The 61,319-nt window shown below is 43.5% G+C and overlaps 1 protein-coding gene across 2 annotated transcripts; it reads right to left on the minus strand.

The window, feature by feature from the left end:
* Positions 1 to 1,142: 1,142 nt before the first annotated feature.
* LOC112216748 (segment polarity protein dishevelled homolog DVL-2) lies at positions 1,143 to 38,617 on the minus strand. Of its 2 annotated transcripts, none has more exons than XM_024376794.2 (15): positions 38,033 to 38,617; positions 21,954 to 22,023; positions 21,505 to 21,650; positions 21,101 to 21,210; positions 20,217 to 20,343; positions 19,841 to 19,931; positions 17,479 to 17,548; positions 17,135 to 17,274; positions 16,974 to 17,050; positions 11,618 to 11,685; positions 11,194 to 11,385; positions 10,652 to 10,783; positions 5,088 to 5,264; positions 4,506 to 4,730; positions 1,143 to 3,219 (listed from the first exon to the last, which is right to left on the minus strand). In XM_024376794.2, exons 1-15 carry the CDS (start codon positions 38,191 to 38,193, stop codon positions 2,666 to 2,668), a joined length of 2,340 nt encoding a protein of 779 aa, XP_024232562.1. In that variant the 5' UTR covers positions 38,194 to 38,617; the 3' UTR covers positions 1,143 to 2,665. The 2 variants fall into 2 exon arrangements, with proteins under 2 accessions (XP_024232562.1, XP_024232563.1); XM_024376795.2 differs by having other exon boundaries at positions 11,194 to 11,361; positions 38,033 to 38,616.
* Between the last annotated feature and the right edge of the window lie 22,702 nt (positions 38,618 to 61,319).

Raw genomic sequence — 61,319 nt, forward strand, 5'->3', positions numbered from 1 at the left:
CTTTACTCCACACACGCATACAAACCTCTTCCTCCTTTTGCCAAATTTGACCAGAATTTTATCCTTCCAATTCCTGCGTACAAGCAAAAACTAAAGCAGGAAGTACCAGTGACTCGCTCAATACAGAAGTGGTCAGATGACACGGATGCTACGCTACAGGACTGGGGCCAAGCTTCCTGCCATCCAGGACCTCTATACCAGGCGATGTCTGAAGGCCCTAAAAATTGCCAAAGACTCCAGCCACCCAAGTCATAGACTGTTCTCTCTGCTACCGCACGGCAAGCGGTACCGAAGAGCCAAGTCTAGGACCAAAAGGCTCCTTAACAGCTTCTACCCCTAAACCATAAGACTGTTTAACAATTAATCAAGCACCTACCCCTGCTTTTGTTTTTACCAAGCTGCTACTCGCTTTTTATTATCTATACATTGTCACTTTTTACAAATGACCTCGACTAACCTGTACCCCCGCACATCGACTCTGTACCTCGTGTATATAGCCTCAATGTCATTTTCTTGTTACTTAAAAAAAAAAATCTATTTAGTTAATTTAGTAAACTTTTTCTTGACCATTTCTTCAACTGCATTGTTGGTTAAGGGCTTGTAAGTAAGCATTTCACAATAAGGTCTACACCGGTTGTATTCGCCACATTTGACAAATACATTTGATTTGGGCCTGGCTCCCAAGTGGATGGACCTATGACCTCCTTGTTCAGTAAAATAACCATTTTATTTTATTCAAGGACAGCGTCAAAAACCAAATTAGGCTTCTTCTAAAAACAATGAAATAAGTGTCGAATATTTTTTTTGCCACCATCATTGAAGTTCAGTTATAAATTACAATTAAGGCTTATACACAAAATTGCTATATACAAATAAAGGGGAAAACACTTTAAATTTAGAGTTGTATTTAAACTGTAATAAAATTGCAATTTCCCCCTTACTAGCTTGGACTTTGCTACTTTGAGGAGAAATGTACTTACAATGACTGATATGTGGTTGTTCCACCTGCGCCATCTTAAGATGCATGGACTGACTAAGTCTCTCTGGATAAGAGTGTCTGCTAAATGACTCAAATTAACAAGTGACAAACAAGCAAATATGACAATGCATTACTGACTGTGCCATACTAAGAAACATAACTATTCGTCATCAAGCACCTTTAATACAATTATATAAATGTATACATAAACATGTGTATGTCACTCAGTTAAAAAACAAAATGTTGGTAGGAGTGTGAGATCAGAGCTATATAAACTATTTTGTATTTGCTTCTTTTTCATTCTTTGTAGCGTGGTTAAACCAGACTGAATGCAGCACTCAAACAATGGTGAGAGCATAGCATTCAGTCTGGTTTAGCCAGACTACATTCTTTGACCCTCACCAACTGCTATCCCAAATACTTCAGTCTGTCGGTCTGTACCAGCTTCCATCTCCCAGTCATCCACCCAGTGTTTGAAGTGAACTGAAATAAGTGCTGGTACGGTAGTCATTTTGGGTGCCAGTACTCATCATATATTTAAGCCAATATAAAAGAGTGGCCAGTAATCAGTACCTGTGTGTACCGGCCCAATTCACACACTGCATCAAGCTGACTGACCAGTAAGGTGCAAATCACAAATGTATCAGGGGGCTCACCAGTTACTGCAGAGGACAGGAGGCCTCCCCAATATTTGGGCCCTTATTCAATCATATCAGAGTCTTGCCAAATCATAATGAATACGGTTATATGGATGGGGGCACCTGATCCTAGATCAGCCTACCTACTTGCTTTGTGAATACAGGCCCTGAGCATGAGTGCATTGCAACACAAACCCAACAGCACTTCTCATTTAAAAAAAATCATTCCTACTGCTGGTTATCAGTAGATCAAATGTGAATGCATGAATTCATCCATTTCAATTAACAGATACATGTACACAACACTTTTCTTCTCCAGCTGGTAGTGTTTTAGTACCATATTCCAAGAACACCACAGCAATTAACCTCCTAAGTAGGCTATAGTAGTACTATGCTCCATATCATTATGAGTGATGTGTGTGACATGTTTAGAAACATGATCACAGCTATGTGACAGTGGTCGTAATGGCGTGGCACATTGAATTATGTACAATTACTTGATGAAGTGAAATGTATTCTGTTTCCATATCGTACAAATTGACATATTAATGACCTATGTTCCTGTCTGAACAACAAAGAAATGTAGGTATTCCCATTACCCTTGATGAAGCTCAATTTAAGGTTTTTATTAGGTGAATCTTGAGCTGACAGGAATTACTCATCTTTGCTTCCTCTAGATGTTTACCAGCTTGTAAGATAAGGCAGAGATAGGTAAACATCTAAAGGTAACTGATTCCTGTCAGATGAGACACCTAATAAAACCTTGGTTAATCAAAGACACCACAAAGAGAGACAATGGTCTGGGCTGGTTTTAGGCTCAAATGAATCAAAGCACCTTGTGAATGTTGCTGGTACCACTCTAATGTTGCCTTATGCTGCAGCGTGCATCCTTCTGATTCTGGACACCAACTTCCCCATATACAGCCTCTGGGTCAGTCCCAGAGGGCACTACTTTTGACCAGGGCTCATTGGATTCAGGTCAAAAGTAGTGTACTATGTAGGGAATTAGGTGCCATTTGCGACTCAACCCTCTGTAGTGTCTCCACTCCTACATGACGTCCACAAAGAACTCACTGGGATTTCCCATGGCAAGGTGGAAGGACTGGCGCGAGGCGGTGAGCTCTGGGGGCACAGAGCCCAGGTCACGGGTTGGCGGTGCCCCTGGAGGTCCCCCGGGGGTGGTGCCAGGGGGCAGGCCCGGCATCGAGGGCCCTGTCTGCCCCAGGCCCTGGAGGGTGTGTGGGTGCACGTGAGAGTGATGGGGGTGCTGGGGGACCATCATAAGCATCATGGGGTTGTATGAAAGGGGGATGCCCTGTGGGAATTGGAGGTGTGGAGGGGGTGCGCGGTGGTGTGAGCGCTGGCTGACGTGGCTATAGTGGCTGTGTTCACTGGGGGTGGCCGAGCCTCCGTGTTCCCCCCTCCTCAGGCTGCTCCGTACAGAATACTCTGATTCGCTGCCGCTTCCTGAGCGAGAGTCCCTGCCGTCTCCGCCTACCGGTGACTTCTCATCCCGGCCGCTAGTACTGCCCACCCCTCCTCCGCCTTTTCCTCCCCTCAGTCTCTCTCCCTCGCTCCGGGTGGAGCCACTGCTCCGGCTCCCTGGGTGAGAGAAGACAGGACAATGTGAAAACAGGCACCCCAGAAAAGCGGAGTACATTCTAATATCACAGTCTAACCAGAATCATACAGAGGCTATCTATAGCTCTGATTCAAACAAGACATTATTTAACCCTTGCATAACCCTACAATGTTCAAGTTTCTGAGTATGGCCTGTCAGGAAAACTCTGAACACTTTAATTATTCATCCATAACACATGTATTAATTACACTGAACAAAAATATAAACACAACATGTAAAGTGTTGGTCTCATGAGCTGAAATAAAATATTATTTCTCTCAAATTGAGCACAAATGTGTTTACATCCCTGTTAGTGAGCATTTCTCATTTTCCAAGATAATCCATCCACCTGACAGCTGTGGCACATCAAGAAGCTGATTAAACTGCATGATCATTTCATGTGCACCTTGTACTGGGAACAATAAAAGGCCACTAAAATGTTGTGCTCAAATTTGTTTACATCTATGTTACTGAGCATTTCTCCTTTACCAAGATAATCTATCCACCTGACAGCTGTGACATATTAAGAAGCTGATTGAACAGCATGATCAGGTGCACCTTGTGCTGGGGACAAAAGGCCACTAAAATGTGCAGTTTTGTCACAACACAATGCCACGGATGTCTCAAGTTGAGGGAGCGTGCAACTGGCATCCTGACTGCAGGAATGTTCACCAGAGCTGTTGCCAGATAATTGGGAATGTTTATTTCTCTACCATAAGCCACTTTCAACATTGTTTTAGAGAATTTTACAGTACGTCCAACAGGCCTCACAACCGCAGGCCATGTGTATGGCACCGTGTGGGAGAGCGGTTTGCTGATGTCAACGTATGGTGGCAGTGGGGATATGGTATTGGCAGGCATAAGCTATGGACAATGAACACAATTGCATTTTATCGAAGGCATTTAGAATGCACAGAGATACCGTGATGCGATCCTGAGGACCATTGTCGTGCCATTCATCACCTCATGTTTCAGCATGATAATGCACGGCCCCATGTTGCAAGGATCTGTACACAATTCCTGAAAGTTGAAAATGTCTCAGTTCTTCCATGGCCTGCATACTCAGACATATCACCCATTGAGCATGTTTGGGATGCTCTGGATCGATGTGTACAACAGCGTGTTCCAGTTCCCGCCAATATCCAGCAACTTTCCACAGCCATTGAAGAGGAGTGGGGCCACATTCCTCAGGCCACAATCAACAACCCATCAACAGATCAACTCTATGTGAAGGATCCCCCCCCCCCACCTGTCCCTCCAGTCTCACCCTCGCTATGCTGGCTCCCTGTGCTGCCTGGCGCGTAGCTGTAGCTGGAAAGCTCGTGGTAGGGGGGCGGCTGGCTGGAGTAGGGGTTGGAGGTGTACTGGTAGGAGGGGAACGTGTGCATCAGGGGCCAGGGTGTGGCCCCCGGAAGGGGCAGGGGGGCCAGGGTGTCCTGGTCTGAGGCCCCACTAGAACCGTCGTTGTCATTCAGGGAGAGGTTTGCCATGTCTGGGAGAAAATAGTGTAATGGCACAGTTATCAGTGATGTATGATTTGACCTTCATTTTCAATACATGACATTTTACCAGAGCTCTCACAAAATAAAACTGCAAAAAGTCCATGGCAAATATATATATTTACAGCAAACAGCAATGAAACTGTAAAGCTAAGCACAGAAGGCACGGCAACATCTTAAGGCTCGAGGGCCACATCGGGATTTCGAAATACAAAGGAGTGCCGCACTAAGACAATTTTCTTATCCAAAATAATCATAATACAGGGATGGCCACCTGTTGCCCATCTCTGTAGTACAGTAAAACAGGCCTATGGGCAATTAGCCACGAAAGCTTGTGCTGTTTTACTCACAGTTCTCACAGTCGCTGAAGTCACCGAAAATGTAATAGCATTGCTCTGAGAAGGTGATCTTGTTGACCGTGTGGCGGATGAAGCCAGCTTTCAGCAAGTTACTGGCATACTTCCTGGCTTCACGACGGTCCTGGAAGCCCTCAATGTGTTGGTAGAGCCACTCCACCACATCAGAACCTGCCAATCAATCATCCATTAGAAGGCCACACTAGAACCCCCCGATGTGTTGGTAGAGGCACTCCACTACATCAGAACCTGCCAATCAATAATCCGTTAGAACCCTACACTAGAACCCCCCGATGTGTTGGTAGAGCCACTCCACTACATCAGAACCTGCCAATCAATCATCCATTAGAACCCCACGGTAGAGCCACTTCACTACATCAGAACCTGCCAATCAATAATCCGTTAGAACCCTACACTAGAACCCCCCGTTGGTAGAGGCACTCCACTACATCAGAACATGCCAATCAATCATCCATTAGAACCCCACCTATGATCTACTGTAGGGTTTAATCTTTGCCTGTAAATCTACCAATTTTCTTTGCGGAGAAAATTGCAACCATCCCGGTAATATCCTGGTATTCCCGTTCAGACCGGAAATGCTATTTAAAAACATATATAATACCAGTCCCCAAAAAATTTACATGACTATACCACTGTAAATGGAGAAATGTGGACAGGAATCCAATGGCTTATTTAAGCAATAAGGCCCCGGGGGAGGGGCAATTATTATTGTTATTGGCCAATATACGACGGCTAAAGGCTGTTCTTGAACCACTCAGTTTATAATATTGTATTTGCCAAAACTTTATCAACTCAAGGTTCTGTTACAGTCGCCACACAATTTGTTTAAAGCCTAGTGTATTTGTATTTATTATGGATCCCTATTAGCTGCTCTCTTCCTGGGGTCTGGCAAAATTAATGCAGTTATACAATTTAAAACATTACAATACATTCATTACAGAATTCACAACACACTAAGTGTGCCCTCAGGCCCATACTCCACTACCACATATTTACAACACAAAATCTATGTGTACGTGTGTGTATGCATGTGTGTGTGTATGCATGTGTCTGTGCCTGTTTGTTTTACTTCACAGTCCCCGTTGTTCCATAAGGTGTATTTTTACCTGCTTTTAAAATCTGATTCTACTGCTGCATCAGTTACCTGATGTGGAATATAGTTCCATGTAGTCATGGCTCTATATAGTACTGTGCACCTCCCATAGTCTGTTCTGGACTTAGTCTGTGAAGAGACCTCTGTTGGCATGTCTTGTGGGGTATGCATGGGTGTCTTGAGTATTTTAAAAAACAGACAGTACGGAATCTTCAGCTTGTCAACACCTCTTACAAAAACACGTAATGAGGAAGCCAGTCTCTCTTCCACTTTGAGCCATGAGAGATTGACATGCATGTCATTAATGTTAGCTCTCCGTGTACTTTTAAGGGCCAGCAGTGCTGCCCTGTTCTGAGCCAACTGCGTTTTTTCCCAAGTCCCTCTTTGTGGCACCTGACCTCATGACTGAACAGTAGTCCAGGTGCAACAAAACCAGGGCATGTAGGACCTGCCTTGTTGATAGTGTTGTTAAGGAAGACCAGCGCTTTATTATGGCTAGACTTCTACCCATCTTAGCTACTGTTGCATCAATATGTTTTGACCATGACAGTTTACAATCCAGGGTTACTCCAAGCAATTTAGTCACCTCAACTTGCTCTATTTCCACATTATGCATTACGAAATGTACAGTGGGGCAAAAAAGTATTTAGTCAGCCACCAATTGTGCAAGTTCTCCCACTTAAAAAGATGAGGCCTGTAATTTTCATCATAGGTACACTTCAACTATGACAGACAAAATGAGAGAAAAAAAATCCAGAAAATCACATTGTAGGATTTTTAATGAATTTATTTGCAAATTATGGTGGAAAATTAGTATTTGGTCACCTACAAACAAGCAAGATTTCTGGCTCTCACAGACTTCTTCTTTAAGAGGCTCCTCTGTCCTCCACTCGTTACCTTTATTAATGGCACCTGTTTGAACTTGTTATCAGTATAAAAGACACCTGTCCACAACCTCAAACAGTCACACTCCAAACTCCACTATGGCCAAGACCAAAGAGCTGTCAAAGGACACCAGAAACAAAATTGTAGACCTGCACCAGGCTGGGAAGACTGAATCTGCAATAGGTAAGCAGCTTGGTTTGAAGAAATCAACTGTGGGAGCAATTATTAGGAAATGGAAGACATACAAGACCACTGATAATCTCCCTCAATCTGGGGCTCCACGCAATATCTCACACCGTGGGGTCAAAATGATCACAAGAACGGTGAGCAAAAATCCCAGAACAACCCGGGGGGGACCTAGTGAATGACCTGCAGAGAGCTGGGACCAAAGTAACAAAGCCTACCATCAGTAATACACTACGCCGCCAGGGACTCAAATCCTGCAGTGCCAGACGTGTCCCCCTGCTTAAGCCAGTACATGTCCAGGCCCGTCTGAAGTTTGCTAGAGAGCATTTGGATGATCCAGAAGAAGATTGGGAGAATGTCATATGGTCAGATGAAACCAAAATCTAACTTTTTGGTAAAAACTCAACTCGTCGTGTTTGGAGGACAAAGAATGCTGACGTGCATCCAAAGAACACCATACCTACTGTGAAGCATGGGGGTGGAAACATCATGCTTTTGGGGCTTTTTTTCTGCAAAGGGACCAGGACGACTGATCCGTGTAAAGGAAAGAATGAATGGGGCCATGTATCGTGAGATTTTGAGTGAAAACTTCCTTCCATCAGCAAGGGCATTGAAGATGAAACATGGCTGGGTCTTTCAGCATGACAATGATCCCAAACAAACCGCCCGGGCAACGAAGGAGTGGCTTCGTAAGAAGCATTTCAAGGTCCTGGAGTGGCTTAGCCAGTCTCCAGATCTCAACCCCATAGAAAATCTCTGGAGGGAGTTGAAAGTCTGTGTTGCCCAGCAACAGCCCCAAAACATCACTGCTCTAGAGGAGATCTGCATGGAGGAATGGGCCAAAATACCAGCAACAGTGTGTGAAAACCTTGTGAAGACTTACAGAAAAAGTTTGACCTCTGTCATTGCCAACAAAGGGTATATAACAAAGTATTGAGATAAACTTTTGTTATTGACCAAATACTTATTTTCCACCATAATTTGCAAATACATTCATTAAAAATCCTACAATGTGATTTTGTCTGTCATAGTTTAAGTATACCTATGATGAAAATTACAGGTCTCTCATCTTTTTATGTGGGAGAACTTGCAATTGGTGGCTGACTAAATACTTTTTTGCCCCACTGTAGTTGAGGTTTAGGGAATGATTTGTCCCAAATACAATGCTTTTAGTTTTGGAAATATTTAGGACTAACTTATTCCTTGCTACCCATTCCAAAACTAACTGCAGCTCTTTGTTAAGTGTTGCAGTCATTTCAGTCGCTGTAGTAGCTGACGTGTATAGTGTTGAGTCATCTGCATACAGACACACTGGCCTTACTCAAAGCCAGAAGCATGTCGTTAGTAAAAATTGAAAAACGCAAGGGGCCTAAACAGATAACCTGGGGAATTCCTGCTTCTACCTGGATTATGTTTGAGAGGCTTCCATTAAAGAACACCCTCTGTGTTCTGTTTGACAAGTAACTCTTGATCCACATTATAGAAGGTGCAAAGCCATAACACATACATTTTTCCAGCAGCAGACTATAATCGTCTATAATAATGTCAAAAGCCGCACTGAAGACTAACAAGACAGCCCCAGTTTCATTAGTTTCTCTCAGCCAATCAGTGTGTAAGTGCCGTGCTTGTTGAGTGTCCTTCCCTATATGAGTGCTGAAAGTCTGTTGTCAATTTGTTTACTGTGAAATAACATTGTATCTGGTCAAACATTTTTTTCCCATAAGTTCACTAAGGGTGATTGGTCAGCTATTTGAGCCAGTAAAGGGGGCTTGGGTAGCGCAATGACTTTAGCTTCCCTCCAGGCCTGAGGGCACACACTTTCTAGTAGGCTTAACTTGAAGATATGGCAAATAGGAGTGGAAATATCATCCACTATTATCTTCAGTAATTTTCCATCCAGTTTGTCAGATAGCGGTGGCTCGTCATTGCGACAGATCCTGGGCTCGAACCCAGAGTCTCTGGTGGCACAGCTAGCACTGCCTTAGCCCACTGCGCCACCCGGGAGGCCTGGCTTGTCATTGTTGATTTCACCTCTTCCACACTGACTTTATGGAATTCAAAAGTACAATTAGTCTTTCATAATTTGGTCAGATATACTTGGATGTGTAGTGTTAGCATTTGTTGCTATATTAGGCCCAGCCAGTTTAAAAAGGGACACTTTGTGATTTTGGTAATGACGCCCTATATCTACTTCCCCAGAGTCAGATGAACTCATGGATACCATTTTTATGTCTCTGCACCCTGTTTGAAGTAAGTTGCTATCTAGCACTAGCGCAACTGCTAAGTAGGGTTAGTACAATGACTGGAAGTCTATGGTATCTGCTAGCCGCTATCTGCTAGCCGTGCACTCGCTTTTGTTATTTTAACATCATGGACCAATGTTGCAAATATCTATTTCCTAGAGGCACGGTTGTAATCACAATATACCAGTCATTTTGTGACCAGTGAGTAGCTGCAGTTCATATTTTGAGCTTCTACCAGTGCCATAAAGAGATTTGTGAATGTGAGATGAGACTGCCTTCAGTAACTGAGTCATGAGTAGCCTACACATGAGACAGCAATTTCTAGAAGTCATGCAAGTAAGTGATGTTTTCTATTGACATTATGTGGAGTAAGCTAAATACGGCAGGCTGCTAGAATTGTCATGACTGGTCTAATGTAGGCTATGAATGACGCCAGAGAGTTTGCCAGCAGCATACCTCCCTGCATCCCACCGCTGGCTTGCCTCTGAAGCTAAGCAGTGTCGGTCCTAGTCGGTCCCTGAATGGGAGACCATATGCTGGAAGTGGTGTTGGGGGGCAAGTAGGAGGCACTCTTTCCTCTGGTCTAAACAAATATCCCAATACCCCAGGGCAGTGATTGGGGATATTGCCCTGTGTAGGGTGCCGTCTTTCAGATGGGACATAACACGGGTGCCCCGACTCTGTGGTCACTAAAGATACCATGGCACTTATTGTTAAGAGTAGGGGTGTTAACCCTGGTGTTCTGGCTACATTTCCTATCTGACCTTCATACCACCATGGCCACCTAATCGTCCTCAGCTTCCAATTGGCTTATTCATTGCCCCACCTCCCCTGTAACTATTCCCAAGGCCGTTGCTGTAAACGAGAATGTGTTCTCATTCAACTTACCTAGTAAAATAAAAGTTGATGTCCGGTTCATGCGTGCACATTTTGTATTTTTTTGTGAAGGTGCTTGGTTGGGAAGTCCTGGGATACCGGTCATCGGTATTATTATTGTTTATATATTTTTCATTAAACCCTAATACTAGTTATAACTTTTCAACAATATAATCTTTCTTTCCAATCCAAATGCAACAGCACCCTAGAAGTTGGCTATACAGCACAAACAGATCTGGAAGCAGTTCTCTCACCAAGGAAGGCATTGGGGATGGTGATCTTGAGCCACATCCTGTCCCGAACCTCCAGACCAGACTCTGGGGAGGCCATGGCCTTCGCCACCGACGCCATGTCAGAGTGGAGGGACAGGTTGAAGTCATCAAAACCTGGAGAGAGATGAGAAGAGGGTAAGATTAAGAGAAACAGACTGTCAAAAAAATCTATTAATTATCAACAACTAAGGTAGACAGAACTTAACACTTGAGGGAGAAGAGAACTTAAAATAGCATTTCCAAAACTCGGTCCTCACGATGTAGTTTTTTTTGCCCTAACACTATACAGCTAGTTCAAATGATCAAAGCTTGATAATTAGTTTACTATTGCAATCAGCTGAGTAGTGCTAGGGCAAAAAACAAAATGTGCACCCCTTGGGGGCCCAGGACCGAGTTTGGGAAACCCTGACTTAAATCTTCAACAGAGATCAATGAGCAAAATGACAAAACTTGAGACTTACAAGAGAGAAAGCGAGAAAGAGACACAAGAAGACTCAAACATAGTAAATAAAAACAGACCTTACCTTTGTGGGCCAAAGACAGGCAGAGGGACTCACGCTCTGTCTCGGTCACCGAGGAGTTGGAGGTGATGGTGCTGAGAGAGGAGCTGCCGGGGTAGGGAGGGTAGGCCCCTGTCAGGGCCACAGAATGGCTCACCCACACAGCCGGGTCTATGGGCCGGATCGGCTCATCTGGAAGAACAATGGGGGTGTACACTATGAGGGGTTGTAGTCTCCTCTACCATTGGGTGGATTTCTCAGCCGAGGCTCTTTTCGCATTTAGTCTTTGCTTGATTTCTCACGTCTTCCCTCTCCTCGTTCTCAAAACGAGAAGGTCAGAGGGGAAGGGACTTTGGATCTTCGACCTCGTGTGTTGTGAGGAGAGAGGATGCAAGGAATCAAGGAAAGAGGAACTGAGAAAGAGCCTAAGAGATAACAGGTTACTCACTGCGTGGGAGGGTGAAGTAGCCCTGGGGTGACGGGTCCCAGCATTTAGCCACTGTCAGGATAATAGGTCTGGGTGGAGAGAAAAGGAAAAAGAGAAAGCGAGAGAGACATCGAGATAATTATCTTTATTTTTTTTCTCTTGTTTTAGGGGGTAGATCAGCTTTAATATTGCAGATGGATTGTAGCTTCTATCAATGTCATTGTCTGCATAAATTTCAACCCCCATATATTTTTGTGTAAATGCATATAATATATACAGTACCAGTCAAAGTTAGGCCAAAGAGTTCAATCTTGGTTTCATCAGACCAGAAAATCTTGTTTCTCATGGTCAGAGTACTTTAGGTGCCTTTTGGCAAACTCCAAGCGGGCTGTCATGTGCCTTTTACTGAGGAATGGCTTCAGTCTGGCCACTTTACCCTAAAGGCCTGATTGGAGTGCATCAGAGATGGGAGAACCTTCCAGAAGGACAACCATCTCCACAGAGGAACTCTGGAGCTCTGTTAGACTGACCATAGGGTTCTTGGTCACCTCCCTGAACAGGCCCTTCTCCTCTGATTGCTCAGTTAGGCCAGGCAGCCAGCTCTAGGAAGTCTTGGTGGTTCTAAACTTCTTCCATTTAAGAATGATGGAGGCCACTGTGTTCTTGGGGACCTTCAACGCTGCAGACATTTTTTAGTACCCTTCCTCAGATCTGTGCCTCGACACAATCCTGTTTCGGAGCTCTACGGACAATTCCTTTGACCTCATGGTTTGGATTTCGCTCTGACATGCACCGTCAACTATGGGACCCTATATAGACAGGTGTGTGCCTTTCCAAATCATGTCCAATCACTTGAATTTATCACAGGTGCATTCCAATCAAGTTGAAGAAACATCAAGGATGATCAATGGAAACAGGATGCACCTAAGTGCAATTTTGAGTCTCATAGCAAAAGGGTCTGAATGTAAATAAGGTATCCGTTTTTATTGTTATACTTTTGCAAAACTTTCTAATAACCAAATCTCTTAGTCAATATGGGTATTGTGCATAGATTGAATCCACTTCAGAACATGGCTGTAACGTAACAAATCTTGTGTATGTTTACACACAGCTCTTTTTAAATACATTTTCCATTATTGGAAAGTATATTTTACATTTGTTTTTTTGTTTTTAATGCCTCCACTCAACCCCTCCCATCGATCTCTTTTTCTATTTGCCATATATTTTTGGACTTTGCTGTTGTTAACCTTTCTCAGTTTCTACAGATTGTAACTTAAAATAAAATGTTTTTGCTAAAACTTATATTATTGATCGATCAATAATTATCTTTGTAGAAGAAGCAGAAGGCATGCACACATACAGTTGAAGTCCGAAGTTTACATATACCTTAGCCAAATACATTTAAACTCAGTTTCACAATTCCTGACATTTAATCCAAGTAAGAATTCCCTGTTTTAGGTCAGTTAGGATCACCACTTTATTTTAAGAATGTGAATAATAGTAGAATGAATTATGTATTTCAGCTTTTATTTCTTTCATCACATTCCCAGTGGGTCAGAAGTTTACATACACACCATTAGTATTTGTTAGCATTGCCTTTAAATTGTTTAACTTGGGTCAAATGTTTTGGGTAGCCTTCCACAAGCTTCCCACAATAAGTTGAGTGAATTTTTCTATGAGATTAAGGTAAGGGCTTTGTGATGGCCACTCCAATACCTTGACTTTGTTGTCCATAAGCCATTTTGCCACAACTTTGGAAGTATGCTTGGGGTCAGTGTCCATTTGGAAGACCCACTTGCGACCAAGCTTTAACTTCCTGACTGATGTCTTGAGATGTTGCTTCAATATATCCACATCATTTTCCTTCTCATGATGCCATCTATTTTGTGAAGTGCACCAGTCCCTCCTGCAGCAAAGCACCCCCACAACACGATGCTGCCACCCCTGTGCTTCACGGTTGGGATGGTGTTCTTCGTCTTGCAAGCATCCCCCTTTTTCCTCCAAACATAACGATGGTCATGGCCAAACAGTTCTATTTTTGTTTCATCAGACCAGAGGACATTTCTCCAAAAAGTACAATCTTTGTCCCCATGTGCAGTTGCAAACCGTAGTCTGGCTTTTTTATGGCAGTTTTGGAGCAGTGGCTTCTTTGTACCTTCAGGTGTTTAGAAATTGCTCCCAAGGATGAACCAGACTTGTGAAGGTCTTTTCTGAGGTCTTGGCCTCCTTCACTCACGCTGCCAAACTTACCCTTGTAAAACTGACCATCCTACCGATCCTTGACCTCGGCTATGTCATCTACAAAATGGCTTCCAATACTCTATTCAGCAAACTGGATGCAGTCTATCACAGTGCCATCCGTTTTGTCACCAAAATCACCTTATACCACTGCGACGTGTATGCTCTAGTCGGCTGGCCCTCGCTACATATTCGTCGCCAGACCCACTGGCTCCAGGTCATCTATAAGTCTATGCTTGGTAAAGCTCCGCCTTCTCAGCTCACTGGTCACGATAACAACACCCACCCGTAGCACGTGCTCCAGCAGGTATATCTCACTGGTCATCCCAAAAGCCAACATATCCTTTGGCCGCCTTTCCTTCCAGTTCTCTGCTGCGAGTGACTGGAATGAATTGCAAAAATCGTTGAAGCTGGAGACTTATATTTCCCTCACTAACTTTAAACAACAGCTATCTGAGCAAATCAAATATTTGTCACAAACACATGGTTAGCATATGTTAATGCGAGTGTAGCAAAATGCTTATGCTTCTAGTTCCGACCATGCAGTAATATCTAACAAGTAATCTAACCTAACAATTTCACCACAACTAACTTATACACACAAGTGTAAAGGAAAGAATATGTACATAAAAATATATGAATGAGTGATGGCCGAACGGCATAGGCAAGATGCAGTAGATGGTATAGAGTACAGTATATACATATGAGATGAGTAATGTGGGATATGTAAACATTATATTAAGTGGCATTGTTTTAAGTGGCTAGTGATACCTTTATGACATCAATTTTTCCATTATTAAAGTGGCTAGAGTTAAGTTAGTATGTTGGCAGCAGCCACTCAATGTTAGTGGTGGCTGTTTAACAGTCTGATGGCCTTGAGATAGAAGCTGTTTTTTAGTCTCTCGGTCCCTGCTTTGATGCACCTGTTCTGACCTCGCCTTCTGGATGATAGCGGGGTGAACAGGCAGTGGCTCGGGTGGTTGTTGTCCTTGATGATCTTTTTGGCCTTCCTGTGACATCGGGTGGTGTAGGTGTCCCGGAGGGCAGGTAGTTTGCCCCCGGTGATGCGTTGTGCAGACCTCACTACCCTCTGGAGAGCCTTACGGTTATGGGCGGAGCAGTTGCCGTACCAGGCGGTGATATAGCCCGACAGGATGCTCTCGATTGTGCATCTGTAAAAGAGTGCTTTTCGTGACAAGCCACATTTCTTCAGCCTCCTGAGGTTGAGGAGGCGCTGCTGCGCCTTCTTCACCACACTGTGTGGGTGGACCATTTCAGTTTGTCTGTGATGTGTACGCCGAGGAACTTAACTTACTACCCTCTCCACTACTGTCCCGTCAATGTGGATAGGGGGCTGCTCCCTCTGCTGTTTCCTGAAGTCCACAATCATCTTTTTTGTTTTGTTGACATTGAGTGTGAGGTTATTTTCCTGACACCACACTCCAAGGGCCCTCACCTCCTCCCTGTAGGCCGTCTTGTCGTTGTTGGTAATCAAGCCTACCACTGTAGTGTCGTCTGCAAACTTGATGATTGAGTTGGAGGAGTGCATGGCCAAACAGTCGTGGGTGAACAGGGAGTACAGGAGAGGGCTGAGAACACACCCTTGTGGGGCCCCAGTGTTGAGGATCAGCAGGGTGGAGATGTTTCCTATCCTCACCACCTGGGGGCGGCCCGTCAGGAAGTCCAGGGCGGGGTCGAGACCCAGGGTCTTAATGACGAGTTTGGAAGGTACTATGGTGTTAAATGCTGAGCTGTAGTCGATTAACAGCATTCTTACATAGGTATTCCTCTTGTCCAGATGGGTTAGGGCAGTGTGATTGCGTCGTTTGTGGACCTATTGGGGCAGTAAGCTAATTGGAGTGGGTCTAGGGTGTCAAGTAGGGTGGAGGTGATATGGTCCTTGACAATTCTATCAAAGCACTTCATTATGACGGAAGTGAGTGCTACGGGACGGTAGTCATTTAGCTCAGTTACCTTAGCTTTCTTGGGAACAGGAACAATGCTGGCCCTCTTGAAGCATGTGGGAACAGCAGACTGAGATAAGGATTGATTATGTCCGTAAACACACCAACCAGCTGGTCTGCACATGCTCTGAGGACGCAGCCGGGGATGCCGTCTGGGCCTGCAGCCTTGCGAGGGTTAACACGTTTAACTCATGTTGGCTGCAGTGAAGGAGAGCCCGCAGGTTTTGGTAGCGGGCCGTGTCAGTGGCACTGTATTGTCCTCAAAGCGAGGGAGCAAGACATTGTGGTCGGCGACGGGGGCTGGTTTTTCTTTTGTAGTCCGTGATTGACTGTAGACCCTGCCACATACCTCTCGTGTCTGAGCCGTTGAATTACAACTCCACTTTGTCTCTATACTGACGCTTAGCTTGTTTGATTGCCTTGGAGGGAATAGCTACACTGTTTGTATTCGGTCATGTTTCCGGTCACCTTGCCATGATTAAAAGCAGTGGTCCGCACTTTCAGTTTTGCGTGAATGCTGCCATCAATCCAGTTTCTGGTTAGGGAATGTTTTAATAGATGCTGTGGGTACAACATCACCGATGCATTAGCTAAAAAAACTCGCTCACCGAATCAGCGTATTCATCAATGTTGTTTGACATTATGCGGAACATGTCCACGTGAACGAAGCAATCTTGAAGCGTGGAATCCGATTGGGCGGACCAGCGTTGAACAGACCTGAGCGTGGGTGCTTCCGGTTTTAGTTTCTGTCTATAGGCTAGGAGCAACAAAATGGAGTCGTGGTCAGCTTTTCCGAAAGGAGGGCAGCTAACCAATCGCTGCAGCTGTACATAGACAATCTGTAAATAGCCCACCCAATCTACCTACCTCATCCCCATATTGTTTTTATTTACTTTTCAGCTCTTTTGCATACCAGTATCACTACATCATCATCTGCTCATCTATCACTCCAGTGTTAATCTGCTAAATTGTAATTACTTCGCTACTATGGCCTATTTATTGCCTTATCTCCTCACGCCATTTGCACACACTGTATATAGACTTTCCTTTTTGTATTGTGTTATGGACTGTACGCTTAAAACGAGTTTTAATGACTAAGTGTATGTAAACTTCCGACTTCAATTGTAGAACAAGACACAGACTGAAAGTTTGCATATAGGAAAGAGATGCCTTACCCAGGTTTATGTACAATCTCTCTCAGCACACGGACAGCATCGTCATTACTCATGTTCTCAAAGTTGATGTCGTTCACCTGAGATGAAGCAACATGAGAGGATAGACCTTAAACAAAGAGCTTTCCAGCTCTAAGAGACACAACTTATTGTGTGTGTGTCACCTGTAGCAGCATGTCTCCTGGTTCAATCCGCCCATCAGCAGCCACAGCCCCTCCCTTCATAATGGAGCCAATGTAGATACCCCCATCACCCCTCTCGTTGCTCTGACCCACGATACTGATGCCCAAGAAGTTGTATTTATCTGCACGGGAGAAACCGTACACATACAGTACATCAGCTAACAGTATTTTTTATCCTATTCCATTTTATTTCAGATAAGAAAAACTAAACCTTACAGATAAGCTAGCACGTGCACCTTATGTAGAGATAAGGCAATGAAAGAGCGTGAGGTGATAGGAGTGAGAAGAAAGGAATAAGATAGAAGCGAAAAGGAGGGGGCACTCACCCATGTTGAGTGTAACAGTGATGATGTTAAGGGACATGGTGGAGTCTGTCACACTGCTGAACGACGACGCCTGAAACACAGCAAAACAAGAACGCGTACGATTACATCACATACACCGAGCATACAACATTTTAAGGACACCTGCCCGTTCCATGACAGACTGACCAGGTGAATCCAAGTGAAAGCTATGATCCCTTATTGATGTCACTTGTTAAATCCACTTCAATCAGTGTAGATAAAGAGGAGGAGACAGGTTAAATAAGTATTTTTAAGCCTTGAGACAGTTGAGACATGGATTGTGTATGTGTGCCATTCAGAGAGTGAATGGACAAGACAAAACAATTTAAATGTCTTTGAACAGGGTATGGTAGTAGGTGCTAGGCGCACCGGTTTATGTCAAACTGCAGCTCTGCTGTTTTTTTTCACACGCAACAGTATCCTGTGTGTATCAACAATGTCCTTTGGGTGGTGGACCATTCAGCCAACTTGACACTGGGGGAAGCATTGGAGCCAACATGGGCCAGCATCACTGTGGAAAGCTGTCGACACAAATTTTGTCAGCTGGTAATTGTCATGCAAATAACTGCTGGTCACGCTAATTGACTGTTAATTATTATAAAGGGGTTCCACACATGCAAGCTGCTGATGAAAGGTCCACATTTTAAAAGTCTAATAAATCCATTTAATAGCCTGTACACCATCAACACCTAATATGTTGTGAAATCTGTTAAGGTTTGAAAATGTACAGTACCAGTCAAAAGTTGACACACCTACTCATTCCAGGGTTTTTCTTTATTTTCTACATTGTAGAATAATAGTGAAGACATCAAAACTATGAAATAACACATTTGGAATCAAGTAGTAACCAAAGAAGTGTGAAATCAAAACATACTTTATATTTGAGATTCTTCAAAGTAATCATCCTTTCCCTCGATGACACCTTTGCACACTCTCGGCATTCTCTCAACCAGCTTCATGAGGCAGTCACCTGAAAAGTTAATTTGTGGAATTTCTTTCCTTCTTACTGCCTTTGAGCCAATCGGTTGTGTTGTGACAAGGTAGGGGTGGTATACAGAAGTCAGCCCTATTTGGTAAAAGACCAAGTCCATATTATGGCAAGAACAGCTCAGGTAAGCAAAGGGAAATGACAGTGCATCATTAACACATGAAGGTCAGTCAATGTGGAATATTTCAATAACGTTGAAAGTTCCTTCAAGTGCAGTCGCAAAAACCAAGTGCTATGATGAAGCTGGTTCTTATGAGGACCACCACAGGAAAGGGAGACCCAGAATTACCTCTGCTGCAGAGGATACGTTCATTAGAGTTGCCAGCCTCAGAAATTGCAGCCCAAATAAAATGCTTCACAGAGTTCAAGTAACAGACACATCAACTGTTCAGAGGAGACTGCGTGAATCAGGCCATCATGGTCAAATTGCTGCAAAGAAACCACTACTAAAGGACACCAATGAGAGGAAGAGACCACAAGCAATTAAGCTGGTGGATATCTGTCCTTTGGTGTGATGAGTCCAAATTTGAGGTTTTTGGTTCCAACCGCCGTGTATTTGTGAGACGCAGAGGTAGTGAACGGATGATCTCCGCATGTGTGGTTCTCACCGCGAAGCATGGAGGAGGAGGTGTGATGTTGTGGTGGTGCTTTGCTGGTGACACTGTCTGTGATTGATTTAGAATTCAAGGCACACTTAACCAGCATGGCTACCACAGCATTCTGCAGCAATACTCCATTCCATCTGGTTTGCACTTAGTGGGACTATCATTTATTTTTCAACGGGACAATGACCCAAAACACACCTCCAGGCTGTGTAACGGCTATTTGACCAAGGAGAGTGATGTAGTGCTGCATCAGATGACCTGGCCTCCACAATCACCCGACCTCAACCCAATTGAGATGAGTTGGGCCGCAGAGTAAAGGAAAAGCAGCCAACAAGGGCTCAGCTTATGTGGGAACTCCTGCAAGACTGTTGGAAAAGCATTCCAGGTGAATCTGGTTGAGAGAATGCCAAGAGTGTGCAAAGCTGTCATCAAGGCAAAGGGTGGTTACTTTGACGAATCTGAAATATAAAATGTTTTGATTTGTTTAACACTTTTTTTGGTTACTACATACGTGTTTTTTCATAGTTTGTCTTCACTATAATTCTACAATGTAAAAATAAAGAAAAACAATGGAATGAGTAGGTGTCCAAACCTTTGACTGGTACTGTATACTGAAACACAAACTGGCCCCAACTGCAGGGTCCTACATATTTCATATCCATAACATGTAACTATCGTATAGACTTATGTTCTCAGAATTACTGTGTGTTCCTAGATAAATATTATATATTAAAAGCAGTAGCTGCAGTACCCTCTCCAGCCTGGTGGGACGCTGCTTCCGGCGTCTGCGGTGGCGCTTCAGTAGCCTAGAGGCTGTGCTCTGTTCTGTGGTGCTGCTGAACCTGAGAGGGGAATGGAGAATGGAGGCGTTAACCCTTCCCTAAGGAAGCCTGTAATTGGCTCAGCAACTATATCTCAAACACAACTCGGTGTCAATGTGAAACAGTAAAAAAAAAATCTAGGTTCCTGGATATCACATAAGGGGTTCCCCAAGGCTCTATTTTAGGGCTTGTTTTGTTAACCATTTATATAAATGATATAGGCAAAGTGGTGATGCTGGGCCAAATAAGTTCAAGTTATTAAACAATCGTGGTTGACGGCCCATGCTCTGTGTGTGTGTGACTGACCTGCTCATGGTGTCATCGTCCGAGTCACAGAAGCTGGTGGTGTCCAGCTCACTGCTCATGATGGTGGAGGCACTCTCGTAGCCTGCCAGGTGGCGATCCCGACGGCTCTGACCATTCATCCGCGGCCCTTTGGAAAGCAGAGGGGCAACAGAGATAAGGACGATCATGGGGGAAACGAGCATCGTCCAAACATTACTCCTTTAGTACCTAGACTAGAGCATATCACTTATATGCCACTTTGCCAAAGCGACAATATAATTAACATTTTTTTTTACCCCTTTTTGTCCCAAATTTCATGGTATCCAATTGGTAGTTACAGTCTTGTGCCATCGCTACAACTCCCGTACGGACCCGGGAGAGATGAAGGTCAAGAGTCGTGCGTCCTCCGAAACACAGCTCAGCCAAGCTGCACTGCTTCTTTACACAATGCCCACTTAACCCGGAAGCCAGCCACACCAGTGTGTCGGAGGAAACACCGTACACCTGGCGACCGTGTCAGCGCGCATTGCGCCCGGCCTGCCACCGAAGTCGCTAATGCCCGATGGGACAAAAACATCCCTGCCGGCCAAACCCTCCCCTAACCCAGACAACGTTGGGCCAATTGTGCGCCGCCCCATGGGTCTCCAGGTTGCAGCTGGCAGCAACAGGGCCTGGACTCGAACCAGGATCTCTTAGTGGCACAGCGATGCAGTGCCTTAGACTACTGCGCCACTCGGGAGGCCGTACAATTAAACTTTTTAGTCATTTAGCAGACGCTCTTATCCAGAGAGACTTAGTCACATACACATCCTAAAAATGTATGTAATGCCTGCAGGAATTGAACCTACGACCTTGGCGTTTTGCGCAATTTTCTTACCAACTGGACCACTCAAACAGTTACTGACCATGCTGCTCCATGCTTTCCCTCCGTCTGGGCTTCTCCCTTCTGAATGACACCACTGACTCTGTCTCAGTACACTCATCCAGGTTCTCAACACTACCCGCCACATTGGGACTGGAGGAAGAATGAGGGGGGAGAACAAGGATGTTTTAGAATGCCATTGTCATTAATGGAAAAACAACTCCATGTCTGTTTCCTCTTTTGACATATCGTAAAGGCATCCTGATGAAAGTAGTCAGCATTTTTCCTGTTCTCACAATCCCAATCCACTGTACCATTCCATTCAATCATTAGATCATTCACTGGAGCTTCCACTTTTTATTGCATTTACTTAACTCCCAGCCGTGTGTGTGTGTGTGTGTGTGTGTGTGTGGGTGGATCAGGCTATGCTGTAGGGCTTCAACCTACTGGAATGACGGGGGTCTGGAGTCTCCGATGCCCCCTGTCCTCTCCACCGGTAGGGGAGGCAGGGGGGAAGGGGGAGGAGAGGACTCCGTACAGACCTCCACCGGGGGACGAGGGGGCTCTGCAAGGGGACTGTCTGAGGATACCAGCTAGAGGAGGAGGGGGGGGTGGGGGGGGCAACAGAAACAAAGTCGAAAAACGGACCTATTCACAAAAGCAAACGTCATGCTTGCTCACCTACCACCAAACTAGCATGCTGTCAAAACAAACAGCAGGACCACATCAGTGAAAACAAGATCCAAGTTATTATTCTTGATAAAGAACTCAAATCTGTATTGAGCGCTGTCTGTAATCATTGACACAAGTGAGAAGTATTGAGGTTACTGCTGACCGGGTGGACAAAGTGCCATGCAACACAATCAGTAGACGAAAGGTGAGAGTCAGCATCTTACCCATGAGACAACTCTCCCATTGAAACAAGGTAGTTTGGCAGCATCATCCGAAATCTCTTCCTTCACCACACTACGGACATAACACAGATCGAGAGATGAGTGATACACACACACACTACAGACATACCACACAGACAGAGAGCGAGAGATCTCAAATATGCCATTGTTCACTTGCCCATGCTTCAGGCAGAGTGGATGTCATACGCTCACTCACTCAGACCTACAACATTATTTCAAAAACAAAAATGGATGATTTGTACATTGCTAAAAAACATTTTTGATTAAATATGGAGCCTACTTTCCTTATTATTTCAAATAGGTACTTTTAGTATCATAGTTATTACCTTACACACTTGGTTTGTGAAACCAGACCTAAATGCCACTATCGTACAACAGCATCTCTAGACACAAACACTCATTCTCCCTCTTCTGGTGCTTCATTACATATTCCTTTCCCTCCTGTCTGTGGGTGCGTATTATTTGGTCTGTATGGGTTTATCCACCCATCTCTCCTTTGTTGGAATGCCCGGGTGCCTGTCCATGCCTGTCACTGTGTGAGGGAAGGCATTTTTCTGTGTATGGCCTTGTGATTACCGTCCCATGTCCTCCATCACTTGAGCTAAAGATATTATGAATAACCAGACACTGAAGAGGATTTACAGTTTATGATAAGCACATGCATTTATTAATAACAATGTGGGTTAGAGATGTCCTCAATTGTTGCTGATCACCTGTAAAGGAAGGAACATGTATTAGGAGTATGAGTTGGGAGCGTTGGTAATTGGTGTGTCACAGAAAGCTTTTGCTGTGCTTCCCGTTGTTATAACTCTTTATGTTTGTGTATTTACTGATCAAAATGTTAAGGCAAAGCTGTAAAAATGTAAATGATTACCTTGTATTTCCCCGTTGATTGAAGGGGGTATCTTTTTTGCACTATTGGTTAGAGCCTGTAAGTAAGCATTTCACTGTAAAGTGAACACCTGTTGTATTCGGCGCACATGACAAAAACTTTGATTTGATCTGTTCGAGTCTAGGTTGAAGATAATCCTTTTTTTTTTTAGATGAAACCAACGATGATCTATTATACTAACAAGATAGTCGAGTGACTGCTCTTACAATGAAAATACATGTCCTCAAAAGATGGAAGGCAGTGGGAGGAAGAGAAATCAGGTGGGACCATTCTAGCCAATGAGAGGGCAGATATGCGTGTGAACAACAGGCACAATTCCAATATAACTTATTTTTTCAGTCTGAAAATTATTTTCTCCTCTTGGAAAATATTTTGGGGTCTTATTTTTGTGTGAAATATTTTAGAATATCGAACTAATTTCAAGCAATTCTACGTATTTTGTCATGGCTAATGCAGTGTTCCTCTGTTCATAACGCAATCAATGGGGATGTGCTCTGAACCAATGCTGGCCGTTAGACCGCACTCAAACTGTATAAAGGCCATAAGCAAACAAATACATGCTCATCCAGAAGCGCTGCTCCTAGTGGCCGGGGACTTTAATGCAGGCAAAATTAAATCCGTTTTACCTCATTTCAGCCAGTATGTCACATGTGCATATAGAGGGAAAAAAACCTCTCGATCACCTTTACTCCACACAGAGACACATAAAAAGCTCTAACTCTGACCAGAATTCTATCCTCCCGATTCCTGCTTACAAGCAAAAACTGAAGCAGGAAGCACCAGTGACCCACTCAATAAGGAAGTGGTCAGATGACACGGATGCTACAGGACTGTTTTGCTAGCACAGGAATATGTTCCTGGATTCATCCAATGGCATTGAGTATACCACCTCAGTCACTGGCTTAATCAATAAGTGCATCGACGACCTCATCACCACAGTGACCGTACGTACATATCCCAACCAGAAGCCATGGATTACAAGCAACATCCGCAATTCATTAAAGATCCTACAATGTGATTTTCTGGATTTTTTTTCTCATTTTGTCTGTCATAGTTGAAGTGTGCCTATGATAAATTACAGGCCTCATCTTTTTAAGTGGGAGAACTTGCACAATTGGTGGCTGACAATACTTTTTTGCCCCACTGTATATAATAGATTAAATTAATTTAGTCTCAAATAAATAATGAAACATGCTCAATTTGGTTTAAATAATGCAGAAACAGTGTTGAAGAATAAAGTAAAAGTGCAATATGTGCCATGTAAAAAAGCTAACATTTAATAAGTTCCTTGCTCAGAACATGAGAACATATGAAAGCTGGTGGTTCAATATTCCCAGTTCTTCAATATTCCCAGTAAAGAAATATTAGGTTGCAGTTATTATAGGAATTATGACGCGTCAACTATTTCTCTCTATACCATTTGTATTTCAAATACCTTTGACTATTGGATGTTCTAATAGGCACTTTAGTATTGCCAGCCTAATCTCAGGAGTTGATAGGCTGTGATCAAGCATTGCTAAGAGCTGCTGGCAAACGCAGTAAAGTTCGAATTAATGCTTACGAGCCTACTGCTGCCTACCACCGCTCAGTCAGACTGCTCTATCAAATCATAGACTTAATTATAATATAATTATCACAGAAATACGAGCCTTTGTCATTAAAATGGTCTAATCCGGAAACTAATTTCGAAAACAAAACGTTTATTCTTTCAGTGAAATATGGAACCGTTCCGTATGTTATCAAAACGGGTGGCAACCCTAAATTTAAATACTGCTGTTACATTGCACAACCTTCAATGTTATGTCATAATTATGTAAAATTCTGGCAAATAGTTCGCAACGAGCCAGGCGGCCCAAACTGTTGCATATATGCAATGAACGCAGAGAAGTATCACAATTTCCCTAGTTAATATTACCTGCTAACATTCATTTATTTTAACTAAATATCTAGGTTTAAAAAATATATACTTCTGTGTATTGATTTAAGAAAGGCAAAATATGTTTATGGTTAGGTACATTCGTGCAACGATTGTGTTTTTTTCGTGAATGCTCCTTTGTTAAATCATCACCCGTTTGGTGAAGTATGCTGTGATTCGATGATAAATTAACAGACACCCCATTGATTATATGCAACGCAGGACAAGCTAGATAACCTAGTAATATCATCAACTACATGTAGTTAACTAGTGATTATGTGAAGATTGTTTATAAGTTAAGTTTAATGCTAGCTAGCAACTTACCTTGGCTCCTTGCTGCTCTCGCGTAACGGGTGGTCAGCCTTCCACGCAGTAGCCTAGTGGAATGCAATGTAATCGGCCATAATCGGTGTCCAAAAACTGTTTACCGATTGTTATGAAAACTTGAAATCGGTCCTAATTAAATCGGCCATACCGATTAATTGGTTGACCTCTAATAGAGCTCCATTTTAATGGATTGGTCTGCCTATCCAGGTGAGAGACGCAGATTCAGTCTCAACCTTCAAGTCTTTATTGAAGACTCATCTCTTCAGTAGGTCTTATGATTGAGTGTAGTCTGGCCCAGTGGTGTGAAGGTGAATGGAAAGGCAATGGAGCGACGAACCGTCCTTGCGGTCTCTGCCTAGCCGGTTCCCCTCTCTCCATGCCTGCGGCTATGGAACCCTGACCTGTTCACCGGACATGCTACCTGTGCCAGACCTGCTGTTTTCAACTCTCTCCCTCTACCGCACCTGCTGTCTCTAACGCTGAATGATCGGCTATGAAAAGCCAACTGACATTTACTCCTGAGGTGCTGACCTGTTGTATCCTCTACAACAAATGATTATTATTTGACCCTGCTTTTCATCTATGAACATTTCTAACAGTACATGGCCAAGATGTTCAATCTCCACCCGGCACAGCCAGAAGACTGGCCACCCCTCAAGAGCCTGGTTCCTCTCTAGGTTCCTACCTAGATTCCTGCCTTCCTAGGGAGTTTTTCCTAGCCACCGTGCTTCTACATCTGCATTGCTTGGTGTTTGGGGTTTTAGGCTGGTTTCTGAAAAGCACTTTGTGACATCAGCTGATGTAAGAAGGGCTTTATAAATAAATGTGATTGAGTGAGTCCCGCACCTTGAAAGCGGGAGTGCTACCCTTTAGCTCAGTGTGGATGTTGCTTGTAATCCATGGCTTCTGGTTGGGGCATGTATGTACAGTGACTGTGGGGACGACGTCCTCGAATGCACTTATTGATGAAGCCAGTGACTGATGTGGTGTACTCCTCAATGCCATTGGAATAATCCCAGAACGTATTCCAGTCTGTGCAAGCATAACAGTCCTGTAGCTTAGCATCTGCTTCATATGACCACTTTCTTATTGACCGAGTCACTGGTGCTTCCTGCTTTAGTTTGTGCTTGTAAGCAGAAATCAGGAGGATAGAAATAAGGTAAGATTTGCCAAATGGAGGACGGGGAGAGCTTTGTACGCGTCTGTGTGTGTGGAGTAAAAGGTGGTCTAGAGATTTTTTTCCCCTCTGGTTGTACATTTAACATGCTGATAGAAATTTGGTAAAACTGATTTGAGTTTCCCTGCATTAAAGTCCCCGGCCACTAGGAGCACCACCTGGACGAGCGTTTTCCTGTTTGCTTATGGCCGTATACAGCTCATTGAGTACAAATATGCATAGGCCACCGCCCCTGGTCTTAAGAGGCCGCTGTTCTATCCTGACAAAAAAGCTTAAAACCCGCCAGCTGTATGTTACTCATGTCGTCGTTCTGCCGACTCGGTGAATCATAAGATATTACAGTTAATGTCCCGTTGGCAGGATATACGTGCTCGTAGTTTGTCTATTTGATTATCGATTGATTGTAAATGGACTAATAGGATCGATGGTAAAGGTAGATTACCCTCTCTGCGACAGATCCTTACAAGGCACCCGGCCCTGTGTCCACGATACCTCTGTCTTTTCCTCCTGTGAATGACTGGGATGAGGGCCTTGTCGGGTGTCTGGAGTAAATTCTTCCCATCCGACTTGTTGAAGAAGAATTCCTCCAGTACGGGGTGAGTAATCACTGCCCTGATATCAAGAAGCTCTTTTCGGTCATAAGACACGGTGGCAGAAACATCTACAAGTTAAATAACGCAAAAAAACATACAAAAATAGCACAATTCGTTATTGGGTCATAAAACAGCGGCCATCTCTTTCAGCGCCATTATCATACATTATTATATAGATCGTTGAGTGCGGTCTTAGGGCCAGCATGGGTTCAGAGCACATGCCATTGATTATGTTATGAACAGAGGAACACAGCATTAGCCATGGCAAAATACATAAAATTTCCAGCAATTCTTCAAAACAGCAAAATGTTCTTTCAGCTCAATGAAAGTGTTGAATTGCATAAAATTAGCTATAGAATAGCAGAATTCCCTACGCCGCCAAGATACTTTTCTAACTAATGGACTGTTAGTTTACACTTCCTCTTACAATGAACTGTGGGAAGGTCACAGTAATGAAATATTCTACCAAATCTATTAAATTTAAAATGCTGATTACTTCTACTAGCCATTATCATTCACATGATGACAGAGAAGGCACCACAGGTTCCAAAGTGGTGTGTCAAAATTCGTAAGCATCTTCTGGGGCCTGGAGTTTTTCCTGAAAATCATGACCTGGTCAGGTAAAACTCAGTCCTACTCGTAAAGCTTTTACAGGGTCTAACGTAACTTTTCCCCCTCACTGGACTGGACATGGTGTAGTTTTTAAATGCATTGTGGTCATGCAGAGCCTATAGGTTACCTGCTTCCTCTCTATATGCAGCTATTAATAGGCAATATTTTGTTATTATATTTGTTATTTGTTAGCATTAAAAGGCTATTTAATATAATTTAGCAACGTAAGTCGTTACTCTACTCTTTAGAATTGCATTGTATTCATTTAATTTATTTTTGTTTCTAAAGTATGTCATTGAGAATTTTTTAAAATTACATCTCAAAATATCACGCTGCACCTTTAAGACAATTGCGTTCGAAATGACATCTACCTGGCTACAGCAGGCTAACCAAGACAAATGCTAATGTGTTTTTGTAGGTTTCTTTTTGCAGACTCAACAGTCACCAGCATATTGATAGAATGTTCACTATTGGAAGTTAACTTTCGTAAAATCACTTTCCCTAAAATAAATAAGCTCAGCAAGTAGATTGATGGACTTATTTTTGCTCAGGACAGCTTGAAATTAATACAATGCTGTGTGAACGTAGCTCTGCTCGAGAAGTTGTGATTTGCTGGAGCATATTGGTGCTTGAATGAACGGCCAATCATATTGCATAAATAGCACGCTTGTCTACATGTAGTCTTCAATGGTTTTTAATGGTAGTCTGTGATGACAGTGCAGGTACATTTTGAACTGGAATACAAAAATGCGCTGACAAGTAGTCTATCTGGCCAGGTTGGTGCTACTGCTTTGAAAGTGGTGTGCAGATTGAAAAGCAGGCCTACTGGGGCAAATGCTGTCGTCTTGCCACATGTTTTCCGGCGGCTCTGCCTGAATATAAGACACTTTTTTTTTTTTGGTAACATATCATGGGAGAGGGTCCCTGGCCAAGAACGTTTCAAAACCCTTGCTCTAGAGCGTGTTAGTATTTATATTGTACAGTTACGGGCTATTATCTTCACTTGCAAATAAAACGCCTCAATCTGGTCAAGATCTGCCGTTGTCTCACTTCAAATCCAACTGCATGGTCAATTTCACAGGTGTCTAAATTATATTGAGGTAAAGAAAAATACCATGCATAATGTTCTGCAACTTTACTGAATGGCTTTGACAAATGGAATTAAGTAGGGCTGGGCGATATCTAATTTATTTGAATTCATGTTTTTGCGCAATATTCCAAAATACTCATGGTTTTATTATTTTTATGAGTATTTACGGCCGCTTGTTCTCGTGTTGTATTTTTAGTCTCACATCTTTCGCTCCTTCTGTGCTGTGTGCACCTCCACATTTACACCAGAGATCTATATAAAGAAGAGATGCACATCTCCGCCCTAACAAAAGGAAGTTGTTGTCCCAAATGCGGGAAGGCAGGTGACAAGATTAGGTCCAAAATAGGTCCATAGAAACACATTGGGCTTATTTTGGACAGATTTTAGCTCAAGTGGAACCTCTTGCTTCGTATTTTCCTCTATGGTTTACACACATCAAGCCCCTCCCCCCGCCTCTCACGCCAACAAAATTGAGAGATTACAATTTCCTCTCTGACAAGCAGTTTCAACTCACTATCTGCATTCAGTCCAACAGGTCATATAGACAAACACATTGAGACATTATTTTACTGTAATAGAGAACTTTAACAAAACCCTTTTTAATGTCTCAACTAAAATTGCGTGCAGAGCAGACAACTAAAACGGGAGTATAAATGAATATTGAATCTGGAAAATAAATGCTCAATTTGTTGCGCACGGCATTGGAGTACTGCTAGCAGCATTTTAGCCAAAGACTTATACTAGTTGTCTAGTCTTTTATAAATGTGCAATAAGCATAAAAATTATGGAAATGGAAACTCGTTCTCTTTGAGAAATAAGCTGGGCCACTTGATTTCAAAATCTGAACAAAGAGGACAGCCTAAGATGCTTTTCAAACAGTTAGAGACAGACAGATTGTTGAGACCTGTGTTAATTTTCTATAGCTTAATGCCTACTACAAGAAGTGAGTCAATATTAGTGAATGTGCATTGTTTTAGTTAAATTTGTAACAAAAACAGGCATTTTCATAGACTTGAAAGCCAGATCAGTGATTAAGGCAAAAAAGAAAAGAAAAGCGGGTTCGTCAAATTCGTCATTGGAACCACTCGATATGATTGGTCATATAAAAACCTTGGGACCCAAATGCATAATGAGTGCTCTCATACCCCCTTGGTGGTCTGAAGCAATGACGCTGTGACGCTGGGTACCTCTAAGTCCGGCGGCGTAAGCTCGCAACATTTAAAGGAGGAACCACTAATATGGTGGTGAGAAACGGCGCTTTTCTTAGGCTGCGTTTACACAGGCAGCCTAATTGTTTGTAAAAGACTTGATTGTTCAAAAAACAAATAATTGGAGATAAGATCAGAATAGGGACGCCTGTGTAAACGCAGCCTTAGAGACTAGAGAAAGTTGTGTAGTTGTACATGCTAACAGGCAGCTAGCTACAGGACATGGTAGAGCAGACATATTGAAAGCCTACATTCTCTCCATTACGGTCTTCCCACCCATTTGTCTCATAGCCTAATGAATGTCAGCAGTCCATAAGTTAAAAGTACAGTCAGTATAGCTCGCTGTATTATCCAGGAGATAATTAGCCTGTTGTAGATGGGAGGGAATTTAACTTACCAGGGAGGCCAGCACTCAAACTAATGGCATAATAAGATTTGTCTGAGGTAGAAAATAGCTTTGTTTTTTTGTGTGTGGGTGTGTGTGTGTGTGTGTCAGGGTTTCCTTTAGGAAAATGTGGCGCCGGACAAATTTAACGGACCCATATGCATTGGGTACGTAACCCATTAGGGCATCCACTCACGGTGTACAGCATGACAAAAATCACATATAGATTATGGTAATTTCTTAACAGAACATGCAATCCTGTAATGAAGCATTTTAAAGCAATTTGCAGAAAACCCTAAACAGCACACTTGATGAGTGGTTCCATATGGGATAAAAATGAAAATCTCTGTTAGAAACTTAGTGGGAATCTAAAGATGCAACAACTAGAATGGGTTGCTAATATGACTAGGATTGTGCCTTTGGCTTCTGGACAACGGAAGAAAGTTGATATGAAAACCAATAGAACAGGAGAGAAATTGCAAAAAAAATAAAAAATAAAAATAGGGAACATAATGACCAAACCTAAAATAAATGTACACTTACACTACCGTTCAAAAGTTTGGGGTCACTTAGAAACCTATAGTCCAAGAAGAATGATGGTCAAATGCATTTCTGTCAAATGGTATTTGCATCAATGCAAAAATATATTTTTAACTATTTCCTACAATTCTTCACTTTCTTCACAGGGGGAATCCATATTTTTGAAATTAAAACAAATTTTCTTCAGTTCTGCCACAAATTATATGAACTCGAGTAAATCCATTTTTAGAATCCAAGGCGAGACAAATACGTGTACATTTATCTAGGCCTACACGCCAACAGTGCCTTATGTATCATAACCATTAAAGATAAATTGCCCCATACAAGTGGGGGCAAAAAAAGTATTTAGTCAGCCACCAATTGTGCAAGTTCTCCCACTTAAAAAGATGAGGCCTGTCATTTTCATCATAGGTACACTTCAACTATGACAGACAAAATGAGAAGAGAAAAAAATCCAGAAAAATCACACTGTAGGATTTAATGAATTTGCAAATTATGGTGGAAAATAAGTATTTGGTCACCTACAAACAAGCAAGATTTCTGGCTCTCACAGACCTGTAACTTCTTCTTTAAGAGGCTCCTCTGTCCTCCACTCGTTACCAGTATTAATGGCACCTGTTTGAACTTGTTATCAGTATAAAAGACACCTGTCCACAACCTCAAACAGTCACACTCCAAACTCCACTATGGCCATGACCAAAGAGCTGTCAAAGGACACCAGAAACAAAATTGTAGACCTGCACCAGGCTGGGAAGACTGAATCTGCAATAAGTAAGCAACTTGGTTTGAAGAAATCAACTGTGGGAGCAATTATTAGGAAATGGAAGACATACAAGACCACTTATAATCTCCCTCGATCTGGGGCTCCACGCAAGATCTCATCCCGTGGGGTCAAAATGATCACAAGAACGGTGAGCCAAAATCCCAGAACCACACGGGGGGGACCTAGTGAATGACCTGCAGAGAGCTGGGACCAAAGTAACAAAGCCTACCATCAGTAACACACTACGCCGCCAGGGACTCAAATCCTGCAGTGCCAGACATGTCCAGGCCAGTCTGAAGTTTGCTAGAGAGCATTTGGATGATCCAGAAGAATATTGGGAGAATGTCATTTGGTCAGATGAAACCAAAATATAACTTTTTGGTAAAAACTCATCTCATCGTGTTTGGAGGACAAAAAATGCTGAGTTACATCCAAAGAACACCATACCTACTGTGAAGCATGGGGGTGGAAACATCATGCGTTGGGGCTGTTTTTCTACAAAGGGACCAGGACGACTGATCCGTGTAAATGAAAGAATGGGGCCATGTATCGTGAGATTTTGAGTGAAAACCTCTTTCCATCAGCAAGGTCATTGAAGATGAAACGTGGCTGGGTCTTTCAGCATGACAATGATCCCAAACACACCGCCGGGCAACGAAGAAGTGGCTTCGTAAGAAGCATTTCAAGGTCCTGGAGTGGCCTAGCCAGTCTCCAGATCTCAACCCCATAGAAAATCTTTGGAGGGAGTTGAAAGTCCGTGTTGCCCAGCAACAGCCCCAAAACATCACTGCTCTAGAGGAGATCTGCATGAAGGAATGGGCCAAAATACCAGCAACAGTGTGTGAAAACCTTGTGAAGACTTACAGAAAACGTTTGACCTCTGTCATTGCCAACAAAGGGTATACAACAAAGTATTCAGATAAGTATTTGGTCAATAAAAGTTTATTTTCCACCATAATTTGCAAATAAATTCATTAAAAATCCTACAATGTGATTTTCTGGATTTTATTTTCTCATTTTGTCTGTCACAGTTGAAGTGTACCTATGATGAAAATTACAGGCTTCTCTCTCATTTTTAAGTGGGAGAACTTGCACAATTGGTGGCTGACTAAATACTTTTTTGCCCCACTGTATATATTCAGTCAAATAAACAAACAAGTGCCATTTAAGGCTGATTTATTGAAACCATAAAGTATGTGGATACCTCTTCAAATGAGTGGATTTGGCCATTTCAGCCACACCCGTTGCCGACAGGTGTATAAAATTCGAGCACAGCCATGCAATCTCCATAGACAAACATTGGCAGGAGAATGGCCTTACTGAAGAGCACAGTGACTTTCAACGTGGCACCATCATAGGATTCCACCTTTCCAACAAGTCAGCTCGTCAAATTTCTGCCCTGCTAGAGCTGCCCCGGTCAAATGTAAGTGCTGTTATTGTGAAGTGGAAACGTCTAGGGGCTCAGACGCAACAAGGGCTTAGCCGCGAAATGGTAGGCCACACAAGCTCACAGAATGGGACTGCCGAGGGCTGAAGCACGTAAAAATAGTCTGTCCACGGTTGCAACACTCACTACTGAGTTCCAAACAGCCTCTGGAAGCAACGTCAGCACAAGAACTGTTAGTCGGGAGCTTCATGAAATGGGTTTTTATGGCCCGAGCAACCGCACAAAAGCATAAGATCAAAATACGCAATGCCAAGCGTCGGCTGGAGTGGGGTAAAACTTGTTGCCATTGAACTCTGGAGCAGTGGAAACAGGTTCTCTGGAGTGATAATTCACGCTTCACCATCTGGCAGTCCGACAGATCAATCTAGCTTTGGCGGATGCTATCGGACACTATCGGCCCGAATGCATAGTGCCACCTGTAAAGTTTGGTGGAGGAATAATGGTCTGGGGCTGTTTCTCATGATTTGGGCTAGGCCCCTTAGTTCCAGTGAAGGGAAATCTTAACACTACGGCATACAATTAAATTCTAGACGATTCTGTGCTTCCAACTTTGTGGCAACAGTTTGGGGAAGGCCCTTTCCAGTTTCAGCATGACAATACCCCTGTGCACAAAGCGAGGTCCAGTCAGAAATGGCTTGTCATGATCGGTGTGGAAAAACTCATATGGCCTGCACAGAGCCCTGACCTCAACCACAAACACCTTTGGGATGAATTGGAACGGCGACTGCCGTTCCAATTCAGTATTACAGTATTTGAAAGTTTTTCAGCATCTCTGGCAAAAAAACAACTAAAAAAGTGTACTTCCTACCTTCGACATGGACTTCTTTTTTGTTCGAAGCGCTGTCATAGTGTCGCCAAGAAAATGTATAAAAACTGTCTCAGCAGCATAAATATTTGATGCAACTAGGGTAGAAAATTGGCGTATTTGGTCAATATTACTTAGCAGAGCAGTTTAATCAAGGTACACATATCCTGTGCTTTTAACATATTGTACTTAGGCACAGACACAGTTTGGCTACATTGTAAGCGCAAAGCGGCCACAAGTTGCATATGGGGCTCAGCTAGGACTTACTTTTGTAACGGAATGAAAACATTGAACAATGTGATTTAACTAATTGACGTTGGGAAAATAGATGGCAAAAATACATAATGGCGTTAAGGGTGCACTATGCAGATGTCACTGACATTTCCTAAAATCCTAATAGTTCTCCTACTTTTGTTTGTGACAAAACAAGCAAGTATACTGTAGAGAATCATTGTACCATCTAAACCGCTGTGAAATATCTCTTCCATAACCAAAAATATTGTATTTTCACCTGGTGTGCAAAACCAAAAGACACAAAAATGAGAAGTATAGAAATAGTACACATAGAAATGTGAGTTATAGAGCTGTTCTCAGAATTTGGTTAGGTTTCCCAAAAAAGATACATTTTGCAGCTTTTAAAATGCCTGTAAACAGCTTGGGGAATTTTTTTCTCACAGATTCAATCATGTTATATTAGACATAGTCACATGCCTGTGCTCATCATGGTTCTTACAGGAAAAGTGAAAAAAAGTGAAAATGTGCCACTGGTGCATTCAGCTCAAATGATATGTAACACCCTGAGTGGACATGAAACAAATATAACAGGACAACAAAATACATATCATTTTCTTTTGGTGCAACTAGTGCTTTCTAACTGCACTGAACCAAAAGTGTCATTGTGGATGGAAGGAAAACTTTTTCCAGTGGGCAAAAACCATTCATCTTGAAGCATCTGTTGTGTGTGTGTGTGTGTATGTATGTGTGTATGTATGTATGTATGTATGTATGTATGTATGTATGTATGTATGTATGTATGTATGTATGTATGTATGTATGTATGTATGTATGTATGTATGTATGTATGTATGTATGTATGTATGCATGTATGCATGTATATATATACACACACACACAGCTCAAAAAAATAAAGAGAACACTTAAACAACACAATGTAACTCCAAGTCAATCACACTTCTGTGAAATCAAACTGTCCACTTAGGAAGCAACACTGATTGACAATAAATTTCACATGCTGTTGTGCAAATGGAATAGACATCAGGTGGAAATTATAGGCATTTAGCAAGACACCCCAATAAAGGAATGGTTCTGCAGGTGGTGACCAGGCCACTTCTCAGTTCCTATGCTTCCTGGCTGGTGTTTTGGTCACTTTTAATGCTGGCGGTGCTTTCACTCTAGTGGTAGCATGAGACGGAGTCTACAACCCACACATGTGGCTCAGGTAGTGCAGCTCATCCAGGATGGGACATCAATGCGAGCTGTGGCAAGGTTTGCTGTGTCTGTCAGCGTAGTGTCCAGAGCATGGGGGCATTACCAGGAGACAGGCCAGTACATCAGGAGACGTGGAGGAGGCCGTAGGAGGGCAACAACCCAGCAGCAGGACCGCTACCTCCGCCTTTGTGCAAGGAGGAGCAGGAGGAGCACTGACAGAGCCCTGCAAAATGACCTCCAGCAGGCCACAAATGTGCATGTGTCTGCTCAAACGGTCAGAAACAGACTCCATGAGGGTGGTATGAGGGCCCAAAGTCCACAGGTGGGGGTTGTGCTTACAGCCCAACACCGTGCAGGACGTTTGGCATTTGCCAGAGAACACCAAGATTGGAAAATTCGCCACTGGCGCCCTGTGTTCTTCACAGATGAAAGCAGGTTCATACTGAGCACGTGACAGAGTCTGGAGACACTGTGGAGAACGTTCTGCTGCCTGCAACATCCACCAGCATGACCAGTTTGGCGGTGGGTCAGTCATGGTGTGGGGTGGCATTTCTTTGGGGGGCCGCACAGCCCTCCATGTGCTTGCCAGAGGTAGCCTGACTGCCATTAGGTACCGAGATGAGATCCTCAGACCCCTTGTGAGACCATATGCTGGTGCGGTTGGCCCTGGGTTCCTCCTAATGCAAGACAATGCTAGACCTCATGTGGCTGGAGTGTGTCAGCAGTTCCTGCAAGAGGAAGGCATTGATGCTATGGACTGGCCCGCCCGTTCCCCAGACCCAAATCCAATTGAGCACATCTGGGACATCATGTCTCGCTCCATCCACCAACGCCACATTGCACCACAGACTGTCCAGGAGTTGGCGGATGCTTTAGTCCAGGTCTGGGAGGAGATCCCTCAGGAGACCATCCGCCACCTTATCAGGAGCATGACCAGGCGTTGTAGGGAGGTCATACAGGCACGTGGAGGCCACACACACTACTGAGCCTCATTTTGACTTGTTTTAAGGACATTACATCAAAGTTGGATCAGCCTGTAGTGTGGTTTTCCACTTTAATTTTGAGTGGGACTCCAAGTTCAGACCTCCATGGGTTGATAAATTTGATTTCCATTGATCATTTTTGTGTGATTTTGTTGTCAGCACATTCAACTATGTAAAGAAAAAAATATTTAATAAGAATATTTCATTCATTCAGATCTAGGATGTGTTATTTTAGTGTTCCCTTTATTTTTTTGAGCAGTATATATATATATATATATATATATATATATATATATAATGTGTGTGTAAAAAAAAAAGAGAAAAAAATGGACATCTACTTCAAAACAGACTAGTGCACAACATTACTTATCATTGAAAATGGAAAATGACCCAATTGATCATGATACTTTTCTGATAAAAAAAGTGGGGGTGAAAAAAACATGCACCCTGATTTTGAACGTGGTGATGCAGCTCCTTCATCGCTCAGGCGCCTGTGTGTGTTTTCAATGGTTGAAGTTGCTAAATCATGGCGGTCATGCTTTAAATGGCTGGAACTATGAATGTGTAAATCTAACCTCGGGCAGAGCAGGAAAGGCTCATTTGTTAAAGAGAATAGTCGACAGTCTGTGGCAGAGTGTTTTCTCCTGACTCTACTTAAGGGTCGAGAAGGAATGGGGTTTAGGTGAGGAGGAAGTGCAGCTGCTGTGAAGAGGGGAGAGTTCTGGCACTTAGCCCAAACACCGAGATTGCATTCCCAAATGGCACCATATTCACTATAGTGCACTACTTTTTTTGCACTACCCACAGGGCACTGGCCAAAAGTAGTGCACTATATAGGGAATAGGGTGCCATTTGTGACGTATTCAAACACAGAGGGATAGAAACACTGAAGACCCCCAGAGATGTATAGGCTACAGAACATCCTCTGTTTAAACAGTGCTGTTGAATAGGGAGTTGTGCATTTGTTTAATTTGCCTCTCACAAGAAAATATTATTGGGACAGTAAAAATACATGTAGAATATCTAAATATAGGCCCATGTTCCATTAGCTGATCATGATATGCCTCTAGTCTAACTATTGGTTATTACTATATAATTAGGCCTACGTATTAATATATGATTATACTTTCAAGGACAGAAATAAGGATTCAGGGCTGAATGAAGGAGGCTGTTGAATAGCTACATCATGTGTGAATAAAATATTTTAGGTTCTCTCTAAAGTGCACCAACTCACTGAATCCTAACTTGTTTGGATAGCTGTTACAATCAGTTACTTTGTGTCTCACTAAGAGAGCCATACTTGTTACATTGTTGCCAAAAGTTTGCAACATTGTTGCAACTCAGTCATAGCCAACTAAACTCCACGATTTAAGATCGAGTTGAGGCTCCACTAGTGTGGGAAGACTGGGGTTCTAAATGCAGGCTGTTCATTGAGTGCTGAAATTCCTTGTTTTTTACAAAAACGTCGTTTTATATGTCATTTCGGTGCTCCAATTGCCAACACCAGTTGTTCACGTGGAGTTGACGGCTCCTCAGTGGTGCCTTTTCAGAATGCTCATTTACATTCCGGAGGATGATGCTGGCCCTGGCATTATTAGAGACTAAAAAACGACCTTGTGCACCAAGTCAGCAGTTTATCGCAGTAAAAACAACATCTCCAGTAATAGTTCCTGGTCAACTGACATGGGACAGACCTACGTTAGGAAGCAATAGCTGAATAGCAGTGTGCCATTTCCTTGTCGAATAATTCAATTCATGCCTCGTGACAGAAATTACTTCTGTCCAACATCAATTAGCCTAGGCCATTTAAGACAACCCGTAGCTGGAGTAGCAAACCAGCTTCAATGCTTAATCACATTTAACAACCGTCCTTACCCGAAATCCTGATCCATAGATTTGAAGAAAAATTTATAATTCGGCTTGTTCAAAACTTGTTTGAAATCCAAAAGTGTTATGTCTTCCGAAGGAATAGGGATCTTCACCAGATACGGCGTCTCCTCCTCGTCTATGTGGTAGATTATTTTGGTTTCCGCCATTTCACCAGCCTTTTTCGGTCCCTCAGAACTTTACACACCGAGTAGAACAGTACGAGTGGACGAGGTCTGACCGTAAAGTTACACTCTCAAACTATTCTACTTCTGAAATCGCGACCATTTAAATGCTTCGCTTGGTTGGTTACTTGCAGCTGTCCTTGCATACATTAATTATTCGGTCGCTTTCCAGTTTGTGTTAGATAGTTTAATTCCCTCAGGTACGCTGAAATTCGTACAGTTTCCTACAACTTTTTAGGTATGAACTGGGTAGGGAAAGAGGGGGCACAAAGCTATCCTTGCACTGCCAGTAGCCAACGCGGCGTGTGACGTTATAGGCTACATAGGCGTATCTTTACGCCCCCTACATCCCCTTCCCTGCTCGGGACATCCAACTGAAATCCCAGCAGATAGCCTAGTCGTATAAAGGGAACACTTAAACAACACAATGTAACTCCAAGTCAATCACACTTCTGTGAAATCAAACTGTCCACTTAGGAAGCAACACTGATAGAAAATACATTTCACATGCTGTTGTGCAAATGGAATAGACAACAGGTGGAAATTATAGGCAATTAGCAAGACACCCCCAATAAAGGAGTGGTTCTGCAGGTGGTGACCAAAGATCACTTCTCAGTTCCTATGCGTCCCGGCTTCTGGTACAGTCAAATTAAACAGTGCAAAAATGTGGAACGTTTCCTTACATGCCAGAATGTCGAATAATAACAATACATTTACTCTACCAGTAGTCCATTCCTCCTCACTCATCTCCACTCAACACGCCATCAGTTTCAAACAGAAGACCTGCTTCTGCCATCTTACCGAACCCAACAAACACCTTCTTTAAATTTGCATTGTTGGATTAGGGCTGGACGACTGCATTTGTTCCCCCCCCCAAAAAAATAAACCACTCTATTCTACACATTTTGTCATGAGGCTGAGAAAACGTTGCAGTTTTAAAGCAAATTTCCTGCAATTCTACACATTTGCTATCATATGCTATTTAGGGGCCCCGGAACATGTCCTGCGTACCCATTCAGTAATCCTGCCCTGATAGCAAGCAACTGAAAGGTGCATACACGCCACCTACTGTACTGGATTGTAAGGCCGGTCACGGCCACCCTATTAATCTATTTATCTTCTAGCCCTGTGTTTACACCTACTATTCTGGAGTGTGAACTCCTTACACTTTGTGACACAAAATGGAAGGGGAAAAGGACAGGAAAATATAATAAAATTGCCCTACCATCTAACCCTACAACCATTAAAACCTCACCACCATTTATGATGAATTTTATGTACACTGCTCAAAAAAATAAAGGGAACACTTAAACAACACAAATGTACAGTGGGGCAAAAAAGTATTTAGTCAGCCACCAATTGTGCAAGTTCTCCCACTTAAAAAGATGAGAGAGGCCTGGAATTTTCATCATAGGTACACATGAGACGGAGTCTACAACCCACACAAGTGGCTCAGGTAGTGCAGCTCATCCAGGATGGAACATCAATGCGAGCTGTGGCACGAAGGTTTGCTGTGTCTGTCAGCGTAGTGTCCAGAATATGGAGGCGCTACCAGGAGACAGACCAGTACATCAGGAGACGTGGAGGAGGCCGTAGGAGGGCAACAACCCAGCAGCAGGACCGCTACCTCCGCCTTTGTGCAAGGAGGAGCAGGAGGAGCACTGCCAGAGCCCTGCAAAATGACCTCCAGCAGGCCACAAATGTGCATGTGTCTGCTCAAACGGTCAGAAACAGACTCCATGAGGGTGGTATGAGGGCCCGACATCCACAGGTGGGGGTTGTGCTTAGAGCCCAACACCGTGCAGGACGTTTGGCATTTGCCAGAGAACACCAAGATTGGCAAATTCGCCACTGGCACCCTGCGCCTGAGTCTGGAGACACTGTGGAGAACATTCTGCTGCCTGCAACATCCTCCAGCATGACCGGTTTGGCGGTGGGTCAGTCATGGTGTGGGGTGGCATTTCTTTGGGGGGCCGCACAGCCCTCCATGTGCCTGCCAGAGGTAGCCTGACTGCCATTAGGTACCGAGATGAGATCCTCAGACTCTGGGTTCCTCCTAATGCAAGACAATTCTAGACCTCATGTGGCTGGAGTGTGTCAGCAGTTCCTGCAAGAGGAAGGCATTGATGCTATGGACTGGCCCACCCGTTCTGGGAGGAGATCCCTCAGGAGACCATCCACCACCTCATCAGGAGCATGACCAGGTGTTGTAGGGAGGTCATACAGGCACGTGGAGGCCACACACACTACTGAGCCTCATTTTGACTTGTTTTAAGGACATTACATCAAAGTTTGATCAGTCTGTAGTGTGGTTTTCCACTTTAATTTTCAGTGTGACTCCAAGTCCAGACCTCCACGGGTTGATAAATTTGATTTCCATTGATCATTTTTGTGTGATTTTGTTGTCAGCACATTCAACTATGTAAAGAAAAAAGTATTTAATAAGAATATTTCATTCATTCAGATCTAGGATGTGTTATTTTAGTGTTCCCTTTATTTTTTTGAGCAGTGTATAATGATTAAATTATGTATACATTTAAAGTAATGATAGGACTATATCTAACACAATTCTACCCTGTCTCTGTATAATGATGAAGAATGTTTGTCCATAAGAAAGAGGGGCTGTTAGCAGGCAGAAACTGTGGCAGACAACTTGTGACCACTGTGAAACTGATAACAGGGAAGGAAGTCTCCCCACCTAGGGAGAAAGATTGGGCTTGCAGTAGATTGTGTAACATGTGGCAGGATGTGATAAGCAATGTATGCAATGTAGGAGAAGACTTGTAAACTATATTGTCATTGTCTGAGAGTGACATTTATGACGAAATGGGAGATATATAAACCAATGTACATGATATGATTGGCAGAGCTCTCGTAAATAAACGTTGCTGACTATTGTAGACTGGCCTCTGCCTATTTAATTTCAACAAGAACCTTACAAATTCTTGGTAACAGACCGAGTTGTTTAATTGAAGTTCGGTTTATGAACATTCAGAACATAATTCTCGTAACACCATTCTACATCTGATCGTACACCAGGCCCGCAGCCTGGGAGGACAGGACAAGACCGTTCAACACACCTTGTAACTACTCAGTAGGAAAATCTTGTACACCTATGTACTTCTCTGCAGCTGCCACCACAACATATATTTTCTGTGGTTTATGTTCCATTTCTGCAGTACAGTTAATAACCATGGCTATGAATGCTAAGAAGCCAACCTTACTGAAACGTGTTATTTCCAATCACTATTGGCCTCGGCCTACTCATAGAGAGCCTCTTAGGATCCCTCGCCCTGAACTCATCTTCCTCTACGACTCTTCACTGCCTCCTCATACGATACCTTTTGAACTACACTGATCCTGTCAACCTCAACCAGCCTTTCTCTCACCAGACACTTCTGATCTCCAGCACCATGAGTACCACTACAGTTAACACACACAACTTTTTCCACAGATACTACATGTTCCTTTGTCTCATGCCCTAATGCATACTTCTCACATCTAGGAATCTCCCTCTTACACAGTCATAAGCTTGGCACATAAAACACCATAATGGATTCGGGACAAAAACTCTCACGGGATAACTGACCCATCCTAACTTGACTTTGTTGGGTAAAGACTGCGTCAAAACTCCTCAGGACAGACAGTATCCGTTTCACCACGCTCTCCACCGGGTCTGTGTCGCACCAAGCGACATGAGTCACAAACACCGGGAATCCTCCATTTCTGTTGGTCCTCCTCAACACTTAGTGTCACTCCAGTTATTACTCCTTTCAATGGCGCCCTGCTGCGGAGAGCAAAGAAAGTCACAGTTCTTGTAGCAAGGCGCGGAGTGTCAGCTGAAAATCATCATATATCCACTTAGTTACTTTCACCGATTCAACAGGCCAACCACTTCTCCAACAATCCTGACACCACATATGGATCAGCCAGAAGGCAAGGATCCATTCTCCCCAAAAATCTTGCTCCCACTGGGTAAGAATCATCCTTGTAAGCATCGGGACGAGGCCCGAAGTCGTCAGTCTTCAACGCACCTGCCACCGCAGATAATTCATCCTAACCCTCTACCTGCCACCATTACTCCCCAAGGTTTCCTGCCCATTTTCATCGCCATGATGCCTTAAAAAAAATAAAAAAATAATTACGACTATGATTGGAAGAATCAGGTGTGTTGCCGATTGGCCTTCATATGCCTACACTGTCCCTAGGGTTCAGGGACCATATTCACAGGCAGCCCAATTCTGATTTTTTCCACACATTTTTATTTTGACCAATCACAGATCTTTTCACATCAGATCTTTTTTTAAGGCTGATGTAACTGGTCAAAATACCAATTAGTGGAAAAAAATAAACAATTGGGCCGCTTGTCTAAAATACAGACACAGTGTGAATCGTCACCTGATAATTTCGCATATCTGGCTTGTTCAAATCGGAAGAACAGTTACTGTGGCAGTCTCGTGTGCATTTCTGACAGTAGCAAAGGTAGAGTTCCTGCCCGACTAGATGCGTAGGCATTGCATCAACCAATGGTTGCGTGCCACGTCATCAGACAAACATATCATATGTGTTTGGCTGATATATTAACCAGACCTAAGACCCTGTTCCTCATAAGACCCTTTATAACAAGCCCAACATTGCAAGCCCAATTTTCCTAGGAATGCCCTGTAACTTGATTAATCAGGAACCTTGGGACTTGTGATAACCTGATTCACATTAAGCCAAGACTAGCGATAGGTCTGGCTTTGCAAACTCAGGAAACCAATGCAGGGCAAAGAAACCTAGGAATGTTAGGATTTGCAGAAACATGTGAAAAGAGTTTCCATACTTTCCATGTGCAACATTCTTGTTTGTCGAGTCTACGGAATATACCCTCTGATAATTTGTACATCTGAGTTGGGCTAGAATTGGACTGAATCTGCCCTCAATTATAATGAAAAAGAATGACATAACTGCCCTGACCATCTTGAACTCATTAGATACCCCTGTAAAACACTGCAAAGGATATTATCCTAAAGCTCTTAAGTCAGCGTTCTTAACAAATAAGGCAGTATTTCTGATTACTCTAGTTCAAGGGGAGGGGGCAGTATGTCCCGCTGGCCACTTCAATTACCCCTTTTTTCCCCCCAATTCCGTGGTATACAATTGGTAGTTACAGACTTGTCCCATGGCTGCAACTCCCTTATGGACTCGGGAGAGGTGAAGGTCAAGAGCCGTGCGTGACACGGCCAGCTGTGACACAGCCTGGGATCGAACCTGGGTCTGTAGTGACACCTTAGACCGCTGCGCCACTTGGGAGGTCCCCCAAAAAATGTGACCCTCTGTTGAATTTCAAATCCCGATGTGGCCCTTGAGCCAAAAAGTTTTCCCACCCCTGCTCTAGCTAGTCTGCAGTGCATAATGATAAAGACAGAAACGCATTGTCAAACTAAACTGAACAAAAATATAAACACAACATGTAAAGTGTTGGTCCCATGTATCATAATCTGAAATAACAGATACCAAACATTTTCCATACACACAAAGAGCTTATTTCTCTCAAATGTTGTGCACCCATTTGTTTACATCCCTGTTAGTGAGCATTTCTTCTTTGCCAAGATAATCCATCCACCTGACAGGTGTGGCATATCAAGAAGCTGAATAAACAGCATGATCATTACACAGGTGCACATTGTGCTGGGGACAATGAAGGGCCACTCTGACAACACAATTCCACAGCTGTCTCTAGTTTTGAGGGAGGGTCCAATTGGCATGTTGACTGCAGGAATTTCCACCAGAGCTGTTGCCAGAGAATTATGTATTTTTCTCTACCATCATTTTAGAGAATTTGGTAGTACGTCCAACCAGCCTCACAACCGCAGACCACATTTAACCATGCTGGCCCAGGACCATGCCGGCCCGGGATTTGCACAACCAAAACATTTCTACACAAACGGTCAGAAACCGCCTCAGGGAAGCTTATCTGTGTGATCGTCGTCCTCACCAAGGTCTTGATCTGACTGTAGTCTGGTGTCGTAACCAACTTCAGTTTGCAAATCCTCACCTTCGATGGCCACTGGCACGCTGGAGAAGTGTGCTCTTCATGGATGAATCACGGTTTCAACTGTACTGGGCAGATGGTATGACGTCTTGTGGGCGAGCGGTTTGCTGATGTCAATGTTGTGAACAGAGTGCCCCATGGTGGTGGTGGGGTTATGGTATGGGCAGGCATAAACTACGGACAACGAACACAATTGCATTTTATCGATTGCAATTTGAATGCACTGAGATACCCTGACGAGATCCTGAGGCCCATTGTCGTGACATTCATCCAATGCCATCACCTCATGTTTCAACATCATAATGCATGGCCCCATGTCGCAAGGATCTGTATTCAATTCCTGTATGCTAAAATAGTCCCAGTTCTTCCATGGCCTGCATACTCACCAGACATGTTACCCATTGAGCATGTTTGGGATAATCTGGATCGACGTGTATGACAGCGTGTTCCAGTTTCCGCCAATATCCAGCAACTTTGCACAGCCATTGAAGAGGAGTGGGACAACATTCCACAGGCTACAATCAACAGCCTGATCAACTCTATGCGAAGGAGATGTGTTATGCCGCATAAGGCAAATGGTGGTCACACCAGATACTGACTGGTTTTCCGATTCTCTGTGACCATCAGATGCATATCTGTATTATCAATAGTGGTTATGATTAGCATGGTGGAACCAACCTGATCGCTGCATTTACCTTTCTATTTCACTTCAGATATCATGATGTGTAGAGAAATAGAATGGTAAACGAAGTGACCAAAATGACCATTACTTGTATCTGCTTGGCTGGGTTATTAACCCCGTTATTTTTTAATACAACTTTTCACATAACACGCATTGCAGTAAATCTGGTCAAGCCAATTCTAGATCATCACTATTTACCACAGCCACAAAGTCATAAACACCACCCATTTCCAAAAATTCTTAACCAGACTGCTAACCTCATGCCTAACCTTTAAGACCAAAATATTTTTGTTTTCATGAATTTCTACAATATAGCCACTTTTGACTTTGTGGCTGTGGTAACCCTAATTCTATGCTTTACAAGATCTAGACTGACTAGCTCCAGATTGGATTGATTCAGGCAAGTGACACCATTGCGGTTTGTTGCGCCTTGTTCACTGTATTAGTCAGACTCAGACATTGAGTTAGCTACCACCATATCTGAATCCATTATTTATTTTAGCTAGCTACCTAGATTTGTACATGGAGCTTTTCAAAAAAGGGGGCATGATTTGTTGACAATGGCTATCCAAACTTAATTTACTCGTTGTGAAGCACTGAGGTTCTAAACTCCATTTTAGACTAATTTTGACCAAAATTATCCTATTTACACTTTGTAGTCAATTTTGACACTAGAATAAATGTTTGACACATATGCAATTATCAAAGGGATTAGTTGCTTTTTAGGGGGAGTCATTCTTGAAATTCACATACCCACCATGCCCTTACCATGAGTTCCAATCTTAGAATGATCCTTGTCAACCAAAGGCTTGGCTTCATCCTTCTCTTTACCTAGATCTTCAATCAGACCCTCTTTCTCTGTGGTAAACTCTGCTCCAAAGTCTCCAATAGGCTCAGGAATGAACTCTGGGTCTGGGATGGGCTCCAGCTCTGAGAACAGACTATAGTTAGCACAGAGCCTACATTCAATTAACACATCCAAACCAGGAAAGTCATTACCTCCTTGGGACCGATTAGTCATTTCTGCCTGAAGAGGCCATCATGTAGAGCTAACGAAACCTTGCTTGTTGTCTGTCAGGTCTGACCATCGGGCCCAAGGGACTACCAGCATTTTGGGATTGGGCATAATAAGGTCCAGGAAAGAAATGTAATAGCTAGTGTTGCAAGAATTGGTAGCATATATGAATATGAAAAGTGTGCCTAGCGGCCCCCTTTAGAGTGCAGTACTTTTGACCACCGCTTACATAAGGTATAACAACATAATGTCATTTCAGACAGCCAAAGTACCACCTCAAGTCCATTCCAGTCGACTGGGCCTCCCTGGGGAGGACACCATCCCTCCCCATGGAGTTAAAGGTGCACTCTTCTGTTTGGTTGGGAAGACCATCATGGGTCCCAAAGTGGTATCCTGTCCCATACTAAAAGGACAACGTTTTCATTAAATGCATGCAGGGTCAACGTCTCACTAATGCATTTGCAGTCAAGACACCATGGCTCTTTCAATGAGTTTTTCTTCCATTCCTAAAACACATCTCCTTGCCTCCTTCTCAACCATATTGGCCACCTGAAATGTATGAAAGAAGATGTACTCATGGACCAAGAACACGCCATCTTGTAACAAATGCTATGGTTATCCCAGTGGAGAAGTCACAGCCCAGTAACAGTATCTAAGGAGGGCTCAGCTTGACAATGGGTAAATTGGAAGTAAGTCAGAACATGCCTTGTTGCAAGGCTCTGCATGGTCTATGATAAAGGTCTGCCATAAGGTGGGAAATGATGTACAACTGGAAAAAACAGGACGAAAAACTAAATAAATAACTTTTTATTTTATTTTTCTTGGGACATTACAAAATCACACAAACACTAATCTGCTCACAAAGACAACACACAATTGTATATTTAGGCACATTCGCTCAGACTTACATGGTGACACTAAAGAGGCCAATTGAAATCGGGCCACACAGTGTATGACTACTCAACACAGTGTACTTACAAATCTGAATAACCATTGTAGGCCTTGTCATCCTGGGTTCTACGCATGAACCCCGACTGGTCGGCAGGCAGCTGGGAGTCCATCAAGCACCTGGAGGGGAAAGATCAGGGTCAGAATACATTCAACGTATTGTTTCCTCTTCCTTACTACCCAACAAAGAACCCTTTGGTGGAAAGGTTCTACCTGAAAAAGGTTTTTATACAGGGACAGCCGGAGAACAATCATTTTAGGTAGTGTTAGCAGTTGATGGTATTCTTCAATAACACAGACCCCCAAAGCAAATCAGGGGGAGAAAAATAGGTTTATTCAAAGAGAACAAATCATAGTTGTTATGCGGGGAAGTAGATGGTCATTCTTCCCTGTTCTCAGTGATTCTCCACAGAACAAAGTGACAGGATGTTGACCAATTGGAATTCCTTGCAATAAAACTGGGCCAATGGCCAAATAAAAAGTATCCTGTTTCAGGCTCAATGTATAGACAATTCGGACCAATGAGAACTTGCCACATGTAACTGAGTCCTGGACTGAAATTCCTCCCGTGTCTCTGACCATTTAAATCATTATTTCCCTATTACCGAAAAATAATTATTTCCATTATTCATTAATTCCCTCTTGACCTTTAGTCCTCTGTGTTGTGTATTTATCTTAAAATATTCTTACACAAGCCGCTTTAAATTAGTAGGAGATTTTCCCAATGAAGATGTATCTGGGAACAGAGTTTCTGTCAGGGTCCAGTGTGGCCACGCAGCTGCTCACAAAGACCCATAGCCTGGTGTGGTGAGCAACCCTGACCAACGCCTCCATGTTGATTTGGATCACCCAGGAAGTAGACTCCAGACCAATGTTCCCTCTAATTTTTTTTACAGCACTGAGCAAATTTAAAGGACTGCTGAGTGCAAACTTGAACAATGAATGTTTACTGTGAATTCCGAGGCTGTACTGTACCCACATAGGAAGTTACAGTTAACAGTGGCTATGTAGGCTACTGTGGCTATTTGATCATAATGTAGGTCTACCAGATTGGGCTACCATCAAAAACAATGGAGAAAATGTATCCTATAAACATTTTTACATGTAAATAGCTGTTCTATCATTCAGCCTACAGTAGCAGCCAATGTGTGGTGTTTAATGTAGGCCTACATTCAAACATGCAGGGCTTGACATTAACCTGGTTATCCACTTGTCTTTCAGACAAGATGACTGAACATGTTGTGTTTGATGCAAGAAGCCACTTTACAAAATGAAATGCATTATTCTCATACCATTATTACAGCGAATCAGACAAATCACGCTACCCTCTGCCTATTGGCTACTTAGTTTTTTCAAGCCAGTCTCAAAATATAACACTACCCCTTTAAGACAAAAAAAAGCTCTTTACCTGACTCGCTTTTCAAATATGTATAGAAATGTACATGTTGTGTGCTCTTGTAGGAAGCAATCACTCCCCTATTGCTGACTACAAATGACCTATGACTGGGCTAATAACTCAAATAAATGTATATAGCCCTTCTTACATCAACTGATATATCAAAGTGCTGTACAGAAACCCAGCCTAAAACCCCAAACAGCAAGCAATGTAGGTGTAGAAGCACGGTGGCTAGGAAAAACTCCCTAGAAAGGCCAAAACCTAGGAAGAAACCTAGAGAGGAACCCGGCTATGAGGGGTGGCCAGTCCTCTTCTGGCTGTGCCGGGTGGAGATTATAACAGAACATGGCCAAGATGTTCAAATGTTCATAAATGACCTGCATGGTCAAATAATAGTAATCACAGTGCACAGTGAACTCACTAACTAGTAAAGGATATGAACAAAATGTGCACACGTGGCCACATGCACTCACGACTGCTTATGTTGTAAACACAATCCAGTTAAAAGTAAAATGGCACAGATCCATGGCAATGGTCTATTTGCATATAGGCCTACTGCAGCTCTGATTGTTTATGCCACACCGGTCTGTGTAGAGTATGGGCTGAGTAGTGCGTGTCAATGCAATAGAGTCCTACTTCGAAGAGATCGGCTTACAACAAAATCTCCTGCATAGTCACCTCCAGAGTGGCACAGCTGTCTAAGACACAGCATTGCCGTGCTAGAAGCGTCACTACAGACCCTGGGACGATCCCAGGCTGTGTTACAGCCGGCTGCAACCGGGAGACCCATGAGGCAGCGCACAATTGGCCCAGCGTTGTCTGGGTTAAGCGAGCAGTGTGTCAAGAAGCCGGGCCGTGTTTCAGAGGACGCATGCCTCTCCCGAGTCCATAAGGGAGTTGCAGCGATGGGACAAGACTGTAAATATCAATTGGATATCACGATATTGTTGGGGAAAAGGGGTCAAAAATAGTACCAAAAAAATCATACAACAAAAAATACAATTATTGCAGTTCGTTTTGTATCTGTATGTTGCATTAAAAGTGGCTAATATTGCATTGATTCAATCACAATTGCCACAGTAAAGTGAAACGTTAATAGGGAAAACTCTAGAACAAGCATTTGAGGTAAGAATTAACATACCAGACGAGGATGACCACGCGCTGCTGCCGAGGTCTACGATTAGTCACCAACCCAAAATGCAACACGAGGTTGAAGAAAACAAAGGAACCTCAATGCTACGGTTGAGTAGGGCCACTCAAGGACATGTCTCCCTTACACTTCTTTGGTTACTACATGATTCCGTATGTGTTGAGTAGGTGTGTCCAAACTTTTGACTGCTACAGTATGTGAAGATCTATGATGCACATGACTGGGAAATGATCACTGCCCAATGGCGATTTTAGCATGTAAATATTGGTGGGGCAAAGTAAAAAAAAATATATGAAAAGGTTTATATTTGCATGCCAGCAAAGCCACTAAACAATACATGAATTGCACGATAACAGTGACAAACAGTTAGGCCTATATAAAGCTGTCCCAACAGCATAGCTTTCTCTTCAGCACCATGGAGTGAATCCTTACCACAGCTACACCGGGCTATCAGCAGAGCCTTGTCTGGCAGCAAAACAGTTAATTAAGCCTCATTTACTTCCTTTAAAAAAAACATAGCTGACTTGCTTAAATAAATGTGGTTTCTACTGACAATTGAAATGTACAAGCTGTGGCACATGGGGAAGACAAGCGTATAAGAGGGAATCCGTAATTTAGATAAAGACATTAATGAGCGAGCTAAGAAAAACATAGTCAATATAACTATTTGTTCAGCACTGTTGAAATGTACAGCGACAGAATTCAGAACATGGGCTTTTCTTACAGTATTCTCCCTGTACACCAAGTCAGAACCGTAGGATAAATAAAGGGGGCACATAAACAGACAATGAAAGCTCTTACAATATTCGATGATGACATTTCTCTAAAACAATAGGGTGAGGCACATAGGCTACTAACAGCTTAGTACACAACATACACTTCGCATTACTTTCTTAGCTACAGTTTACATATCTCCCTTGCATATGACATAATTTATGCAGCAGCACACAATAGATTATTGGACTCACCTTGTTGTGCTGTGTTCGCTTGAACAGGAAAGTGGGCCGGCAGTCCTTGTGGGCAAGTTTTGTCATCAAACTTCGTCACCATAGTCTGGCATTCTCTGGATATATGATGCTTTCAAAGACAACTGGGAACTCTGAAAAAAACAATGCTGAATCATGACATTAGTGATCTTCAGGTCGGAGCTCTAGAAAGAGGTCCGAGTTCTCGACTTGGAATTCAGAGTTGGAGGACCGTTCAAAACATTTTTTTCCAGTTTGAGTTAGTTCCCAGTTGTCTTGAACTTGCTGAAATCTGAGATTTCCCAGTTCCGAGTTTCCAGTTGTTTTGAACGTGGTAGAAGTCATGCTGGATTGACAGCATGGCCAATATATTCAACCTTTTCTGGCCCATGGTGTAGCATGGGAATGTTTATCCTTTTAAGCTTGGAAAAGAGACCCTTAAAATAGCAGACTTGGACCAAACACCCTCTCCACTGAATAGCAGGTTAGTGATTGCTTCGCAATGTTTGGAGTTAGCTACTGATTCGTTCCAAACCACTCAATGTTGAATCTGCAATTTCAAACTTGTTGCGTAATGTTGATGTCCAATGGCCGATGAGCACCGATATGTTTTATATATAATTTATCTTCATATGACAAGGATTTGCAAGTAGATTGCCGACTTGATGCATGATGACTGCTTGTCTAGCTACGATTTTGAAAGTATGATGTTGACATGATCAATACAATCAAAGCTATAACGTGATTTTACCTAATTTTATCTGTGGCCAATGACCTTGAGCCTTCTTGGATGGGTAATTCTTATGTAAATCTATGGCAGCACCCAAGGGGCTTGAATTTTCGAGGTCTCACTGTAGACTTTGCGGTGACGTATTGTCCCCGTGAGCCAATCAAGGTGCAACTAGAGAACATTACCAAACCCCTATGTGGCATATTTTCCGCTGGCTGTCCCACCACCGCAGAAAGCGCTGAGCTAGCCTGAAACACCTGCATTTTGGAGCTGCCTTACGAAAGCAAAAAAAAGACCATGTTTGTATGCAGCTTTATTAACTCACATTTACCCGTCTACCCAGACCATCATTTATACAAACTTATCCCCTACGCTCCATAAAATCTTTAACCACTAAACTATTGTCATGTGATATTGCTGCCTCACAAGCGGTTACACACATTTACATCTCCACACTTTATCTCCTTATCACCTGAACTGGATTTCACAAGTATGTTTAATTCATTGAGGCAGCAGGTATCCTAGTGGTTAGAGCATTGGGCTAGTAACTGAAAGGTTGCAAGATCAAACCCCCGAGCTGACAAGGTGAAAATTTGTGATTCTGCCCCTGAACAAGGCCGTTAACACACTGTTCCTAGGTCGTCATTGAAAATAAGAATTTATTCTTAACTGACTGCCTATTTAAATAAAGGTTAAAAAAATAAATATATACATACAGAAATGGGCATAAAAGGATTATTGTAATTAAACAATGTGATATTACCCCCTTCTCCACAAATCTCCACTGCCACACATTTATGTTCTTTTAAACCATTAATTGCTTTATGTGCTACAACTTATTTGATAAATGTAGCACACCCACCACCTGAACCTTCTATTTTATCACTACTCACCGAGATAAACCCAGGTATAATATAATCGATAACAGTGAGATGTACTTCCGGCGCCGGGAGATGTACTTCCGGCGCCGACAGAGATGGCCGCCTCGCTTCGCGTTCCTAGGAAACTATGCAGTTTTTTGTTTTTTTACGTGTTATTTCTTACACTAGTACCCCAGGTCATCTTAGGTTTCATTACATACAGCCGAGAAGAACTACTGAATATAAGATCAGCGTCAACTCACCATCAGTACGACCAAGAATATGTTTTTCGCGATGCGGATCCTGTGTTCTGCCTTACAACCAGTGCAACGGAGCGGATTACATGCAGCGACCCAAAAAAACGACTCAGAAAAAGAGGGAAACGAAGCGGTCTTCTGGTCAGACTCCGGAGACGGGCACACCGTGTACCACTCCCTAGCATTCTTCTTGCCAATGTCCAGTCTCTTGACAACAAGGTTGATGAAATCCGAGCAAGGGTAGCATTCCAGAGGGACATCAGAGACTGTAACGTTCTATGCTTCACGGAAACATGGCTAACTGGAGAGACGCTATCCGAAGCGGTGCAGCCAGCGGGTTTCTCCACGCATCGCGCCGACAGAAACAAACATCTTTCTGGTAAGAAGAGGGGCGGGGGCGTATGCCTTATGACCAACGTGACATGGTGTGATGAAAGAAACATACAGGAACTCAAATCCTTCTGTTCACCTGATTTAGAATTCCTCACAATCAAATGTAGACCGCATTATCTACCAAGAGAATTCTCTTCGATTATAATCACAGCCGTATATATCCCCCCAAGCAGACACATCGATGGCTCTGAACGAACTTTATTTAACTCTCTGCAAACTGGAAACGATTTATCCGGAGGCTGCATTCATTGTAGCTGGGGATTTTAACAAGGCTAATCTGAAAACAAGACTCCTAAATTTTATCAGCATATCGATTGCGCAACCAGGGGTGGAAAGACCCTAGATCATTGTTACTCTAACTTCCGCGACGCATATAAGGCCCTGCCCCGCCCCCTTTCGGAAAAGCTGACCACGACTCCATTTTGTTGATCCCTGCCTACAGACAGAAACTAAAACAAGAAGCTCCCACGCTGAGGTCTGTCCAACGCTGGTCTGACCAAGCTGACTCCACACTCCAAGACTGCTTCCATCACGTGGACTGGGAGATGTTTCGTATTGCGTCAGACAACAACATTGACGAATACGCTGATTAGGTGTGTGAGTTCATTAGAACGTGCGTTGAAGATGTCGTTCCCATAGCAACGATTAAAACATTCCCTAAACCAGAAACCGTGGATTGATGGCAGCATTCGTGTGAAACTGAAGGCGCGAACCACTGCTTTTAATCAGGGCAAGGTGTCTGGTAACATCACTGAATACAAACAGTGCAGCTATTCCCTCCGCAAGGCTATCAAACAAGCTAAGCGCCAGTACAGAGACAAAGTAGAATCTCAATTCAACGGCTCAGACACAAGAGGCATGTGGCAGGGTCTACAGTCAATCACGGACTACAGGAAGAAACCCAGCCCAGTCACGGACCAGGATGTCTTGCTCCCAGGCAGACTAAATAGCTTTTTTGCCCGCTTTGAGGACAATACAGTGCCACTGACACGGCCTGCAACGAAAACATGCGGTCTCTCCTTCACTGCAGCCGAAGTGAGAAAGACATTTAAACATGTTAACCCTCGCAAGGCTGCAGGCCCAGACGGCATCACCAGCCGCGCCCTCAGAGCATGCGCAGACCAGCTGGCCGGTGTGTTTACGGACATATTCAATCAATCCCTATACCAGTCTGCTGTTCCCACATGCTTCAAGAGGGCCACCATTGTTCCTGTTCCCAAGAAAGCTAAGGTAACTGAGCTAAACGACTACCGCCCGTAGCACTCACATCCGTCATCATGAAGTGCTTTGAGAGACTAGTCAAGGACCATATCACCTCCACCCTACCTGACACCCTAGACCCACTCCAATTTGCTTACCGCCCAAATAGGTCCACAGACGATGCAATCTCAACCACACTGCACACTGCCCTAACCCATCTGGACAAGAGGAATACCTATGTGAGAATGCTGTTCATCGACTACAGCTCGGCATTCAACACCATAGTACCCTCCAAGCTCGTCATCAAGCTCGAGACCCTGGGTCTCGACCCCGCCCTGTGCAACTGGACTTCCTGACGGGACGCCCCCAGGTGGTGAGGGTAGGCAACAACATCTCCTCCCCGCTGATCCGCAACACTGGGGCCCCACAAGGGTGCGTTCTGAGCCCTCTCCTGTACTCCCTGTTCACCCACGACTGCGTGGCCACGCACGCCTCCAACTCAATCATCAAGTTTGCGGACGACACAACAGTGGTAGGCTTGATTACCAACAACGACGAGACGGCCTACAGGGAGGAGGTGAGGGCCCTCGGAGTGTGGTGTCAGGAAAATAACCTCACACTCAACGTCAACAAAACTAAGGAGATGATTGTGGACTTCAGGAAACAGCAGAGGGAACACCCCCATCCACATCGATGGAACAGTAGTGGAGAGGGTAGCAAGTTTTAAGTTCCTCGGCATACACATCACAGACAAACTGAATTGGTCCACTCACACAGACAGCATCGTGAGGAAGGCGCAGCAGCGCCTCTTCAACCTCAGGAGGCTGAAGAAATTTGGCTTGTCACCAAAAGCACTCACAAACTTCTACAGATGCACAATCGAGAGCATCCTGGCGGGCTGTATCACCGCCTGGTATGGCAACTGCACCGCCCTCAACCGTAAGGCTCTCCAGAGGGTAGTGAGGTCTGCACAACGCATCACCGGGGGCAAACTACCTGCCCTCCAGGACACCTACACCACCCGATGCTACAGGAAGGCCATAAAGATCATCAAGGACATCAACCACCCGAGCCACTGCCTGTTCACCCCGCTGTCATCCAGAAGGCGAGGTCAGTACAGGTGCATCAAAGCTGGGACCAAGAGACTGAAAAACAGCTTCTATCTCAAGGCCATCAGACTGTTAAACAGCCACCACTAACATTGAGTGGCTACTGCCAACACACTGTCAATGACACTGACTCTACTCCAGCCACTTTAATAATGGGAATTGATGGGAAATGATGTAAATATATCACTAGCCACTTTAAACAATGATACCTTATATAATGTTACTTACCCTACAGTATTCATCTCATATGCATATGTAGATACTGTACTCTATATCATCGACTGCATCCTTATGTAATACATGTATCACTAGCCACTTTAACTATGCCACTTGGTTTACATACCCATCTCATATGTATATACTGTACTCGATATCATCTACTGTATCTTGCCTATGCTGCTCTGTACCATCACTCATTCATATATCCTTATGTACATATTCTTTATCCCCTTACACTGTGTATAAGACAGTAGTTTTTTGGAATTGTTAGTTAGATTACTTGTTCGTTATTACTGCATTGTCGGAACTAGAAGCACAAGCATTTCGCTACACTCGCATTAACATCTGCTAACCATGTGTATGTGACAAATAAAATTTGATTTGATTTGATCCAATTGAGGTTTAAGAAATGTTTCTTGTATACACACACCACGTCCGGTAAAACATCTTAATCATGTATAAACTTAAATTCCTTTCCATTGGCTTTCAAACTCCTAGCGTTCCATTGGACAACAAGGAACACCATAACACTATGTATTATCCTGATCATTTGCCATTCGGTTCAGCATCCGATATATAACCTCTACCGTAACTTCAGAAATCCCCAGAATGTCTTTGGCTGCCTTCACTACTTCTTTTATTTGTGCAGTCCTGCTCTTATGTGTTGCAGTCATATTGATTGCCCTACACATAAAGGCCAAGAAGTCGACACGATCTACTACCATGGTTCTCTGTTATCGATAATTTATGCTTGCATATCACATTAACAATCAGCTGAGATTCCACTGGCGTCCTCGGAGAGACCACTATCCATGTTGTATCTGGAGTATTTTGAACACTTGGTTTGTTATTCACTTTCCGAACAGCCTCAGCATAAGGATACATTGTAATGTTGTACCTGTGCGCTTCCATGGCTTTCTGTTGTACTTCACATCCTCCATATGCTGCACTGTTCTCCGTCACAACATTTAACTTTAGCATCAGGCTTACATTTCCCATACTTGTGATCAGTGGCAATGCGTGATTCATGCAGAGCCCCACCTGTTTAGCTGGCATATTATTTTTGCATTAAAACAAGTCACATATCACTTTGCAAAAAATAAAAAAATATATATATTGAGTTAATAAAGCTACATACAGACATGGTCTCTTTTTAGCTTTCTTGAATAAGGCAGCTCCAAAATGCAGGTGTTTCAGCCTAGCTCAGTGCTTTCTGTGGTGGTGGGGCAGCCAGCGGAAAATACGGTGCATAGGGGTTGGTCATTTTCTCTAGTTGCGTCGTGATTGGCTCAGTGTTCTGTCACTCATGAAGACACTACGTCACCGCAAAATCTACAGGTAGAGCTAGAAAATTCAAGCCCCTTGGGGACTGCCATAGACTTACATTAGAAGTGCCCATCTAAGAAGGCTCAAGGTCATTGGCCATAGATAAAATTGTCAAATCACATTATATCTAGATTTGATTGGACTGATCATGTCAACATCATACTTTCAAAACCTTAGCTAGCAAGCAATCATCATCCTCATGCATCAAGTCAGCAATCTACTGAATAGATTAAAACATATTGGTGCTCATCGGCCATTGGACATAAACATTACAAGTTGGAAATCGCAAATCCAACAATGAGTGCTAAGGCGCCACTACAGCCCCGGGTTCGATCCCTGACTGTGTCACAGCCGGCTGTGACCGAGAGACCCATGAGGCAGCGCAGAATTGGCCCAGGGTCGTCGGATTAGGGGAGGGTTTGGCCGGCTGGGATGTCCTTGTCTCATTGTGTTATAGCAACTCCTTGTGGCGGCCAGATGCCTGCAAGTTGATTTCGGTCATCAGTTCGAAAGTGTTTCCTCCAACACATTGGTGCAGCTGGGTTCCCGGGTTAAGCGAGCAGTGTGTCAAGAAGCATTGCGGCTTGGCTCTCGACCTTCGCTGAGTCCGTAGGGGAGTTGCAGCAATGAGACAAGATGGTAACTACCAACTGTCTATCACGAAAAAGGGGATAAGGCCACGGACCAGAAAAGTTTGAATATATTGGCAAGTCATCCATATCAGCTATGTTTTCTAAAATGACAAATTATGAGGCTGACAGCTGTTTCGCTGCCAGACAAGGCTCTGCTGATAGCCAGGTGTAGCGGTGGTAAGGATTCAGCTTTATGTAGGCCCTAACAGTTTGTGGCCACCGTTTGCCACCATATAGTGCAATGAATGTATAGTATAGTGTTGTGTTGTGGCTTTGCTGGCATGAATCCCATTTTTTTTTATGCCACTAAGATTTACATGCTAAAATCGCCACTGCTTGTGATCCCTACCACACTTTGCACATCTCATTTTACCTTTGCACACCGAGTGATCCTAGCTGCACCCTATTCTGCAGGTTCCCCTCAAATTGTAACAGTACAGTTGCAGTGTCTAATTGACTGCCACTCTTTTTTGCTTTTGATCCTTTTCACATCAATAACTTGTCCTCCTTTCTGGGAATCCTCAACTTCTTCCATGATCATTTCCAATGACATCCCAACAATTACTCTCATTTTAGACATAGGTGAAATGTCATTTTCCCAGTGCTAACTCCCATTTTGTGAGTTCAATCTCAAAACATTCTCCTGCTGAATTTCACTGTTTGAAATGATCAGTTCCTTCCCATAACCCAGCGATTTGGCATCCTTAAATCACCCCAATCTCTTTCCTAATTGCTTTTGTAAAATGCAATGGCTGAAAGTACTTACTTGCTGTTTCTGGGAACTACCTGTTACGCCTCTATGAAGAGGGAACACAACACCCTGCTACAACTCAACTCTCCGTGAAGCGAAAGAGGTATGGACTGTAGGTGTGAGTAAGGATGACAAAAGGCAGAGAATTTACCGTTTACTAGGAATTGATTCCTTCACACGGCAATATAGGGAAAAGGGGCTGAACAGAACCAAACCAAAGAAAGTAAATATCAAAGCCCCCTCTCCTATCTTAACCTCCTAACCACTACTTACCTAATTTAGCACCACCTGGTGCCCTAACCAAAATACAGGGGGTGGTCCGCCAAGGTCTTACCTAGTGTGCCTAGATAGTGAATATACTACAGGTATATGTATGCCCGCAGGCATATTGCCTAAGCACTCCCTAGGTGCCTTCCCCTTACCCCCCTGGGAACAAATGAAACAATTTCACAAACAAACTAAGAAACAAAGGACATCAAATAAGCTCTATCTGATAATGCAACAAACTAACACAGTACAGACCAACTGCCTGTATCACTCTCAGAAACAACAAACATAATGGCCATCTCTCTCTCTCTCTCTCTCTCTCTCTCTCTCTCTCTCTCTCTCTCTCTCTCTCTCTCTCTCTCAGGAAGCCATTTTCTGAAATACACACATGCAAATAAACAAACTACAACAAAGAAACTGGGGAACATAACACTACCTTAACTATGGAACTTTCTACTCCAACTCTTCGTCTAGAGTGGTCTTGTGCTTTACAGGTCTATTCTCAACAGGTGTAAATAGATTTATCATCATTATCAATTGCCCTAATGCTACCATCTGACCTATCCGCCATGCCAACCCTAGTCACAGTACAGTTGTGCCAAATAAACAAAGATAGAGCTTGTTACCGCCCGCAGGAAATCACACTTATGTTTTTTTGACTTTGCATCTGATTGGTCAATATCTTTCATGTTATCGGTGACGTTCCAGGTTGTCTTTTTTGTAATCGTGCAATCGTGTTTGCGCTTGGATAAGTGTTCTCATGGACCACATCCATATGATATAGGAAGCAAGATTTGTGACCTGTTGCCACGAGAAAAGGGCAACCAGTGAAGAACACACACCATTGTAAATACAACCCATATTTATGCTTATTTATTTTATCTTATGTCCTTTACCATTTGTACATTGTTAAAACACTGTATATATATATAATATGACATTTGTAATGTCTTTATTGTTTTGAAACTTCTGTATGTGTAATGTTTACTGTTAATATTCACTTTACCTAAACTGGGATATGCTTAACACCCCGCCAGTCCTACAATCTAAGCTAGATGCCCTCAATCTCACACAAATCATCAAGGAACCCACCAGGTAGAACCCTAACTCTGTAAACAAGGGCACCCTCATAGATGTCATCCTGACCAACTGGCCCTCCAAATACACCTCCGCCGTCTTCAACCAGGATCTCAGCGATCACTGCCTCATTGCCTGTATCCGCTACGGAGCCGCAGTCAAACGACCACCCCTCATCACTGTCAAACGCTCCCTAAAACACTTCTGTGAGCAGGCCTTTCTAATCGACCTGGCCCGGGTATCCTGGAAGGACATTGACCTCATCCCGTCAGTTGAGGATGCCTGGTCATTCTTTAAAAGTAACTTCCTCACCATTTTAGATAAGCATGCTCCGTTCAAAAAATGCAGAACTAAGAACAGATACAGTCCTTGGTTCACCCCAGACCTGACTGCCCTCGACCAGCACAAAAACATCCTGTGGCGGACTGCAATAGCATCGAATAGTCCCCGTGATATGCAACTGTTCAGGGAAGTCCGGAACCAATACACGCAGTCAGTCAGGAAAGCTAAGGCCAGCTTCTTCAGGCAGAAGTTTGCATCCTGTAGCTCCAACTCCAAAAGTTCTGGGACACTGTGAAGTCCATGGAGAACAAGAGCACCTCCTCCCAGCTGCCCACTGCACTGAGGCTAGGTAACACGGTCACCACCGATAAATCCATGATTATCGACAACTTCAATAAGCATTTCTCAACGGCTGGCCATGCCTTCCGCCTGGCTACTCCAACCTCGGCCAACAGCTCCGCCCCCCCGGCAGCTCCTCGCCCAAGCCTCTCCAGGTTCTCCTTTACCCAAATCCAGATGTTCTGAAAGAGCTGCAAAACCTGGATCCGTACAAATCAGCTGGGCTTGACAATCTGGACCCCCTATTTCTGAAACTATCCGCCGCCATTGTCGCAACCCCTATTACCAGCCTGTTCAACCTCTCTTTCATATCGTCTGAGATCCCCAAGGATTGGAAAGCTGCCGCAGTCATCCCCCTCTTCAAAGGGGGAGACACCCTGGACCCAAACTGTTACAGACCTATATCCATCCTGCCCTGCCTATCTAAGGTCTTCGAAAGCCAAGTCAACAAACAGGTCACTGACCATCTCGAATCCCACCGTACCTTCTCCGCTGTGCAATCTGGTTTCCGAGCCGGTCACGGGTGCACCTCAGCCACACTCAAGGTACTAAACGATATCATAACCGCCATCGATAAAAGACAGTACTGTGCAGCCATCTTCATTGACCTTGCCAAGGCTTTCGACTCTGTCAATCACCATATTCTTATCGGCAGACTCAGTAGCCTCGGTTTTTCGGATGACTGCCTTGCCTGGTTCACCAATTACTTTGCAGACAGAGTTCAGTGTGTCAAATCGGAGGGCATGCTGTCCGGTCCTCTGGCAGTCTCTATGGGGGTGCCACAGGGTTCAATTCTCGGGCCGACTCTTTTCTCTGTGTATATCAATGATGTTGCTCTTGCTGAGGGCGATTCCCTGATCCACCTCTACGCAGATGACACCATTCTATATACTTTCGGCCCGTCATTGGACACTGTGCTATCTAACCTCCAAACAAGCTTCAATGCCATACAACACTCCTTCCGTGGCCTCCAACTGCTCTTAAACGCTAGTAAAACCAAATGCATGCTTTTCAACCGATCGCTGCCTGCACCCGCATGCCCGACTAGCATCACCACCCTGGATGGTTCCGACCTTGAATATGTGGACATCTATAAGTACCTAGGTGTCTGGCTAGACTGCAAACTCTCCTTCCAGACTCATATCAAACATCTCCAATTGAAAATCAAATCAAGAGTCGGCTTTCTATTCCGCAACAAAGCCTCCTTCACTCACGCCGCCAAACTTACCCTAGTAAAACTGACTATCCTACCGATCCTCGACTTTGGCGATGTCATCTACAAAATGGCTTCCAACACTCTACTCAGCAAACTGGATGCAGTTTATCACAGTGCCATCCGTTTTGTCACTAAAGCACCTTATACCACCCACCACTGCGACCTGTATGCTCTAGTCGGCTGGCCCTCGTTACATATTCGTCGCCAGACCCACTGGCTCCAGGTCATCTACAAGTCCATGCTAGGTAAAGCTCCGCCTT

This window comes from Oncorhynchus tshawytscha, linkage group LG17 (assembly GCF_018296145.1).
Source record: "Oncorhynchus tshawytscha isolate Ot180627B linkage group LG17, Otsh_v2.0, whole genome shotgun sequence".
Taxonomy (NCBI): domain Eukaryota; kingdom Metazoa; phylum Chordata; class Actinopteri; order Salmoniformes; family Salmonidae; genus Oncorhynchus; species Oncorhynchus tshawytscha.

Excerpts from the sequence above, each read along its gene's own strand:
- LOC112216748 (XM_024376794.2), bottom strand. The coding sequence starts at position 38,193 with ATGGCGGAAACCAAAATAATCTACCACATAGACGAGGAGGAGACGCCG. Across the intron at positions 20,344-21,100 it reads GGAAAGCATGGAGCAGCATG|GGCCGCGGATGAATGGTCAG; the intron begins GTCAGTAACTGT and ends TGCTTTCCAAAG. Across the intron at positions 17,275-17,478 it reads CACTGTTACACTCAACATGG|ATAAATACAACTTCTTGGGC; the intron begins GTGAGTGCCCCC and ends TCTCCCGTGCAG.